This window comes from Falco peregrinus, chromosome 2 (assembly GCF_023634155.1).
Source record: "Falco peregrinus isolate bFalPer1 chromosome 2, bFalPer1.pri, whole genome shotgun sequence".
Lineage (NCBI taxonomy): Eukaryota > Metazoa > Chordata > Aves > Falconiformes > Falconidae > Falco > Falco peregrinus.
Genome location: NC_073722.1, coordinates 59,003,879 through 59,075,376, shown reverse-complemented (window position 1 = coordinate 59,075,376; position 71,498 = coordinate 59,003,879). Strand labels below are relative to the sequence as shown.

The following is a 71,498-nucleotide window of genomic DNA, read 5'->3' as shown; positions in this document are numbered from 1 at the left end:
GAGCAAGGAGCAAGCCCCTCTCCATGCTCTCAGGGCTGGGTGCTCCTGGGCTGCTTCCTTCCTCGCCTGCTGCACAGGCAGGTGTTTCCTGAAAAAGACTTTTGCATTTTTCCTTCTCTTGTCACACCTTTCTGCAATAATATCTACGAGTTGAACAGAAGAAAAAATTAGTTGTACTATATTTGCTCTGAAATAACCCCCCTGTCTCCAATCTTTTTTTAAATTACTCTAAATCCCAGGCTTTGTGCCACTCCATGCTCTTTTTTGCAGTACCTGTTCTTCCTGGACTAGCAGTTGGCCATACCATAACCAAATCTGATTTTTTGTTCTTTTTAAGTGATGGCTGGATGCTAAATTATAAGAATCTGATTTTTTGTTCTTTTTAAGTGATGGCTGGATGCTAAATTATAAGAAATTCCTTTACGTTTGCTTGCCAGTACTTTTCTCTTAAGCACCAGCTTCCAGATTCCCTGCAGAATTCAGCTAATACCAAATACTGCTTCCCTGCCTATTAACCCAGAAAACATGGCCAAGTCTCAGCTCTAAACGATACTGCTGTTGGCAGTGCACTGCTCAAGGTGGTGAACTCGGGAGGGGGTTTCTCTTTCTGTTATTTGTACATTACCTAGCTGAAGGAGGATTTAATCCCCGCTTGGACTCTTTATACACCATCACATTAGAAGCAGTAGTTCAACTGCTTACTCAGCCTGAACTTGCCGTTATCTGTGCAAATTGTCAGACATTGTTCAGTGTCTTATTAACTACGTGCATGAAGTCTGTATGTAATTAGCATGTTGTGCTTTCTGACAGAATTGCAGTAACACTAAGATCAACTGCTTCTTCACCCAGCAGTGCATACCACAGAGCAGAAAGCATGGGGCTGGGTGCTCACTTCTGATAGCTGTAGGCAACGTGTGATTGCCCGTGGCTGCCAGTGTTCCATACACCACATACACCTGCATGCTGATCAGGTGTTTGCTTCTGAAATCTTGAACTTCAGGAACAATCAAAACGGGACTTGTGTGAATGGCGCTGCTGGTCCATCACCGGTCTTCAGCCTGTGTCTGCTATGTAAGGATTTTTCTTTCCTCAACAACAGGATAATTCAATTGCTTTTCTGGCACTTTTCCTTCTTAAAGCATTGTTTTATATTTGTAAATTGGTAGACTAGGGGTCTGCTGTGCTTACAGAAGAGCTTATTTTCTCTGAAGCTAGTAATGACAGTTTATTTTGTCACTAACAATGGAGATAAGGTTCTGTGATCCTGTTCAGCTGTACCACATTCCACATCTTGCAAAGGAAAGAGCTAATTCTTTTCTAGAAACCTAAAAAAACTGTAAGCAGCCAGAAGGTCAAACTTGTGGCATGGCATATGAAAACCAGAGTGCTAGGATTGTGCAAGTAAAAATAGCTCAGAAAAAGTGACAGAGCACTGGTTAAATTACAAGATCATGTGAAGGATGACATTTAACCTCTCAGTAAGGTCACCTTGAAGTGGATATGACCTCATCTTTTACATCATCTCCACTATGAGATTGCTTGAGATTCTAAATGAGACTACATACGTCCCATCTGAAGATGAGTGTGTGAGTACGTTTTTACCTCCGAATTTCATATGTTCATATCTTTGATGCTGTTTGACCATGTTACTCTATGCTTAACTGATTTTGAAGGGTTCATAGAAGTCTGAAATGAGTATGTCTAAAGATTACATTTACTCTGCTGTGTATTACTCTTTGTTGCACAAGCAAGTATAGCTCTTATTATTCATCACAGCATTGAGAAATAATGAACAATAAGTACAAGGAAAATCCATCTGGAAAATTGTAACTACAAAAACTAGAATAAAAATCAGAAGTTAAAACTACTATTTTCAGCTAAGCTAAAACTGAACTGTTTTGTTTTTCTGGAATATCACATCCTAAAGCTCTTTTCTGTTAAAGAGGAGAGGAAGATTTGTTAATGTACTTTTGGTCTTCCAAATATTACTGCTGGAGACCGTAAATTTCATTCTCACAAGTATTTGACTGGATCAAAAGAGCCATCAAGAAGAACAGAACCATGAGTATGAGCTGAATAACCTTTTCTTTTTTTAATTATAAAAACTATAGTTCTGTGCTACTGACAACGCTAAATTTCCCATTTGAGGCCTTTGGCATTGATGCATTCTTGAGGAGGTAAAAAGCTTTTATTTTTCATATAGCACCAAATGGTTTATTTCTATTTAAATCTTTGTTATACTTAGTTCAAGCAATTTTCCAATTTTTCACTAGGTGGCTAATCAGACACTTGAACAGGTTGGCCAGAAAGGCCATGTAATTAATCTCTGTCCTCAAAGACATTAAACACTGGACTAAAAAGGCCCTGAGCAACCTGATGTAATGTTCATGTTAGATCTCACCTAGAAGCTAACCCTGCCATGAGCAAGGGACTAGATCATCTCCAGAGGTCCCTTCTAAACTTAAATTATTCAATGTTTTTGTGCTTCTATGAGATAGTTTTAATAATCACAACAAAATATTGAAAGCAGATTAACAAACTGTGCTGTCAAACAAGGTATATCTGTGTTCAGAGGAAGGAAGAGACTTCTTCCTAAGTTTTTTGATCACTGGAGCTAATTATTCTTTTCTTGCCTTCCTTCTGCCTTTGGAATGACTTTCAAGGTGGGATATGTTTTGTAGTTGTCCACAGCATGATGAACACTCAAGGGATCTGGAAATACACTCAGCTGTACACAAAAGGAAAATATTCTAAATATAGACTCTTCTATAGTTAAGCTCTTCCTGCGGGACCTAAATTAATATTGTTTCAAAAAGAGAAGGATCCTGTACACTTCCCATCATCAGATCCAAGCATTGATGCAGTTCACATAAAATGCAGAAGAGCAGAAATCCCAATGGAAATTGGAGCATTTTCTTGAGAAAACATTGCCAGTTTCTAATTCAAATTGAGTGTGACACAGAGATGAAACTGCATTGTTAAGCAGCCAATGCCACTTAGCAGCGACCTTGATGGTTGCCAATGTAAGCAGCCGGGTAGAAAAAAAAAGGCGTCTCTGCATGTGGATTTGACATCATACTGTACTTGGGGTGTAAGTTTTCCACCGTAGACAGCAAGCTGCAAAATGCTGGCAGGCAAAACTCTCCCCGTGGAGCATCATGAGGCAGCAGCCAGTACGTGGAGCAGGAAGAAAATGGGTTGCAGATACCAGGGGATACATGACCTCTCCTTACTTTTTAACTTTTCTTTTTCCTCTTTTTTTCCCCCCCTTTGTCTTGGTACTCGTCGTGTAGAAGTATCTAAAGCTCAATGTTTCTAGTCCCTGTGCTGAGCTGAGGAGCCTGGCTCAGCCTCTGCTGCTGTGGTGAGCTCCGTGGTCCTCACGGGATGCCCCACGTCACCGTGCTCTGACACCTAGTGGCCACAAAACAAAAAATATGGTGGTGTTTTGAGCGCTACAGCATGTATCGAACCATCTATCTACGTCAGTAAATTGTTCCCTAGAAAAAAAAGGCATAAAGCCTTCGTTTCATGAGCTGCAAAGTGTAACTGGCCAGGCTTCAAGGACCTGAATATTCCCCCTGAGCAAGACATGTCATTAGATATTTTTAAAGATAAATTCCCTGTTCAATGGGAAATACTGTCCCAGTGGAAAATGGTTTGGGAACATAAGGGAGCCACACAAAAATTAAAAAAACATCCCTGAGTAAAGTTCATTCCATGTTGTGCTGTGGCACTTGAATTTTGGGACTGGCTGCTGTCCGGGGTTGGAGACAGAACAAAGTCATATAAGAAAAACCTGTTTCCTTTTGCACTTTCCAAGATAAAAGTCTCTATCTCTGCTGGGTAAACACGATGTTTGAATCGTAGCTCTCTGCAGATTTGCCTCATAAAAAAGAAGTCACTCTACACAGGCGCAAGTGAAAAGCTTGAATTCCCAACCCTGGAAACCGACGCTCACCATCCACTACAGATTATTATCACAGTGAGCACTGACCTTTTTCATGTGCCAAAACCACGCTGACTTATATGCTACGGACTCTCCGTTTTGCCAGATCCACGATGAATGAATCCAACTGAGGAAAGCCTCCTGCTAATTCGGTTTTCTCCCACCCAATGCCATGCTATGGTAAATGCTTACATCTGAGGCACAGTTAACCACACAAAGGCTTTCTGCTGGGAACACGTGAATTGAAACAACGCTTTCTAGCTCTGCTGCCATCTCATCTTAGGAGGAGCTAAGTAAGAAAAGTCTCATTCTCAGCTGCCTTTTTGCATTCCCAGATACGCTGGAAGTGAAGGTGTTTTTTTCAAGTACAACTGGATGTAAGTCAGTCTCTTCTACTCACTAGGCTGGAAAGGCACCCACTGCTGTATAACAAGGTTGAAAAATTTATATATCTAGCATACACATGTATTTTCTATGAAAAAGGCAGGTAATTCAGGGATACATCCCAAAGAACTGTAAATCCCCAATCCTTTACTGGCCATGTGCAGAATGAGGAGGTAGTAAGGAACTTCATTATTGAGCAGGAACCGATTAGGGAGTTGCTAAGGATCGTTTCATAGGATCCCATTCTGATGGCTTTAGATCAGCTTTTGTCCAGACACTTTCTCCTACTCTTCTCCCTTAGCAAGTGCTGCGTTGATGAGTGATACAGGTTTTTCTCATTTTCTGAAAGTCCTCATTGTTGCTGTCAGGCAAATCAATAATTTCTTCAATCCATTGGAAAGAAAAGAAAGAACAGTTGCAACTTAAGTTCATGTTGTATTGAGTTTGTAAATAAAATTAGTAAGTTTTAAAACTGATGTGTCTATTTTTTCCTTCTTTCCTCTTCTGTTTCATGTGTGAAAGGATAAAAAGGTAATGTTTGCCCTTTTCTTTGGAGATGCTTCTGTACTGCCACCAACCTTTCCTCTGCCAAGTATATTGTCCAGCTCTTTTTTCAGATTTTGTTGAAGGGATCTTTGTGATTTCTCTCTTCAGCCTCTGTATTGCTCAGCATTTATTGTCTTGAAAAATCTCATCTCATATCAAAGTCAGAAACATTAACATGATTAAAGAGATCATAGTCCTGCTGCCGTTCAGGTGTGTAGATCTGAAGGTTCTTTTTCATAGAGCTGGGTGTGCACCAGCACTCTTGCTTTGCAGGCAGGGAGCGTGAGGCAGGGAGCTGTGTGTCCGAGCACACGGGGAGGTGAGATCCCTGAGCTGCAGTCCCATGCCCTGACTGCTCCCGGAGCCCCAGCCTGCCCTCAGCTAGCTTGCCCCACTTCTGGGGAAATAAAAAGAAAAAAAGAAGTTGGGCAAACTATTCTCCTTGAACTTGCCCTCTCTGGTTTTGGATGAGTGAGGGCCAACCACAGGCAGGTCTGCAGGAGCTGCTGATGCTCATGTTATGCCTCTACAGTAAACAGGAGTAACTTGCTCTGTTTTGGAGTTGCCACAGGGAGAGAGCAAGATGCTGCAGTGAGATGGGTCAGTGCCCTGCCTTGACAATGTTTTGGAGTCACATTTGCTTTCTCTATGTCACACCTTGCTTGGGAGTGCACGCATACTCTCAGTATGGTGCTGGCAATAGTTAGGACATCTAGAAAATTTTCTGTCAGGAAAATCTACTGATGAAAATGATATTCTTAAAAAAATACTGGACATGTCCTTTACAAAAGGTGGCAATGGTAATTTAAGACTGGGGCCAAATGACAATGAACGCGAAGGGAATGTCCAGTCTGGCTACCTGCCAGAGCTGCAATACCTGCAACAGCACTTCCTTGTGAAAACAGCTGAAATAGTTTATCTAGGACAACTTCTCTGCCTCAAACCAGCAGATTTTATGGTCTGTAATTCTCTTCTGGATGTGTGAAAGGTTTGCATGTCCAAGTAGTTCAAGGTGAGTGGATGTTAAAGCTCATTGAGAAGAAGAGAGAGAAGTTTTGTGCAATTTTATCTTTTCCACTATCTTGCTGCTCATTTTTCATTTATCTCCATTCTTCAAGGCAGCACCTCTCAGCATCTCCCAGGTTGCTGATAGCTCAGGGAGCTGATCCAAGGTCTGCACCCAAGCTGTCTCCTTTATAATGCTGGTGGCCCACTGGATTCAGTTTGATAATGGGAGAAATGCTAACTCACCTTTACCTGGGAGAACAATGCAATTACCCATTTTTGTGATGGTCTCAGTGAAGATGATATAGAAACATCTGAAGTAAATGAGAGCTGCAGAATGCACAGAGTTAATGCATACAGTATCATCACTGTGGGTTTCCAAGGTTATCCTATTTACCTGGAATAAACATTTACATCTGAGCAAATATAGTGTATAACGATGCTAATAATACATAAATAAGAGGCAGCAGGGTTCTGGGGTCTTTAACTTCTATTACAAAGGCTTATTTGAAGTGTATCTTCAAATCAAGATCAATGCACCTAACAAAACCACATCCAGAATCTGAAAGCTGATTATCTGTCTGGTTTCGGTGAAGACAAACTCCTAAGGCTAAGCCTTTACAGGAGCTGCATCCACAAAACCAGAGCTGATTTGAGTGCACTTTACCTCAGCTCGTACAGAGACATTTGCTCTAAGCTGCTCCTATTTAGTCTTCAAGTCACTTCTTTCCATTGCTGAGACATCTTCAGAAAGCTTTTCTAGGTAATAACACCACTTTTTTGCTCATCTTTCATTGCAACAGTTCTTCTGTTACAGTGCTTACAGACTCCATACAGTCCATACTTTGACACCCAATTTTATTTTCAAGTCTTTCAAAGATTCATTGTGGTTAAAGCCAAAAGATCCTGATTACTTTTAAGCTCTGTCCTGCTTTACACAATGTAGCCATGCATCTGGCTATAGTCATAGGGCTAGAAACCCCTAAAAATTATAATACTAGCAACTTGTGTCTTTTCTAAGCACTCCCTCACTCACTTCAACCCTACATTTATGCAGAGGTATTGTCTTACTCAGCTATCACCCAAAACCACAGGTGATGTTTTAATTTCAAAGAAATTAAAGCTGTATGTTATCCTCCCAAGTCTCCATTAGCATGTGTAATAGAGCATTAGCAATTTGGAGGTGTAAGAAATTTACTGTCATATCACTGTTCTGCCATACAAATTAGATGCTTCTTGTTGCCACAAATATATTTGTCCAGTTGTATCTTTACAGTTAGCCAATTTTTAACAGCATTTCTAATGAAAAGATAACAAGATTATTAAAGGAAATTTTTACTAATTCAAGGTGACATAATTACTTTCCAAGAATGTAAAATATTAAAAGCTAATTGGTTTTTTTTAGTGCAAGAGAAGCTCTTTCCAACTGCATTGACTCTCGGTCTTTTCAAACCTGAAGCCCAGGGCTCTACACTGCTCCTGCCCTGTCCCACAAATTTGTCTGGCATTTCTACCAACCTGCTCCAGGGGTGCCTTTTTTCAAAGCCAGCTGGTTCAGTTCCTCCTGGTTTAGCATCAGTCTGTGTGCAAAGTCAGTGGTGACTCCCGGAGCCCATGTAGGTTATTTTGTGTTTGCTTGCATGTTTGTGTGTGCATGTACATACACTATGCATGGATCATCAGTTAAATATGTATACAGTGCAGAGCTTAAATCTTGTCCCTGAATTTCTCTTTCTACTCCTGTGTTGTAGTCCCTGCTGGTTTTTATTTTTACTTTTTTTTTTTTTTTTTTTTTTTTTTTACAGTTTACTGCAGGAAGTGTACACTAATCAGCCTGTAAAATGCTGCTCTGGGGGAGATGGTGATCCCAGCCTCAGGCTGGGGCAGATAATAGACTTGCCTCACTTGACAGAGAGATAAAAGAGGGCATCTTGTTCCTCATTATTGCACTGGTTTTGGGAGGTGGGTTCTTTGCCTCTCTTGTTTAAACAACATAAACAACACCAAGTGTCATTACAGGAGTGGGAGCCTGTTGATGCAGAGCTATAATTAGAAAATTTCCACACATGAGGCAAAAGGGGTGTCTTCAGGCCACTTCCTGACACAGTCACCCATAGATCAAAAACCTGAGTGAGATAAGAAAATGCGCAGGAAGCAAAACATGCTCCATACTGCTAATTCAGACAGCCTTCGTTTTTGCTGTGGGCAGGGGCTGCCTGGTGTGGTACTTCTGCCTGGGCATCTCATAGCATCTTCAGTGAATTTGAAAGGGTAGCAAGGCAAAAGCCTGTTGTCCTGTTGGCCCCAAACATTCCTTCCTTTGCTCTTCCTTCTTAACCAGACTGTAACTCTATGGATGCAGTGTAACACTGTGGGAGACAACAGACTTGTACTCATATTGCAAAGTCCAGAACGTGCCTCTCTTCTCCTCTCCTCTCCTCTCCTCTCCTCTCCTCTCCTCTCCTCTCCTCTCCTCTCCTCTCCTCTCCTCTCCTCTCCTCTCCTCTCCTCTCCTCTCCTCTCCTCTCCTCTCCTCTCCTCTCCTCTCCTCTCCTCTCCTCTCCTCTCCTCTCCTCTCCTCTCCTCTCCTCTCCTCTCCTCTCCTCTCCTCTCCTCTCCTCTCCTCTCCTCTCCTCTCCTCTCCTCTCCTCTCCTCATTATTCTGCCCAAATTAACAGCAGTAGAAAAATATGCTAACCATCCCAATGAAATATTATCCCAGTTTAACTTTTCAACCCAACTACATGCTTGCTGGCACAATCCCACCAGATAAGCACCTCGCTTTTTGCAAGTGCCTCTGCTGTACTCTCCAACTTGTCCCCATATGCTACAAATGCAAAACATGTAAACTCAAATAGCTGTCAGCAATACCAACCATGTGGCCACTTTTTGATACTAAAGGCAAACCAATGCCAAGCTGTTTTAAAGTCTGATTGCTTGGGGCAGAAGTGAGGCAGACCGGTTCACTGCAGCTGTTTATAGGTGCCCAGGGAGGATAGGGAAGATGGCATTGGCATCTGATCTGATCTGATCTGATCTGATCTGATCTGACTGAGCCTCACATCTTAATTCTTGTGAAAAGCACCACAGGCTCTTCAGCAAGAATGTGAGACCAAGACCTTGGTCCTGCAGCTCGGCTGAGTGTGTGTACAAACTCACAAACGAAAGTTAAGATCATCTGTCAACAGCTCTGTCCCATAATGTGCTGAGAAGTCTGGCCTGGCTCCAGGGCTAATTTTAAGCATATGAGGAGCTTCTTTCAAGTCAGTGAGAGTGGCAGGGTGAGCTGCTGGCTCCAGGGGAAGGATGCTTGGGTGCTGGTACTGCTGGACCCCGAGGAGGCAGGGACAGTGCCACCACAAAGCATGAGCCTATGGGTTAGCAACCCAGGCTCAGCCACCCCTTTCCCTCTATACACGCTCCCAAGACGCATTAGCTACCGCCAGGGTTGCTGGGCTGCTTATATTGAGTAGCATTTCCTGTACTGCATGGTCAAATCTCATGCGCCATATGACAAGCATATGGGATATATCTTTTCCTGTATTTTTGCAGTAACCAGCCACTTTTCCAGATGCTTGGGAGTCCAGGCTGGAGGCTGTCAGGAAAACCAGCTATTACACACCTACAGATAAACTACACTGTACATGCCAGACTTACTGTGCCTGTGCCGTGCTGTTTGTCTGGCTGTGCACAGGGCTGTGCAGTTGTGTTGTGCACAGGGCTGTGCAGTTGTGTCTTCCTGAGAGGAAAACACAGTCAGAACCATGATCAGGGCCTCTAAAAGCCTGAATATAATGAACCTGGGCAATAGTAACATCTTCACTTGTGTGGGAAGCTCCTAACCTTTACCAATGAAAATACCCAAAGCAATGCCAAAATGTTTTACAACATTATGGCCTCTTTTTGCTTGGCATGAATGACGTGTGTTTGTAATTTTACATAGATGTCGTGTAGATCACATTTTTAGCAGCCAAGGAGTTTAACAGCTTTCAGCTGTTCCTGTTGCACTTATCTATCGAAATGTTCCTGGAGTTGTGCAATTATTGGAAGAGTAGTTTAGTTTCAGTTTGCAGAATTTCCTAATGAAGATTGTACCTTCAAAGTCAATACAGTATGCCCGTCTTTTATCCAAATCACTCATTATCTCAGCGAAGGGCATGTCTATAAGAGAGCAGCACTTACATGCAAAACTCTTGTTATCTGAACACATTTAACTACTTAAATTCCATGTTTCCAATGTCAGACAGATAAAGAAGACTACTATATATTTAGGGCACAGCCTGCAGAAAAATTCTTACCAAAATGCAGTAACACATGGGACTCTGCTTTATTAAAAATGACACATTCTTACCCAGCTTTCAAATTCCCATCTAACCTAGTGATTTTTTTTGTTTTAGAGTAAGCCTCTCCAGCTTTCTATCTTTGTTTCTCTTCTTCCTAACTCATTTCCAGAAGATGTAGCCTCTTTCCTTTCCTGGCTGAACAGCAGTATTAACATTGTAAACCAGTCAAATGCACCAGAAGGGTATTGGTAAATGACTGTATGATGTGTGCCCTGTATTATGTTGAGCCAGGAAACTATTGTGCTTATCAAGTTCATCAATTAAAATGATCCATTTTTGCTTGCGTTCCTTTCCTTTTAACTAAGCTGATAAACATGTTGGCTACATCGAAAACATCCCTTGAGAAGCACCTTGCTCTCTTCTTCCAAACAGTGATGTGGGGCTACGCATCTTTCAAAACTGAAGGGTCCTCTGGGCAAACACATGGGTTTGCTGGTTGCTTTTGTTTTGGCGTTTTCTCCTTGAGAGGTGCTCTATAATGTCGCCTGAAGAGGTTTGCTTAAACCAATCCATACAGATTACAGTCAGAAAACTTTGAAAGTCATGAATCAGAACCAAATGCTTTGTACAGAGGTGTTTTCTTTAATTTACAACAAGTAGAAATTCAGGAACTTCTGTTATTGATGAGGAAGCTCAGGAACAATAGCTCTTTCCAGCAAGTATCAGTAAGGTGATGGCTAAACAGGCACTCAATAGCCAGGCACTAAGCAAGGCTACCTCCAGCAGGCATGCACTGAAGTTAAGGATGGCAGCTAAGAAAGATGGTGAAATTAGACTCTATTTATTAAAATTTCCTGCCATATTCCAAGAAAGCGGCTACAGAGCCAACAACAGACAGTAACTGCTGGGTAAAGTGCAGCAAGTTTATTTGGTAATAAAATACACCCCCACACAGTCCAAGCCTTCTGTGCAGCTGTGTCACAGCTGCATGTCAAATTATGGTTGAGAAAAACAACTGTCACCTTCTGCACTGGGCTTGGGGACAGCTGGAGGCACCAGTTGTCTCGTTCATCCAGACCCTTCCTTGGCCCATCAGTTGACCTCCTCACGTTGTCCCATCAGCACCCCAGGCTTCAGGGACTCAGTGCTGGGTGCCCTACCAGAGGTGACTCGCACCACGAGTGTGAAAGCATCAGTTGCTTTAACTTAGTAAAATGAATGCAAGATTACGAGTACTATGCCTAGAAAATATCATCTTGCCAAGTGCTTAATGGGCCCATGCTGACTCATGAAGGCCTCTTTCTCTCCAGGCGGGAGCGAATACGGGCTGTTACCGTGGGATGGAGACAGTAGTGTCCTGTTGTTTGTGAGGAAAGCAAGTCTCAAAGGCCATGGGAGCTGCTCAGCGGGGATGCAGCTAGTGCGAGAAGGGAAGCAGGACCTTTGGGCTGTGGTGCAGGTGATGTTTCTCAAGAGCAGCATGAGGTGAATTTGGGCAAGCCTGTGTTTGTGCACTGCGGGGGGGGGGGGGGGGGGGGGGGGGCGGGGAAGGATTTTAGTAGAATATGTGTTGGAGTAAAAGCCTAATTAGAACAACTACAGTTAAATGACTACAATTAGTTCAGTCAAGATCAATTGAATAAAATACTCTTTTGGTGTCACAAAGGGTGGTTAGGTAAAATAACAAACCCCGAATTTATTTCAGCCCTCTGAATCTTGCCTTTTCATCATGACTTTTCTCAGTTCTTGATGATTTTATTGCTGATTAAATCTTTCCACGGGTTCTGAGGATCTCCTGTCCCAGCCCACGATTCTGCTTATACTCAACCCTGCATGCACATGTACACATGTGCTCTGGCCCCTGCTCTGACATTCCCAGCATGACAGCAAGCAGCTTTTTTTTTCAGAAACAAACCTATATGAATTCATTTGGAAGACTTGTTGAACTTGGCCCCTTATTTCCCAGAGAAATGACTGGTAAACAGATTTATTTGCCATAAATTCTTAGCTGAGTGGTTTCTGCAGATAACTTTTGGCTGCAGATCGTTTGCAAATAGTTTGGCTATTTGAGATGATTTGCTGTAGGTTGCATGAGAAATTCCTGCTGTCTTGGCTGGATGAATATAACGCCTATAATCAGGTTTCTTGGATAAATCATTGTGTGTATAAAATCTATATATACTTTCTGCAGCTTCTTTCTAGTGGATGGTTGATCCTGCCAGGGTCTTAGCACACTGTGTCTGCTTCAAAAAAACACACCTATGTGTATTTTTAAGGACAAGATTAGTTCCCCAGAAGTCAAGCCAAAGTTAATTTGAGCACATGTAACAGAAAGACCAGTAAAGCTGGCTGAAGATTATATGATCACGAAAAAATGTGTGTCCCTTCTTTGTCCTGAAAGTGATGCCACAGCACTAGTCTTGTGCCTGACCTGGCCTTGTGCTTGTGGCATCTCTACCCCTGCCTGGCCAGCCCCTGCCCCAGTGCTGCCTGCCCCACTTCTCTGACAAAACCACAGTGGCTCTGGGAGGGCTGTGCTCCCTGACCCCTGAGGCCTCTTCACCTTCTCCATCACTCCTAAAACATTGTGTCCCACCTCGACCTCCAGTCAGCATGAGACAAGCATCCTCCTGGTTGGGTCCAAGCGGAGTAATTTTGAGATGTTTGAAACACAACTTCATTCTCATACCAAGACAAAGGAAAGTGCACACTACAGTGACAAATGTCCTTTATTTGTAATAGCCTTTACCAGAGTATTTTCTTCTCTTGGTGCAGGATCACACCACACAGCAGCTTTTTTTTCATAACATGAAATATGACTTTATTTTTCTGGAGCTGGTAGAAAACAATTAACAAAGCAACAACCTGAAGAGGGCTGTGGCTTGTCCTAAGGACAGTGACATTATGAAGTCCCTAAGGTCTGAGGCAGTTGAAGAGACAAGATTATCAATTTGAAATGCCAAATATCTACAAAACCTCTGTGAGAGCTTCTGCAACTCTCTAGAATGAATGAGTCACACCTTTCAGAAATGCTTCTTGCTTTGCAAAAGTCTCATAGTAGAAAGGAGCCTCTGTAGAATGGGCAGAGCTCTCCAGGGACTTGCTTTGCATCGCACACACCAGACCTTGCTTCTCCTCTCTGCGTTATAGCATAGCTAGGACCAAGGATAATGCTTGTCAACACTGTCACCTTATGAGATGTTTTTCATTAATGTTGGAGAATTGTTGGGAGAATTTCATAAAGACCATCCCATAAACAGCTGAGTATTCTGCCTTCCATTTACCTCTTCTAATTGAGCTGCCCACTGGCTAACCTATTCTCTCATCCCTCAAAGGCCAAATCGGTTGGTATAAATGGAGGTGATTTCAGTAACTTTGAAGAAATGACACCAGTTTGTATCAGCTCCAGCTTTCTCCCACAACACTCCTCTTCCTTCAGTATAAGTGAAAACTTGACCCTTTCTAAAACTGATTACCTCAGGAAGGCGTTTGATGATGCACATTATAAAACCATGTAGGAGCATGCTGTGCTCTGGAACTCGGTAAAGAAATACCCAGGCTAGGTGTGACCAGCCTGGGAATGAGGATGAGTCTGGGAATCCCTTGCCTCTGGCAGAGTATTTTGCATCCTACTTCATCCACCACACAGCCTCAAGATGTTGAGTCCTCCCTAACTGCCACCTGTGGCTCCTAATTCCAGAGCTATAGGCTAAACATTTCCATACTCTTCCAACATCTTAACTTTCTACTTCTGGGCAAAACTCATTGCTGCAGTGAATCATCCTCCATTCTGTGTGAGAATGATGGTCACACATGGTGATGTCATGCATTCACGGATATGCTTCCCCGTTACAGCCATTACAGCAGGACAGATGGCCACAAATTCTGCTATGATGGCTGGTGCAGCAAGAGACCATGTGCCATTTTGTCTGAGTTTGGGGGACGAGGTGTCCTGTGTTGGTGTAGGTAGTCCTGATGTACAGGAACTTTCACAACCCTTCAACAATAGGCTTTGCGCTCCTATCTTGTCTTCATGATTCACAGGGATGCAGGATTTTCCTGGTCTCTCCCTTTTGAGCTGCAGCCCTGGGAACAAATCGTTCATCACGCTGCTGCAGGGAAGTAAGGAACAGGGGATGTCCTGCTCCTGCCTGGTGTGGTAGCAGGAGCATGGCTTCGAGCAGGAGAGATCCCCATTTCCTCTTTGTCCTCTTTTCAAAAGAAACCTAATCCAACAGCAAATAAAAACCCTCTTGCTAAGAACTTTAGATTTAGGACTGACTTACTAAGCAGAACTTAATCTTCACTTTCCAAATGTAGGCACTTGGATGATGACTGAAAATGCTGGTGTGGCAATAGAGAAAGGCTGCCGCGGTCTTTTCTCTGTTAGCAATCAGAGAGCTTTGGACTTTGAAGTTCAAGAGTGTTAGCCTATACCCTTCTGCAAAAACTGTTTCTACAAATAAATACATAAAATTAAGGGAGAGCTTGGGATCCCATCATTCCACCTCAGCGTGCAACAACAGTTGTGGGTAAGCCCCATGTGAGACCTCACAGCTGCTATCCTGTTAACTTTAGCTATTTTATTATTTTGGCTAAGTTGTCAAAACGTTCATTTCCTGATGTCTGGGAAACTGGCTGAGCAGCACCTACAGCGCGGGGCTCTGCTGCTTGCTCCTGAGATAGAAGGAGGCTGGATGTGAGAATGCAGGCCTTCGGCAAGTGGTAATGCAAAGAAAGGACGGCTCCAGGTTCCTCAGCAGCAATTTTATCTTATCTGTGCACATTGCTCTTTCCAAATCAAGACCCGCCTTTTCATTATTATAAACAACTGGAGAGTGGGAAAATATTCCCTGAGGCAAGAAACAGCACTTGAAGTAAAGCGCTTTAATGGAAGCTGCAGCATGCAGCAAAATTAATCACTCCTTAAGACATATTCCTGCTCAGTGCAAAAGTCACTTGTGCCTCAAATGATACAGAGCCTAGTGTCAACTCCCCAAGTCCAATGAGACCATATTAGAAGGACAACAGTTTAGGTCACAGGTTTTAATCATGTAAGGGTCCATCTCACGAGGTGCTGCAGCTGAGTGTCCAGGCTGTGGTCCCGCAGTGCATGTCAGCCTCAAAACACTCTCCCTGTTCGTGGAAGGCTCAGGAGACATGTATATGCTTAAAATCGAGCACACATGCTGAAACCTTTTCAGGAGCAGTAAGGGCAGGACCTTGCAAGACTAAGCTGAAAGAAACCATTAGTAACTGGACCTGCGTGGGGCCAGAGCACAGCTCTTGTTAGAGGTGATGTCCAAATTCAATTCAATTCCTCAGGGAAGAAAGTTGCTTATTGAAAAAACAAGCTTTTTGTCAATGAACGCTATTAAATTTTGTGACCTCTCCCACCTCTTCTTGCTGCACCGTGATGCTGCTGCTTTTATTAGTGGTTACGAAAATCCTCATTGTTATTACTCTTACTGTGGATCTGCTTGTTGCTAACTGCTATATGCAGAGCGGGTGGGTGTTTTGCCGTGCTGGTGTATCATTTCACCCAGTATTTTCTCCAGAAAAGTGACTGAGCCTGCCTGTAATCGGAAGACAGTGTTTGTGAGAGCGCGGTCAAAGTGCACCACGCAGCACAGGATGACAGCCTCAAAGCCAGCCCTGCAGCTGTTGTGCTTCTTTGAAAAAGGCCTCAGTCAGCTCTTACAAATTTGCTGATGTTATTTCATTTCCATCAAACAGGCCAGGAGCCCCAGAGCTGTGTCTTTACCCATCTGCTCTTGCCTTCCCTGCACACCTTGGTGAGAGCTTGCTGAAAAGGTCTCCTCTTTGTTTCAGAGCCTGCTGGCACTTGGAACCAGGTCACTGTAATGAGGTGCTTGCAAGCAGCCAAATCTTACAGAATGATAGAATCATTTAGGTTGCAAAAGACCTCTGAGATCATCAAGTCCAACCGTTGGCATGGTCTTGAAATGTGATTGTATCAAATCAAGACTTTGCTTCTTAGTAGTGTATGAACTTATTTAGGTAAACAGCTTGAAAAAGGGAGAAAGAAAAGCAAAACTTATATGAAGTCAAGGTTGGTGAAAGCTGATGCAGAGCACTCCTCCAGACTCAGTGCCCTCAGGAAGGGAGAGTACAAAGAGGGAATCATGAATGTGATTCAGTCTGGAAAGGCAAGTCACACTGCTGCTTTTGCCAGCTCTGGAGATGATTCTTTGGAAAACAGGAAGCTTTGTAGGGAAAATGAACCACTAGACTCAGTTGAGACAGGAGTATTACAGTGCAATTACATGATTTACCAAATCTGACCTAACAGCTCACTGCCAACAAGGGGGTGATCTCTGCTTCCCAGTTTTTGTCATGCATTCCCTAACCTCTAGCAATTGCATGGTTATGGGTTGCATTGGTCTGTTGAGCTGACTGATGGAAAACTGTTTCTTGAAAGTGGGTTTGTGTTCTGTCAGATGAGTTCAATGCACCAACTCACTGTGACTGTGTGATTAGGGCTGTAAAGACAAGCAATGACAACTTATGCCTGTGGATGTAGCACGGGATTCACCCCTTTCAGTGCAGTCTGGATCATGCTGGAGCATGTGAAATATTCAGCTTAATTTTCAGGCGCCATATCTGAGCCATCAGTTGGACCACTGGTGGTCAGATCAACCCCAAGACCAGGACTAAGGACACCAATGTTGAGGGTGGGAGTGATCTGTGCTTCCTCTAGGGCTGTAGCACTAATGCTGGCCCCAAGAAAGGTACAGGGATGCATGGCTGAGGCTGGGGGAGAAGCTGGGACCATCTTTCCTAGGAGCAGTCTCCGCTCACCCCACTTGTGAAGCCACCACACCAGGGCCTGAAACTGTTGCTGTTTGTGGGTAATGTAGGTGAAAGCTTCTGTGTCCAGTTGAGATGAATACTACTAGCAAAACACAGGTCTTAAACCAATGTTGTTCCATTAATGTCAGTACAAGTATGTCATGGTGAATGTTTCAAGCACAAGATTTTGAAGGCTGACCATCTAGAAGATTTGGCTCTTACTTCAGCTATGTGGTCAAAAATCTTTTTAACTGCCAAAAGATGTAAATTCATACTGATGTGTGGTTCCCTTCATGACAGGGAGCAAAGTGGCCCATATTACATATACAAGGAAGATGAGGGACCAAGCCATGGCATCACCAGCACACCGCTGAGTGAATGCAAAGGTCTTGTGCCCATGTTGGCAGTGACTGATTGTTCGGTACTTTTTGTTAGCAAATTGCGAGCATGGCTTGGTATCAGCAACATGTAAGAAAGTGGAAGGGGAAGCTCCAAAACCACTTCTGTGTTCAGTGATTCTTCATCTTCCTTTGGAGGTGTTTATCTGGATGTGACTTTCACGTGGACAGAAGGTCTCTGGCTAAGTCCATGTTGTGAAAGACCTCAGGAGCAGGATACATATCTGGTAAGATGTGATGGATTTAGGTGTCCAGGTCCCAATCTGTTTAGTCTTCTTTCCCAAAGGGTCTTGCCCTTACTGAACCATTGCAATTTATAATCTTGTCACAAAATAGGCACTCATTCTGAGATATTTTATTTTGCTGGATTGTAAAATGCAAGGATCCAAAAGCTGTCGCAGGAGCTGGTGTGATGTCTTACAGAAAAAGCAGCAGCTTCTGAGAAACAAGTGACAGAGACCACCAGAAACTTCTCAACCATGAATCAGACCTTCTTTCAAAGAAATAGCACCACTTCCCGTTTTTCTTATTTTTCACATTTCTTTTAATACAAGACTATGCGTAAAATGTACTGGAGTACTGTGTTGAGCTCTGGAGCCCCAAACATAAGAAGGACATGGATCTGTTAGAGAGAGTCCAGAGGAGGGCCACAAAGGGGATCACAGGGCTGGAGCATCTCTCCTATGAGGAAAGGCTGAGAGAGTTGGGGTTGTTCAGCCCAGGGAAGAGAAGGCTCCAGGGAGACCTTATTGCAACCTTCCAGTATCTCGCAGGGGGGCTACAAGAAAGCTGGAGAGGGACTTTTTACAGGGGCATGTAGTGATAGGACAAGGGGTAATGGCTTTAAACTGAAGGAGGGGAGATTTCAATTAGACATTAGGAAGAAATTCTTTCCTGTGCGGGTGGTGAGGCACTGGAACAGGTTGCCCAGAGCAGCTGTGGGTGCCCCATCCCTGGCAGTGCCCAAGGCCAGGCTGGATGGGGCTTTGAGCAACCTGGTCTGATGGAAGGTGTCCCTGCCCATGGCAGGGGGGTTGAAAATGGATGGCCTTTAAGGTCCCTTACAACCCAAACCATTCTATGATTCTGTGATGAAAATTTGGGGTATATGTGGACAGATTTCCCTCAAGTAAAGATACTGAAAGAAACTTGTTCAAAAGGAATTAAATGTTTACAGTTTCCTCTAATGGTTTTTTTTGTCAGATAGTGAGTACTTGCACAGTAGGCAAAACAGAGGAAGCAATAATTTCAAACTGCAGGAAAAAATGACAAAGTTTTGTGCATAATTTTTGCCCAGACTGAGCATTAGGGATGTATCAGAACCATTGAAATGAAAGGCAAGATTGCAGCTTTTTTCACCATCAAAAGAATTGAGCCCCAAATAGGTGTAACTGGTCCATGAAATTTAATTTATGTACCATGTTTAAACAGGTACAGTTGTGCAGCGTGCTGGGTTATCTGTGAAGAACCTGGTATTTTCTGTAAGTCCAGTTCTACTTCAAAGCCTTGCAATGCTTTAACTTACGTTACATCTTATTAATTGCTCTCTGATGACTAGAAATGCAATAGGTTGGCAACTCTTACTGAATATCCAGCTGAGGGAAAATTATATGAGCCTTCCTGGATTTTTCTTTCTTTACTTTTACTCAGAGTTGAAAAGTTCAGAAATTTTGCCATAAATTATGTTTTCACTTTCCCCTTACTTAATCTTTAGTCTTGAAAGTGCTGTGTGCTTTGTATGATAGTGCAGAAATGTGTGGTAACCTTCACTGATGTGGGATATAGAGCAGTCCCTTCTTTAAAATGCACTATAGGAAGTGGGATGGGGTGGAACTGCGTACAAAATAAAAGCTCTGCTTCCTGGCAGCTTATTTTCCATCATTTCTGGGGCTTGCCACTTTCACTGGAAATCCATGTTTGACTCTGAGTTTTAAGAAAGGATTCAAGAAGTAAAAATCAAATGGAAATACCCCCCATAATGAAGGGGGCTATCAAAGCCTTTTGCTATGAGTGAAATATTTATGTGTGAAATATTTGTTAGTCCTTGCCTGTTCATTATTTGAAGGGATATCTTGTATCCTTAGGGAATCACAAGGGGAGCAGAGGGAATGTTTACAATGAAAATGGTGGTTAATCTCCATGAATGACAGGAAAAGATTAAGCAAACTACAGATAAACCATCTTATCATTCAAAAGTATACACGCTGAATGCATTGTAAAATAAATACACAGCTGCTCTTTAAATCCTTTGTGCATCAAAGGACCAGAAGCACAAAAAGGACTTATGCACCTCAAACAGGATTTACATGGATTCTCCATCCAAAGATTTAAAAGAACTTCCACTGATCAGCCACCTCAGTCTGGCATCTGAGCTGGGTCGAAGGTGCCTGTTGGACCTGGACATCAGGCCAGGCTGGCTTGTTGTGCTGCCTCCATAGTCAGGGCAATGCTGGCTTCAGCAGCTCCATACTCCTCTCCTCCAGTGTGATTCAGAAACCAGGCAGAGTGGTCTCTGTTCCCATGCTGGCTTCACTGGGCTATTAAATGACTATAGAGCCTTTATTTTAGGGAAGGTCACCCATGGTAGCCCATTTTATGTATGATGCAGTAGTCAACTCACATACCCAAGAAGTGGGTGGCTTGGGTTTTATGCCCTTTCTGGTTAATGGTAATTCAAACCTGTAGTTGCTAACACTGGATTATTACTGTCAGGCTCTAACTGAACCCATGAAAAACCTAAATATTTAAAGAACATGACCTCTTGATTGACTAGTGGCATTTTGAGAAGAGTTTCATGAAGAGTTTCATAGAGGGAAAAATTTCTGTGCCTATAAGACTTTTGCCAATAAGATGAGAGGTCATGAGAGATTTTTCTCACTACCATGTTCAGAATGTTGTCTAACTGTTCAGATACTGTGTTATTTTCCCCCATAACATCCTCTCTCACAACTCGACCATTTTTCTACCACTAAAATTAACAATACCAATCCCAGAGGTTCCCAGCCTTCATAAAAGTTCATTTTGCAGAGCCTTTCCTGGTGCCTGACACTGAGTTGAAAGCTCTTCCTCACGTAGTCCATTCCAATTCCTCCAAAGTTTAAAGGCTGCATTTTATATAATTATATATATATATAAAGCACAGGAAAGTGCTATATGGCTACCACTAAAGATGATTGCAGTGACTGTGCTAAAGACAGGGGCAGTTTCACCTACCCCTGGAGGAGGTAAACGTACAAAACCTTCAGTGGAATGGGTGAAGTGTGGAACTGCCTGATTTGCTTTTGTGCCATGTCATCTCCCAAAGTAAATCTCTTCCAGGTTAAGGCTGTCCCCAAATATCACCTCCAAAATTGGAGACGAGGATTTTCCTGCATCAGAAACTCACCCGTCTATCACTAAGTGTTGTTGATGTTCACTTGGAAGAAAATGATGTCTCTGTTCCTACTGTATAAAAAGCCCCACCACACTTCCAGTAGAGGATTACATCTTTCTCTACTCCAATTGATAAAAGTAATGACTTCTTGTAGATACTTAATGAAAGTCAATCATTAAGAATGGAATCTAACCTGTTCATACTGAAGAAATCTAGATTAACTCCACCGGTGGAAATAACCTTAAAATATATTCAAACCAGTTGTAGCTGAATTCTAAATATGTGTTCCTGCCCTGAGAAAACAACGTTTTAAGTGGTGATTCTTCTTTTTATGAAACCAACATATTTCTACAGGCTGTGCAAACACTTCATGATAGATGAAAGTCAGTATCCTTTGCATAGGTCCTTTCTCAGATTTAACACTGACCATTGTCTTTAAGAAAATAGATCTGACGTCAGCTCAAGGGTGAAATTCCTTTTACTAGTTGGTGGAAGTGTCTGTGTGAGGACTCTGGACACTGCAACCAGAAGATCATATTTCAGATGAAGAATTACTTGGCATTTCTTCTTTCATCACACTGTGCCAAATTCATTATCGACTTCAAAGAAATTAAAGGTTACTGAATTTGGGTTACTGTCAAAAGGATTATAGAGCAGAATAAGTCTATCAGAAATGTTGGGGATTTTTTCTGTGTCTTTTGGCACTCTCGGGGAGTTAGTTTTAAGTGTCATTTTACACATGCCAACATTAACCAATGAAGGATACTCATGCAGAGTTTTTCCAGCCTGCATTAGCACAAAGGTCAGAACTGGACTGACAGAAGTGTAGTTCCTTTAGAAGCACTATGGTTTCTTTTTGGAAGGCACGGGCCTTTCATTTGGCTATGACGTGTGATAAATAAATCCAATGCGCTTTGGCATCTGAAGTACATCTGAACATAGTAACGCATTAACCCATCAGGGTTTTGAGCAGCAGAACTAGCAAGGCTTAGCTTCCCGTGGACTTGTGTCCTCTCAGCAGCCCCTGCAGCATGACCCCAGCTCCCATGCCTGTTCCCATGCCCACTGGGATGGAGCTGTACCTGTGCTGCAGGCGGCCAGGAGCTAGGAATAAGTCGACTGGCAGGCTGGTATGTGTATGCCCTTTAGCTCTCTGGCTGCTGTCAAAGAGATTACCTGTTCCCTAGAGGGATAGTGAACTGAGCCTTTCTACTCCGTCTAGCTGCCAGTTCCCACAAACACAATTATCTGTGCTATTTCTAACTGCCTTTCAACTTTAACAGAAATTGGCCAATCAATCCAAAAGCTCGTAAGGAGAGTGGGACTTACAGATGGACAAACAATGTCATGGCACAGTTTTTTTCCTTAGGACAACAGGTTAAGTCTCTGTAAGCGCGGAAATCTCTTCCAACAGCTTGTGCTATTTTGTTTCTTTCCCAGTTTGAACTGGGCATGGAAGAAACAGCAAGTCAGCACATAGTAGTCCACTTCCAGTTCTGCCTGGGGGAGAGATCCAGCTGTGAGCAGCAGGATTTCTCACAGTGGTGAGGATGGGTTGTACGGCCTAAAAGAGATATGGAATGATCTCTAATTTGAGAGTATTCTCGATGCTTAATTTTGATTCCTCCTGAGTTCAGTTGCTTCATTTATGAAACTCAGTTTGTCCACATGTAGCCACAAGTGCTCTGAAGATGACCTCAGCATCGAAAGAGGTGCAGTCCTAGTCCTAGTGCCTTGGTGATAAGATTGGAGGGACTGAAATTAGTAACTATTGCAAAGGAGCGTTTTGTGGTGAAGCCCTCATTGACATATTCTGGGCTCCTGTGGCTTTCCAAAGTTGCTGTGCAGCCAGAGGGTTTTGCACTACTCCTTAGCCTGTCTTATTCTCTTGGGGAACGCAGGACTGGGGACTCATCTGGAGGGACTTGTCTCCACTGCTCAGTCATGGTCCTTCAATGGTGCAGCCTGAACAACAGCAAATGGGCAGTAACTTCATTTGCTGTAGCACCAGGATAGCAGCCATCCTGTGAGCTGGATCACTAAAGGTAAGAAAAAGATCAGGTTGAACTCTAATGGGACTGAATAGACGTTTTTTTCTTCCAAGTCTGAACATTTGGGGACAGATACATTTCTTCTCCTGGCCCTGCCTTTTAAAGCTGGTGTATCTCTGTTAAACTACCTCCTTGATGATGTCTCCTGCTCACCCTCCAGCTGTTTTCTCAGAAGAAGCATCTCATAAGGAGAGATGCTTATCCTGGAAAAATGACCAGATAAAAAAATTGGGGGGAAAAAATGGGATTTGGAATATTGGAGAAAGTGCAAATGACTTATTTTTTTTTTCTGGCACTCATGGCAACTTCTCCCTTGGAAGAAGAGGACAGAAGCATTTGGAGAACCGAAGCTCTGCTTTTTTACAGGTACTGTCACCACTGTGTGTAATTTTGCAAAGGCCAAGGTCCCCATCCCCATGAGGCATTCATCATCCTACCCAAAGAGGCAGAAAGCATGATGCCATGTGCTTTTTGGTCCCTTTTTTACCATTCAGTTATCTCTGCTGCACGTCGCAGTGGAAACACTGCTTTGTTTTCCCATCGCAAGGATGGTTTGAACCCAAATACATTCCTATCTCACAGCTATCGTACGGGACGGTGCAAATAATGAACCCTGGACACAGGGAAGGTACAGGATGTGGTTGTGCTAGCAGAGCTGGTGTGCAGGTGGCAAGCCCTCTCAGCAGAGGAGCCAAGGGTCAGGAAACATGTGGAGCTAAAGGGGCGGAAGAGAAAGTAGTAAGCCTGGACTCAGTTTTCCTGATGACATGCATATCCAAGAGGAAGGCTAGAGGCTACAGAAAGTGACTTTCGCTGATTGCACCATGCGACTGTGGTAAAACTGCCTACTTATCTGTGCTCTCCTGGCCAGCTGGGACCATACTTAGTAGGTCAAATGGATTAAGGAAGTAAAGCAGAATGCAAAGTGCTTTAAAAGCTTTTAATCGGGACCTGTAATTTTTTCCCCCTACTAGCTAGAAACTATATGTCTATATTTTCCCACTCACTTCCTTTAATAATTGGATAATGTTATTAGATATTAGTAGATGCATTCTCCTAGCATATGTTGACATCCATACCTTGGGTTTGCCTGAAATATTTTTGCACCAGTTCAATCAAAATATTTTCACAGGTTCACACGAAGAAAATAATCTCGTGACTGATATGATGACAAGAAGGTAGCCAATCCACAGTTAAACTGTGTGAATAAGGTAAATGGCATGGATGAGTCAAAGGGAAGAAAATGAGGAGACAGAGAGCATTGACAGAGTGACTGTTCATACATCTGGATGTTAGAGCTTTGTTCTTCACAGACACCAGCTGCTACATTTTCTGGGTGAAAAAAAATATTATTGCAATTTTTAAAAATTTAGAAACGGCGATTCTATGGTTTAATTCTCACCCTTCATAAAACAAATATTGCCGTATTTCTGAGTCTAAAATAAATTAAGTCTTGTTGGCAGGTGTCAGTGACCCTGAGCTCAATGTCTTCCTTCCTTGAACTGCTCAGTTACCTTTTTCTTGGCACACGACAGTCAGCAGATGTCAAAGAATAAGGAGGTGTGTGGTGCCAACACTTCAGTGCTGGCATAGTATTTCCTGTAATAAAGGGTCTAATTTCAGGCTTATGGAGAATTCCTGCTGACTCTCATCCTGTGGCTTTTCATGGACAAAAATCCAAAAACAGATAATCTGAGGTCTGTGACCATCCTATGAAGTTTTCACCCTAAATGGTTGCTTGCACCACTCATTTCTAATGGTGATAGTTGTGGCTTCAGGAGAAAAGTCGTTCCCACCAATTTAAGCCTGGAGATTTGGCCTCCCTGTCTACTTTTGCACCTGTGTAGCTTGTACCATGTCATTCTCGGCTTCACAATTCCCATCTCACCTCTTCTCCATTGCCCAGCATTACTGTGCTAGTCTCAGATGGAAATGCTACCACTGAATCACAACTTCTGCGGAGAAAGCAACATCCCAGAGGACAGCCTGGCTGTGCTCCACCACGTGGCCTCCTGTGTATAGTTTTCCTGGTCTGTGGTGTTTTGTATCCAGGGCTCGCCTGGAAAATATGATCCCGACAATGGAAAGGAACAGAGCTGGGCTCTCCCCGGGCTGCTCCCTCAGCTGCAGGATGGGTCTCTGGGAAACCCTCCAGACTCTCCCAAGGGTCTGGGCTTTCCTTAGCGCTACTTTGACCTTATTAGCTTTAATCAGCTCACTCTGAGTCTGGGCAGGAGGAAAGGAGTGTCCTCATTGCTGGCTATGAACGTTACTGGGAAGGGTCACCTTGTCTGCTCCTACAACTGAAAGGATGGGACTGGTAATGGATTTCTTACAAGCACTGAATCAGCAATTCAGTGAAATTAAATAATTCCAAAATACTTATCAGCTATGTTTACTGTGCAGTCAATAAATGCTATACTGTTAAATTCCAGAAATATTCCTGACCTCCCACAAAGTACATGCATATGTATATATTATAGCCCCCATATGTATGAGTGTACAGTTATTGTTTGTCTTTTAAAACGATCTCAACACAGTGCTCAAGTTGCTATTATATATGATCCTAAAATCTTCCTGGATAATGTGCAAGCTCTGAGCCCTTCACCAACTATTCACCATCTGGCTCTAACTTCGGCTAGGCTCAAGCTGCTAGTAAATATTCCTTTTTTCTTCTAACAGAATTTGCACTTAAATAATGAAGAATGGTGTCCCAGTGGGCTCTCTGTATTGCCTGTAGTTTTCAAAGGTCAGACTACATGTCCTTATATTTCCTTTTGGCCTTAATGATGATTCTATGAATTTTGTGCATGGCTTATTTGGGTGTCCCCCTCCAGAAAACAAAGTGGAATGTATTTTTTAACTTTTGGTTGGTGACAGCCTTTGGCAAGACAAACTCAGTGGGGAATACAGCCAGTGCCTGGTCACTTCCTTTCCTTTCCTGTTGATGCTTTTCTCCTGGGAGCCACACTGCCACGTATCAGCTACATGTTCAGAGGACTCGTGTAGCTACAGCTACAGCAGAAGACAGTGAGAAGGTGGTGTGATATTTGCTATGATGCTTCTGCTTGGATGAGATGTGTGAGAAAATAGTCAGGTGGTTAAAGTCTAATAAAACAGTTAACGTGTTTGTAGAAAACAGAGTATTGGGTTAGGGTTTCTGGTTTTGGAGTGAAGACTCCGGCTGCGAGAACTGAGGTAGTCTGCTTCCCCAGACTGCTGAAAGGTGATTTGAACCTCTGTAAATAGAAGAATTTGATCAGCAAATAAGCTGAGATATTCACCCTGTTCCTTTCCAAACCTGAACGATTAGTGTCCTGGAAGGGGAGTCTGAACAGAATCTGAACTTGCCACTAGAGGAACAGTTCTTTTCTTTGGGACGAATGATGGCCCCTATCTCATGAAAGTGAGTATGAGGTAAAACAAGTAAAAAGATTAACAGGCAAATAGACAATTAGTTGTGATGAACTTTTACATTTTTGTCCTGGTTTCAGCTGGGATGGAGTTAGCTTTCTTCTTAGTAGTTAGTACAGTGCTGTGTTTTGGCTATGCTGTGAGAACAATGTTGATAACACACTGACAGTTTTAGTTGTTGCTGGGTGATGTTCATACTAAGTCAAGGACTTTTCCATTTCTTGGGCCTTGCCAGCCAGAGTGCTGGAGCAGCACAAGAGACTGGGAGGGGACATAGCCAGGACAGGTGACTTGAACCAGCCAAAGAGGTATTCCACACCATGGGACTTCATTCTTGGTACATAAACTTGGAGGGTTAACTGGGGAGGGATCGTTGCTTGGGGACTGGCTGGGCATCAGTCAGCAGGTGGTGAGCAGTGGTACTGTGCATCATTTGTTTTTCCTTTTCCCTTTTCCTTTGGATTTTACCCTCTTCTCCCACCTTTCCATTATAATTGTTATTATTATTATTGTTATTGCTATCATTACTGTTCTTACCTCTTTATTCTGTTTAAATTATTAAATTGTTCTTATCTCAACCCTCAAGTTTTTCATTCCTTTCTGATTCTCCTCCCCACCCCTGCAGGTGGGGGGAAGTGAGCAAGTGGCTGCATGATGCTTGGATGCTGGCTGGGGTTAAACCACAACAACTTTGTAAGAAAAAGGCTTTTGGGACATGGGTGTTAAAAATCAACTTGTGTATTACAATTTTAAAGCGGTTAATTACATTTAAGATATCTGCTGTGCAAATAAATTTTGACCATAAAGTACTGGAAACAAGGCTTCCTCACTGCTGTGATAAAGGTAGTTCTTCAGAGGGACTGTGTGAGCCAGGTGTGCTCCCAGAAAGTCTTGAGAAGAATGGTAGAGTGATGGAGATATCTCCTGTGTCTGTAGCAGCCCTTGCTGTGCCCTTTGCTGGATCTCATGGTTCTTTATGTTCTTACACACCTACATCGTGGGGAGCCTACATTAAGTCCTATAAAACTATTCAGTTACCATCCAGTTATTCCAGCTATGAAAATATTTACAAAGAAAATTAATTACCTGGAAGGAACCAGTCTGGATATTTCCCTAAATGCTGTTTAAATGGACTGGCAAGTGTTAGTTGAGAAAGAGGTCATGCGCTATTGACACATGCACTGTAAACTGCCATGGGCACTGATTTCAGAAAGATGTTGAACATCGTTTCGAGCCACCACTATAAAGTGCTGCTTGTACTTTGGCAACTGTTGACACGTTTCAGAAGTGCCCATCAACCTGTGCCCTGAGGTCTCTCCCAGGAGTTCCCAGCTGGAACTATGGCTGTGTGAATAATGGTTTGGAGGTTGGGTGGGGGTTTTTTAGTTTTGTTGCTGAACACAAAAAAATGACAACAAATCCACTCACCCCAAGATACCTTCCAGAAAAAAGAAGCAGAAGAGGCATCAGCTCAGACTGATCATGTTAGTTTTCCCAACTGAAAAGAAATACTGAAATATTGTTGTAGGCTGCATGAAATGTTGCACTTGACCCAAGAAAGAAGTGCTTCATTTTGGGGATGTTTTATGAAAGAACAGGAAACCACAAATTGTATTGCTATCAATCATGAATACACAGGACACGAATGAACCTGAGAAGACTATCTAATACCTACTTCTATTGTAAACCAGAATTAAATTTCATGCCTGACAGATCTGTCAGACCTGATCTTAAACACCTCAATTGATGCCAGTCCCAGACTCCCCAGACAACCTCATTCAGTGCTTAACTGCCCTGAAAGTCAGAAAATGTTCCACATTATCTGAGATAAATCTCCTGTCCAGAAAATTAGACTGATTATTTCCTCCTACCCTTGGTGGCTATGAGGATAATTGATCAGGGACCTCCAGCCCTTCCCCACTGGAAAGCTGTTATCACACTCATCTGTCTGATCTCTGCTTCTTCTAGATTGAACAGTCTCAAATCTCTCAGCTTTCCCTTGTAGGCTGGGTTTTCACAATCCCTGACAGCACTTTGCTCTCCTTTGAGTTGCCTCCGGATTCAGCTTCTAATCCTGTCCTGTGAAGTGCTGGTGGTTTTTTCCAGTTGGGGTTACCTGTAAATTTTAAGCTGGTTTCCTAGGGAAATGGGACTTACCTAATCATGTTTTATGTCTGTCCGTTTATTTTTTCTATCTACTTGGCTCATAATTTTTTAACCCTTCTGCCACTTTCAAGCAAACATGACAGTGGTCAAATATCTCTAAGATATTAAGTCCATATATATTTCATTTAAGAAGTGGTAGGATGTAGGAGACGCATCTCATTAGAGCCCTCACCAGTGAAAGGCTGCGACATGATAAAATCCTCTGCAGACACGAAGGCACCTCCATGGATGAAAGGTGCTACAAACATCCCAAAACCCTTCAGCTAGAGATTGTTCCTTATGTGATATGGGGACACAAACACCCTGGGAGCTGGGGTGCATCGCTTCTACTCCTAACGCAATGTCTGGCTGTAAGAATACGTTGGATAGGCTAGTTCCCTGTCAGATACATTCATTATTTTTCTTTATTTCATAACAAACCAGTAACATGTATTTTTGGCAGACTGTTTCCCAAGCAGTTAGACTTCCACCACTGTGGAAATTCACTGGTGGAAGGTGTGGCTTCAAGTCAGCAGAAAGCCTTAGGTACCACACTATAGCGGACGGGCACTTCAGGTTTGCTGCTGGAGCTGTTCCACATCAATAAAAATCCTTCAACATTCGTAGGCATGAGGGCCAGAATGCAGGTCTCTCCTCCAGGACCCTCTTTGTGAATAGTGTGACATTTGCTCCCTTGTTCTCCTTCTCCTTCAGTGAATATTAAAGGAATTGGCATAAAAACGCAGCCACATGGATGAAGCAACTATGGATGCTGCTTTCCATTCCTGCAGCATGGAGGTGAGGGTACCCTTTTGAGATGCAAATCTTTTCACCAGAGAGGATGCAGTGAGAGCACATGGCACTGGTGAACTATTAAAAAAAAAAGATATTGTCCTTTATCCAGAAGTTTTGTCGACTAGTCTTTGAGACTTTTTTCACAGACTATCAACTTCAAGCCCCCTCCAAAAAAAAGGGAAAAAGACATCAAAAAAAAAAAGGAAAAAAAAGGAAGAAAAAAAAAAGGAGAAAAAAATAATATTGCATGCCACTTCTGTGTAAGAATCCGTAGCTTGTCCTTGTCAGCAGTTGCCCATCCATCAGCTTGACAGACCACACGTCCAGGGGCCCAGACACTGAATTACCCTCTGCTTCCTGCTCAGAAAGTGATGCTTCAGAGGTGCTTCCTGCCTTCCTGCTGCAAGCGGGAGAGAAATTTCCAGGGACTTCAACCACATAAACAAGTAAAGGCAATTGTCTCTTCCCCACAATGCCCTTGCCCCACAGAGGGTTTAGTGGTGAACACCAGCCTGGTGGGGAAAAAATCAATAGCTCCCTGAATGGAGGGTACACAGGACCCTATCTTGGCATAAACAGTTATACAGGGTTTTTGGACATGATGGGGGCAAGCAAATAAACAGTGAAAGAAACTGTATTTTTCAGAGGTGTGTCCCTAAAATTCCACATGCCTCCAACCATAAATAAGTGCCTTGGAGTGGAGAGACGTATCCTAGGCAAGTTAACTAGTCTGGGCCTTGACAGCAATGAACCTGCTCCTCCAGTTTTACCATCAGCATCCAGCCAAGTTAGAATAAAGGTGCTCTGGAGATGTCCACACATGCCGAACTCACACCTCCTGTTTATAACTGGACATAGCCAAATACAAGTGACATGTCCACAGATTCCAGCAAAGGTCTTAACATTTTTGGCATACTCTGAAAAGAGGGTTATTCACATCTCTACCTTTAGGCAATTCTGTCTGAAAATGAATGATTTTATGGTTTCTCATGATTGCTTCCATGCCTGTTCTCACCTGGGGCAGTTGTTAATTTCATTTCTAGCTGGAGGGATAGATTTTCTGCTTTGCAATGTCACTTGCAAACCAACACATTTTCTGGGGTCTACACATGGAGTACATGTCATGCTAAATGTATTTCCGATTTTACATGTGGTTTATATGAAAAGTGATGGCTTTCATTGTTAAATGAATGCCTTCTCATTTTCTTCTTGTAGCAGCATCTTGAATGTGCTTCCACATCTGCCTTAGGAAGGTTTATGGGCATACTAGTGAAGCATGCCTGATGAAAGCCACACTAAGGCCATACTGCCTGGCTCCAGTGGTTGTTGCAAGGGTGCAGGCTGTTGCAACAGTGCAACCTGCAATGTAGACAGAGCTGAAGGTAGCTTCCACCTTTGCATTAGATGCTGAGGTGCTTACAGCCCCAGCTGTGGCACAGAGGTGTGACCTGAGCTGGTTCAGCTGCTGGCTGCAGCATCCCAGATGTATTCTATTCTGTATGGGAGGTTGACCACTTGCAAACTTACTGAGCTACACGAGCAAAGCAGCACATAATCATGGCTCCCAGTGCCAGCCCTTATCTCCCTCCAGGTTGTTATTTGAATAATTAAGCAAACAAAAGGCAGCCTGGCTGCTCCTTTGGCCTGGCTTCTCCAGCCCGGGAGGCGCTGACAGAGCTGGTGAGCACGGGGGAGTCGTGACAGGTCGGGGAGGAGAGCGGAGGGGGGTTGTCCAGTTCCTCTGCTGCTTCTTTGTGTCTTGTTTTTAATGAGCTGTTGGCGACCAGAGAAGCAGATGGATAAACAAAAGCTTGCTGGCCCTGTTTGGCCAAGGCAAGCCTTGGTGCTCCTCCCGTTGCACAGACCGTTCCCAGGGACCATCCACGGACACAGTTTCCCCTGCCCCAGGGATGCAGCAGAAAGAGGCTGCAGGGAAGGAGAGTAACCCCATGGGCTGGGAACACACTGATTTCAGGATGGTCGCTGCTTTCTGAGGGGCTCTGGGAGATGCTGTGAGAGCAGGGAATTGATCTGATGAAACACAGTGATGCATGTGATCTGGTTGTATCCTCTCTGTCAGCTACCAGCTCTCCTGCAGATCTCCAGGTCCGGTCCCACAGTGGGCTGAGATCTGCTCAGTGTAGCAAGAGGGCTGAACGTTGGTGGAGCTCCTTCCAGCCCCTTGTTTCTTAACTGGTATTGTCTGGCCAAGGCAGGGGCAGTTTTCTGAACAAAGCTGGATTTGAAATGTCTTGACAGGATTGCCTGTTATTTAAAGCAGGTGAGGGTGCTGAGACAGAGGGTGGCGTAGCTTTAGAAGGTTTTGCACGTTGTTGTCAGGACCCCAGGACGTTTCCCAGGTTGAAACTGTCTCTAGGGAGGGAGGAAATCCCACCCCGTGCTCACTCAATGACATGAATATATTTGGCTTCTCCAAGTAGCTCCCCATGGTTCAGCACTGATGGTCTCTGGTACAGGCTGAGCTATGTGAGATACTCTACAAGCCTAAAGGATGACACAAAGGCTGTGCAGAGACTACTGCCTAAACGGCTGGATAAGAAAGCTGCCGTCACTTTAAGCACTGCAGTTTTGGTTTTGTAAACACACATCTGTTGTCCATAGCTATCATGGTAGCAGTGTATTTAGAGGAATCTTTCTTTTGGACTTTAGGCAACTCTCTTTCTACTGCGCTTAGGTTGATTTTTCTCTCAGAGGTTCCTCATGGCATCCTTCAGTGCCAATCCACTACTGAAAGCTCCACCAAAGCTCAAAACAGACAAATCAGTGTAGCAAAGCATGTATATTACCATACATCCTGTGTCAGTAAAGTCACCTTGCATCTCTTCTAGCTCTCACTTTTCCCAGACACCTACCATTCCCAATGACTCTTGGTTATAGTTTTTACCTGATCTTACTAGAGGATCAGTCCCACCAACACCAGGTGTATAAGCAATTTGATTCAGATAAAAAGCCCTGCGTCTAGGATGACTCTCCATAGTAGTTATTCTTGTGCTTAAATGTTTACAGGGTCAGGTCCCCATTCAGGTACCTGAAGTGTAAAGCAGTTATCTTCCGATTTGCTCATTGGTATCACAAATGTCCCTGGTACTATAGGGATGGCAATTCATACAGTGAAGCAGCAGTTCCTGCAGCATTATTCTAGTTAACAAGATTAGACTGACAGCCAGGCAAAGTACTGAAGGATTGTGTCCCATTTAGGAAACACAATGTAAAGACTGAGATCTCACTGGAATCACACAGGGAGATAAAAACACTTAGTGCTTTTGAAATGTGCACTTCCTTGTGGATGCCCAACATTCACAATGTGCAAGCTTCTTGCTGCCGGCTGCTCGGTTTGATGTGTGCACTGACCAGCCAGGAAGTATATGTGTTTGTGGGGTCAGCCCCCTCCTTTCCTTCTCTTCCTTTCCTCAGGACACTGCAGGGGAGAAGGAAGCAGGGGCCATGGCAAACACCACAGGGCCTGGGGAGGGCTAGCATTCGTCTATCTTTGCTTAGATATGCTCAGGGCAAACAGTGGGTATTTGTTCCCATAAAGCTCAGGCACCAAAATAATTTTCAGCAATGACAACAACCACACCCCTCCAAACCACTCACTTAATAGCACCAACTGTGCATGAAAACAGAGCCTGGTTGGCATTGCAGTAAGCTTGAGTTGCACATCTTCCGACTACATTTCAGAAAAGTCACTTGCTAAAATCAATATATTTTCTACAGATTGCATCTTTGGAAACTCGTGCAGGAATGCAGAAAGTACTATAGTGAGCTACTAGTGATTTTACTGTGTTCTATGGATCCTGTAATAATTTCATGTGAATATTTTTCAATTTACCTCTATAACGGCATTTGCTTTGTTCACTAGCTAAACTGCTCTGGAGGCAAACAATTCTTGCAGGGCATCCGTCCCTCATCAAAACTTTTCTGTTGTAGTCAAGCCCAGCAAAACCAGCACCACCACAAATAAAGTTATAAAAAGTGGCTCTTCAGCCGCAGGTACTCTTGGTTCTCACTAGGTATTTATTACTGCCTCCTAACCCTATGTGCAGCCTAGTCTCAGCAAGGGTCAGTTGTTTAGTAATTGCTGCCAGAGTTCCCAAAATCACTTAGAAATACCAGTGACCTGACCTGCAGCATGATGGAGGTGGGGATATTAATGAGGGCTACCAATTTTCTGGTTTAAAAGCTCATAAGAATAGCAAGAACACATTTTATTTGCACAGTGCCGAATTGCTGCCCCTTGAATCACATGAGTCTTCTTTGACTTTCCCTGGATTTTATTGGATCTCTGGGAAAAATCAGTATAGAAATTTGGCTTCTACTGTTCCCTGTATCTTTCTGTGAGCAACAGGGGTGTAATTTCAAAGGAAATTACACTCATCCCCCAGTACAGTAAAACAGCTGGAACTGCATAGCGTGCAAAATAAAATCACTGCTTCATTAACTTAGTCATTTGTGGACAAGCTCGAATGCAGTTTTGCAGGGAAAGAGAAAAATGTAGCATGTACAAGTACATATATGTATATGCATGCATAGTTACGTACATAGCCGCATGTTTCCATCTATTTGATTATCTATGTATTTTTCTACGTATGTGTCTAGGCAAATGTATTTATTTCCCCCAGAGGCTTTATGGTTATGTGTATGGATAAAGCATTAAAAAGCGTGTGTTTGCTTTTCTCAAAGTGCTACCTCACAAACTTCTCTTTCAACAGTAACTGGTTAACACTTTTGATTAAAAGGTATCGTTCCGGTTGGAGGTGTGTGTCATTTTTGGAAAAAAACCAAACCTTTGGTGTGAGCAGGGAATGGTTGCTGCCCCTGGGTAGCATCCCGCAGAGAGCAGGATGGGGCTGTTGGGGGGTGGGAAGGGTGACCCTCACAGGCAGCTGCTGGATCCTGTTGGATGTGATGTGGCCACTTAGACTGGTGGGTACCTGCTGCATTGGGGGACCCCCATGCTGTGAACTCAGCACCGATGCCGCCGGACGCTTCACACCCAGCAGAAGGATGGCTGCGTCTCATGGCACGTGCCCCACAGGGCTGGTTTTTGGGGCCTTTTCTGTTGAGGGGCTTTTAAGAAACCCCAAACGCACGCTGAAGCGCCAGGCGACGCTGAATGTCAGCGCCGCCGTCCCCTCCAGCCGAGGGCCTCCTGCCGCCGAGCGGGGCGGAGAGCCCCCGGGCCCGCCCCCCCGGGCCACGGCATCCCCGGCGGGCTGCGCTGCGGGGCCCCGGGCGGGGCGGGGGGCGGTGCTTCGGCGAGGGGGGCGGGGTATCGGTGACAAGCCCCGCCCCCGGACACAAGAGGGGCGGTGCTGCTCTCCGGGGTCCCGCATCCCTGCGGTGCGGTGCGGTGCGGTGCGGCGCGGCGCGGCGCTGCTCGGCTCGGCTCGGCTCGGCTCGGCTCGGCTCGGCTCGGCTCGGCTCGGCTCGGCTCGGCTCGGCTCGGCTGCTGGCCCGACGGCGCCGTCGGGCAGAGGGTTCGCTTCGCGCCCCGCAGCGCCCGGCGGCCGCGGGATGGAGCTCGGTGCGGCGCAGCTGCTGGCGCTCCTGCTTTGCCTGGCTCCCGGTAAGCCTTCGGGGAGCCCCGGGCGCCCGGCGTCCGACCTGTCGGGGAGCCGTCGGGCTCCGGCAGCCCCACGGGGCCCCGAGGAGTGGGGGCGAGGGGGTGCTCGGGTGCCGGAAGCGACGCGGGTGGGATTCCCTTGGGGCTGTCGGGGCTCGTAGGGCGGGTGGGGCAGGAGCCCCGGTGGGACGGGGCACCCCGCGCTGCGGGATTGCTGTCCCCTCCTGTCCTGTCCACTCCGGCCTCCTGCCCTCTCCCGTCTGGCCGGCCGGTGCTGGCCTGTGGGGCAGGGCTGCCTGCCGTGACATGCTGTTCTGCTCGCTTGGCTCCAGCAGCAGCCACCCCTCCCGAGAGCGAACTGTCCCTGGAGCCAAATCCGGGAAACCCGTCATCAGCGAAGTACCTGCTTGGGATTGCCAGGGAAATATTAGCAAAAGGGGGAAGGTCCCAGTTGGGCCATGCTTTCTTGTTGCCCATTGTAGCTGGCCGAGCTGTCCCAGTTGGGGCTGCTGGCTTGTCCCGGTGAGGCGGGATTCCTGATGGTGATGGGAGCGTCCAGGGGGAACTGAAAACCTCTCCCTGTGGTACTCCCAAAACTTGCACAACTGGTCTGGAGCCTCAGAGCAAGCAGGGGCACCCAGATGGCAGCCCTCATAAGCATGGGTGGCTTGGGCGGGCGTGATGCAAGCCTTCGTGCGAATAAAGTCTGATAGCAATAGATTTTTGCCTAACTGCTTCGAAGGAAAGAGATAACCTTAAAAAATAATGGGATAAAATACATTTTTGGGATCTCAAATATGTGACAAACTGTAAAAGAGTTTCTTCACGTAATTCATTGATAGGCGGTCTTGAAGAACAGAAGTATATTGAATTTATTATAAGAGAAGCTGGTAATCCCTTTCCCCAGGGAGTGAGATCATCTGATGAAGGTTCACTTTGTTTCAATGTCCTACATCCTCTTGTTAGACCTTGAAGTTGGCAACACAAGAAAACAGGAACTCCACCCTGGCTGGCTGAATTGTAGTGCTTTGCAGCTAGCTCCTGACCATCTGCCTTTGCTTCCTGTTATGACAGAGTTTTTGAACTTTCTGGGATGTGTGAAAAGTCATTATTTACCCGTCGCTGCTAAGTAGGTGATGTGAAATCATCTGCTTAAAACATGCAACATATTCCTGTATATAATGCTTTTCTGGTTCAGTAGCATTTACTTTGTCTATTGAGTTGATATGAGGGGTTTTATATGTGTTTTCACAGGTTTATTTATTTGTCTGGATCAGCCAACTCTTAGCATCCAAAAAGATGTCCTCACAATAACTGCAAATGACACTCTAAATATTACTTGCAGGTAAGGGCAAGTCTGTCCAGCATGATTTTGATGGGGATAATTTGTGTAGTGAGTTTTTGTACAGAAACGCAGGTGATTCGTTCTCTCTCCCATGATCACTCTTGTTCTCCCCACTCCCTTTGTACCCTCTGCCTTGCTTTTCCCTGACAGACTTTAGAAATGACCATAGAGGGTTGCAGCAAGGGAGAGCTGGGGAGCGCACGGTGGGCCAGGAGGAGGAAGCGTTAGCCGGGTCCTTGTGGAGCCCGCTGGTGAGCTGTGCTGTTGGTGCTCCCTTTTGTGTTCTGTGTCACTTAGATTCAGCAGAACATAAATCTCAAGTAGCTTCCTTATAGGTATTAGCAACAGGTTGATTTACGTGAATTTATCCTATGTGGCTTGATGTCCCATTTGACTGAATGAAGCCTGTTCCTCTCCATAGCCATAGAGACTAGCCAGGTTGAGGTTCACCGCCTTGGCATCAGTGTTGGTGCTCATCACATGCTCACGGTCCTCTTAACGTTTGCTTTCACAGCGGTCAGAGACCTCTGGAGTGGTCCTGGCCAAGCAACCAGAGCAGTGCTGAGAAGCGTATCTCTGTGACAGACTGCAGCAATGGCCCCTACTGCAAGACACTTACTCTCCTCAGAGTCATCGGCAATGACACGGGGGACTACAGGTGCCTTTACAGGGACAACCAGGCAGCTACAACCATTTATGTCTACGTTCAAGGTAAGTGCTTACACAGCTCTTGGGTGGCTCTTCCCCTAGCCTCAAGAGAATAAAGGGATATCAAGTATCTCAAAATGTTTTTGACATTAAATTTTATTAATCTTAGAATTCTGGATTCTGCGAAACTGTTATTTTTCTTGTTTTCACATTGAGTAACTACATGCCAGTGTGGTAGCTGCCATCAACAGAAAAGCCTTTGTACCTGTAATTTTGAACTGACCTGCCGTATGCCGTACTCGGTCTGCCATTCTCCTCCAGCCAGAACTTAGCATACGTGTCTCTGCTGTGCTCTGAGCCTGTACTCATGAATGCAGAGCTATTACTGACCTCAGCAGGAGTTTCATACGAGGGAGGATTACAGAGACTGTGTATTTATTAAAAGGGCAGATCCAATCCCTTTTACAATTTGTACTATCTGATACCATTTAAAAAAACCCAAAAACAACAACCCAAAAACATAAACTGTCATACATTTGCTGACTGTGATGGTAAAATCTATTTAGAATGTAAGAGCTAAGTTTTCAAACTCAGGTTGTCAGTTGCGTTGGCAACACAGGCACTGTAAATCCTCCTAGTGTATGCTCAGTTTAAGGAAGTGCATTCATTGAGGAATCTGCCTTTTTGCACTGATGGCTTCATACTCCTTTCTTGTGCACCCTGTTTCCTTATTATTATTAATGTATAGCTATGATTTTGAAAAATGAAATGTTATGATGTACCTGGGTTAGCTTGTTCTATAAGATAATGAACTTTTTTTTTGTTTGTTCTGACTTTGTAAAGGATGCTGCCATTGGAGGAGCCAATGTAGCATGTCACTACTTTTAACTGGTATTTCCTGTAATACTTATGCAAGGAAAGTCACACTAGGGTAAATCACATTTTTGTCAGCACAAAGACTGCGGTGGCAGGAAGCTGTTCTCCGAAGTGTGCACTGCTGCTGAAAACTGTTTTGAGAATAATGATATTGTAAAGCTGGGGGGTGTCTGTCAAAATATGTACCCCCTATTTAGTCTCATCGTTAAAGTGCTTTACCACATAGAAAAGAATAAAACTGATTTGAGAAGAAACAAACAGGGAAAGAACAAAATTGGAAAAGTTTCCTCCAGAATCACATGACAAATAACATCCACTTACTGATTGAATATTCTTCTAGATTACAGATCTCCATTTGTGACTTCAGTTAGTGATCAGCTTGGCATTGTATACATCACTAAGAATAAAACTGTGGTAGTGCCGTGCCTTGGAACTGTATCAAATCTCAATGTATCTCTACATGCGGTAAGGAAAAACCCCATTATTATTTTAAGAGTTAGTTGAAATCACTGTGACATAAATACATTGCTTGAAGTATAAGTACATTTCTTAAAAACTTCTTTCCATTCTTGGGAATTTTACAGCCTGTGATTACAAGGTGAGTGCTGTAATTGCACTTGTCCATGATCCTGCTCTCTCAAAGTGTGGAGTGATTGCTTGTGAAAGGGAGATTGCCTGAGTTAGGACATTAAAACTGGGACCCTGTAGTTATGGAAAATGTTGGACTTGAAAATTCAGAGTAGTTTACTTTTTGAAATCTGACTATGTATTTTATCAACATTTCAAACAGAAATATCCAGAAAAGATATTTGTTCCTGATGGTAAATCAATTTCGTGGAATAATAAAAAAGGCTTCACGATACCCAGTCATTTAATCAACTATGCGGGCATGGTCTTCTGTGAAGCTAAAATAGATGATGAAAGCTACCAGTCTGTGATATACATAGTTGCAGTTGTAGGTAAGCCAAAGTTTTTCTTTTTCTCTAAAGGCAATGTTATTTCGCTCACTACAACATACTGAACCAATTACATTTGGTTGGACTCTAGGTTATTCAATACTGACAATATAGCTAATGCAAAATGGATGTTGTGATATATATTACTTTTCTATTAAATGCAACATATTGTGTTCTTTCTGGTTGATCACTGGGTTAAGTGCTTTAGTGTTTTGCATAGATGCCAGGGATTTTTATTTTTTTTCCTGACAATGCAAGCCTTTTTCCTAAGATCACTCTCTTCTGTACTTTATTCCCATAGCCAGGATTCAAGTCATAGTTGAAGGGATTTAGAGGCAGACACCCATCAGCAGCAGAAGGAAGGGAATTGCTCTGCGGGCGTACCAAGGGAATGGGGTATCTGAAGGTCTCACTAGGAGCTTGGTTGTCTTGTCTCCTTCGGACCTATGTCCTGACTCTCACAGGGGTTTATGCTTTCCTGGTATATTTTGTTAGTTGTTCATCAGAACCCAGAAATAGCATGATGATTCTGTGGAAGCTCAAGCCTGAGCTGAAACTGCAGCTGTTTCTCTTCTGGCTAAGGACATGGTGACCACTTCAAGTGGCACCAAGGCAGTCTCACCTTGCTTAGCAGGAAGGCATAGCAGCCCTCCACCTTTTAATCTGTGCAGCAGGCTCTTGCTTCTCTACCAAAGTCATGAGTCCTCTGATTCAGAATTTCTGCATTCAGAATATTCTGTTTGGGAATATTTAAAATATTTTATTGCACAAAGTAAACTTTGCATAATTTTGCCAATGCCAGGTTGTTATTCTTAAGAAAGTTCCCACTTACTGCTGGGGAGGGGGATATACCTCCTTCTGTTTCAGGTCTACAGGGGTAAGAAGTAGGTGTCTAAGGCAGAGGAACTGTGTGGGGTCCCCGTCTCCTGCCTGCTCCCACCGCCTGGGGGCTCAGATCGAGTGCATACATCCTGCTGCGCCGCTCTGGTGCGGCTGTCAGGTGGGAATTGCTCAGGGCAGGCACATCTCTTCCCTCCAGCCTCCTTTGTATGCCAGTCTTCATGCTGCACTGGGACATCTAGGGGCTTCTTTGTAGCTGGGGATTTGGTGGGAATTCAGTGAATTCACTTGGGAAATTTGGTGCTGAGTCCGGTAAAGAAACCTCTTCTTACCGCAATGTTTTGTGTGTCTTTTCCTTCCTCTAGGATACCAAATTTATGACCTGACAATGAACCCACACGACCAAGTAGAGCTGGCAGTGGGAGAAAAACTTGTTCTCAATTGCACTGTAAGGACAGAGCTGAATGTAGGAATTGATTTTAAATGGGACTACCCTTCCATCAAGGTAAATCCCTAATAACTTCAAGGCACCAACATCACAGTGAAATTTGATTTGGGTATAATGTCACTTCCCCCTTTATAATATTGATAAAGCAGGTGATAATACACAAAGAAATTGTTAGTATATATGGGTGTGCAAAAGGTTACAGCAGGAATAACAATAGAATTCCCAGACACCTCTGTCTCTTATCTATTACAGGAAAAACGTGCCACCATAAGGGATTTAAAAACCACTGCAGGAGAAGTAAAGAAGTTTGTAAGCACTCTTACCATCGACAGTGTGTCCTTAAGTGACAAAGGTCGATATACTTGCGCAGCATCCAGTGGTCGTATGAACATGAAAAACAGCAGTTACTTCATTATCCATGGTATGGCATCTTCCACTTCAGTTTTGTTTTTGCCTCAGGTTTGGGATTGATTACTGGGCTGCAGGAGGCACCTTAGTGATGAATCAAATGACAGAAATTAACCAAATTGCAGCTGCAGTATTTCTCCTGCACCCACTATAGGATTATTTTTGTACCACAAGGTTAGTTAATGATAAGATTTTAAAGGATCTGGTATGTTAATGAAAGCTGTAGAATCCCATAGGGAAATAGGCAGTAAAATAAACTGAGGTAAGCCTGCAGTCCTCTTCTGTGTTGACCTCCTTGAGGTGTTGTAAAACCGATTTTGTGTAGATGACTTTCTGTAAGGCTTGCCTGTTCTCACTCCAGGTGAACTCAGGCTAGATTCTGGTGGCTTTGTGGGGTTCTGGGTCAGCATGAATGAAGCTAGGAAAATAAAACTTTCAGCTTTTATATTATGAATAGATGAATCAAGTGGAGTTTTTGTTGTACAGAAGTGATGCAAAGGAAACATGGCTAAGTGCATAGATAAGTATGAGGCCACATCCTACAGCCTTTTCTCAAGCCCCTCTTGGGCACAGTCCCAGCAGCTCCACTGGCTTACTTCTAGAAAAAAATTGCCAGCATGAGAATGGCCCATTTTTAATCACTGGGTCAGACAAAGGGGTTTGTATTTCGAAGGAGGCTGGTTTTCCCAAGGTCTGATTTTAGGGGCCAGAATATTAATGTTTTTTTTTTAAAAAAAAACAAAAAAACACCAAACATTCAGACTTTATTATGTGGCACAGTGATTCAAGACAACTCAATTTTCTCCTGAGTTCTTTCTGTTTCCTTTCAGAAGCCAAAACAAAATCATGTGCTATAGTGAGCGTACCAGATATTAAGTCTATACCATCCTAAATCTTAAATCAAAAGGCTAATAGCTGTCTTAGTCTGAATGCAAGTTTATAACTTATAGCAAGTAATGCAAATCATTTCAAAGTATTCTGTGACTGCAACGGTTCAAATACATACTTCAGAAGAGGCTGAAAGGATCGGATCTAACTTTATTACATGCATACTATTATTTCCTGGACTGAGTAGATCTGGTCAGTTTTATGATATGTGTGTGTGTATATATATGTGTGTGAATATATATAGATCTGACAGTTGGCACACCATCCAGAGAGCTAAGCATTGTTTCTGCTTTCCAGAGCTCCTTAGTGGGGCAACTGGTCCATTCCTCTGTGCAAGAAAAAGGACTGGGTTTTCATGGTGTTTCCATCTCTCCAGAGCCTGATTTGGAGCCAACTGTGCTTTACTAGTGGTGTCCTGTCACTGGGCCCTATTTGTCATCTGCTGTTAAGTGGTAACTCAAATGGAGAGCACTTCCACCTTTGTCCACATGGAAAGAACATTTAGTTTAATTCTTTTTTTTTTTTTCTTTTTTTTTTTTTTTCCAGAAAGTCCTTTTATACATCTGGAGAGAATGGAGAACTTGGTTGAGACAAGACTAGGTGATACAGTCAAAATTCCTGTCAAGTTTAAAGGATATCCTCCACCAGAGGTGAAATGGTAAGAATTGGGACATAATGGGTTTGGAAAACTGAGCTATTCTTAGTTCAGGTAAACCTCTAAAGTATTCAAAGTGCTCTATATTTTCTTCAGGTATAAAAATGTAAAGGCCATCAATGCAAATCATACAGTTAAACTTGGCTACACATTAGTGATTACTGAAGCAACTGAAAAGGATGCTGGAAATTACACTGTTGTCCTTACAAACCCTACTAACAAGATGCAGAGGAGGCATACATTTACGCTGCTTGTGAATGGTAAGTGGCATTTCAAAGGGGTGCCTTTCTTTCACACGTGGATGTGATGTGTTACCATTCTTAGGATGAAATTAATCCCAGAGCTGTGAAGATTTAAGTGGGAGTGGTGGCCAGGAGAAGAGGGCAGAAGTGGCCTGTCTCTCCTGGCTCCAGGATGTGCCGGTTGAGAGGCTGCAAGCTCCTGGGGTTGTTGTTGTGATGATACCTTGTGTGTGTAGGGGTTTTTTTGTTTGTTTGTTTTCTGTATATTATTTCTTTGCCTCTGTGTCCTGCTCTTTTCCTGCTCTCCTTGCTTGGCTGTGCTGCCTGAGTCCTCCCCCATCCTGCTCCATCCTGGCCCTGTCCCACCTCTCACATCCTTCCTACCCCATGCAGGCTGTCCCTCCTCTTCTGCCCTGCCCTATGCAACCCTCCTCCTCTTCCCCTTTCTCTTCTTCCTCCTCTTCCTCCACCCCTTTGCTCCTCAGGAAACAGCCTAGCCCCATGCTTTGAAGACAGCAGGTCTTGGACAGGGCAGCAAGGCTACGTGCAGTGGGATGCATGGTTGGACATAGTGGTGGGAGTCTAAAGGCTGCATTTTAAACCAGGGGGTAATGAAGGGAGATTTTATAGGAGATCCTAAGCATTGTATCTTGAGGGCCTGATCCTCAAGGTGTTGGGCAGGTTCACCCCTTTCCAACATATCCTTGGAGACAGTGCTTGCACCTGGACACGAGGCACAGTGTGAATTAGTTGCTGTGGGTGTAATGCATGCATGCGGTGTGTTGGGCAGCTGTTAGCAGGAGGTGTAACCTGCTGCTTTCTCCTCCAGTCCCTCCCCAGATTGGCGAGAACGCGCTGCTGGCCCCTGTCGACTCCTACAAGTACGGTTCGACGCAGGCGCTCACCTGCACCATCTATGCTGTCCCGCCACCCGCCACTGTCCTCTGGCACTGGCAGCTGGAGGAGGAGTGCACTTTCAACCCCCAGTGAGTGCTAAGCCCTCACCATCTTCTGCAGTTTATGTAGCTCTTGAGGGATGTTTGGATCGAGGGTTTTTTTGGGTGCATCCCCTGCCCAGGCTCATCACCGAGTGCAAACCCAATGGCCAATGAAGAAAAACTGTTGTACTAACAGGCAGATTGTTGCAGGAAGGCTGTGCCAAAGTCATTATTGGCAGAGGCAAGGGCCACCACAGCGAGGAGCTGGCAGCACTTGCATGTTGCTGTCTTGCTTTCTTGAAGGGCATCTTGACTTGCATGGAATCCCAAATGCATCTGTCTGTGTGACCTCCCCTCAGATCTCCCCATGGGCTGCAGGCCCAAAACCCCATCCCAAACAAAGAAAATTTGTTGTTTATGCGAGTTATGGATCCTGGTGGTGGTTTTTTTCTTACGCTCAAGTGCTGAGTGTGATGGTGCTCTTTATCTGTGTGAAAGTGTATCTCAGAGGAAGTGCACTGATTGATGTTGGGGAATGATAGAGAGAGTGCCTGACTGAGATTCACACAGCTTCCCTTATCTGGGCCTGCCATAAGCCCAGATTTCCTTTAAAAAAAAAAAAGCCATGGTAAAAAAAAAAAAAAAAGTCCTTCTTCTTTCCTGTTGTTGTTTTTAAAATGATTTCCACTAGTTTCTTCCTTTGGTGCCTGGTTGCTTCCTACGCAATGGCTACTGTCCTCAAGAAGTTCTTATAGGGAGTTCAGTGATTTCTATGTCTCTCTGTCTTCCTTTGAACTAAATTAACTTGAATCATCTATTTATGAATGGAGGTTTGTTCCCAGAATAGCTGCTTCCCTCCAAGCATCCTGATTGAGCTGACACAGGCAGATTAATTAGGAAATTCACCTTTAGGCCTGGGGTTTCTTATTTTACAGTGCACAAAGGTCTCAGAAGGGTATAGGGTGCAATCTAATAGAAATATTTGCAGAAACTCTTCCCTCCCAGATACAGGCTGTAGCTGGTGTTGCATCTGATTTATAGACAAATATCTTCATATTATAAAGAGAACAAAAAAACCCACTGTATTGAAGGACGAATATTCATCTTATCTAATGCATGTGTCTTTACATATATCTCAGGAAAGTTCGCTCAGGAGCCAATCCGTATGCATGCAGGAAATGGAAAGCCATCTCGGAGAGAAAGGGTGGGAATCAGGTTGAAATTAAGCACCGAGTTGTTACCATTGCTGGGAAAACAAAGGTGAGCAGGTTTTCTTTTCTGTTGGTTGGGGTTGATTAGCCCTGTTCAGCAGTCCACGTATCTGTAAATTTATCAATAGAGATGAGACTCCTTTCACCTATCATTAAACTTGGTGATATACGCTCATCTAGTTGTGCTCCTACTGAAGCCAATAGGCAGTGGTACACACTTTCAAGACACTGACCCAAAGTAAATCTCTGTTGAGCAGCATAACTTAGACTTCAGTGGTCTGAATTTAGGTGAGTTAATCTTGCTGATTAACTGTAATAGGAAGAAGCTGGAGAGACCAAAGAGCAGAAGAAGTTGTGGGTGCTGTATTTATTAACACATATATCAAAGTCTGCCTTCTGGCAGGCTCCTTTCTCTTGTTTTCTTTTGCCTGATTGTTAGAGTTAAGGACAAAAATGTGAATGTCAGGAGGGGACTGTGCCCCTGCGGTGCCATGGATTTGTGCTTTGGAGGGAGTTTTGGTTGTGCAGATACCTGCAGAGCCTATGGTTAGGCTCACATACATACTTCAGCACTTGACGTGGTATGAAATTGCTTGATTGTTCTTTTGCAGACTGTGAGCACCCTTGTGATTCAAGCAGCGAATGTATCTGCTTTGTATAGATGTATGGCTATGAACAGAGCTGGGTCAAGCGAGAGAGTTATCTCCTTTCATGTGACCAGTAAGTACACCCTGCTGAGGGCAGCCATGTTAATGTTATTTCATCTGTTTCACTAATGATAGGCACACCAATGCCACTGTCTAATTGCTGTCCTTTATAAAATCCTTTAATCCTTTAGAATTTTAAGTTTACCTAAGCTTTTTGGAAGTCAGCCTCTAAAGACACCACCTAACTTCAGCCAAGTGATTAGTTCTGCTGGCTCGGTGCAGTGGTGGTCCCAAGAAAGTGATGCAGAATGGGCACTGTTGTCCCTGAGAGTGATTACTGTTGGGCTTTCACAGTGATTTGAAAGAGCTACAGAAAGATTATGGTGGTGTCACAAAATGAGTAAAGATGTACCACAGAAGCTGGGAAACTAGTGGGAAAGAACTTCTGTCTTCTTAAAAATCAGTCCCCATATTCACATGCTGAAATACTATTTTAACTGAAATCTAAAAATGAACTAACTATAAGATAATGCTAAGAATCATCTTAGGTTGCTGTAAGTTTCTACAGGAAGAGGACCTGTGTCCACGTAGGCATTCCTTTGGTCCATTTTAAATGTATTGCTTTTAATGAGATTGTACTTTTTAGATTGATTGATTGATTTTTTTTCAGTGTTTTGTTTCCTTATTTGCAGCTGGATGAGGATAAGGCTATATTTGTAAAATGGCTTTTTCAAGTTAATGTTGGCAATAAAATATGCAACCTAATAGGATTTTTTTTTATTATTTTTTTAAATCACAGGGGGTCTTGAAATTAATCTCCAGCCTCGGAATCAACTCACAGAGAAGGATAACATGTCCTTGCAGTGCACAGCAGACAAATTCACCTTTGAGAAGCTATCATGGTACAAACTCAGCACTCATGCTTCACAGACTCCCTTTGGAGGGCTGCCCATGCCTGTTTGCAAGAACCTCAATGCTCTCCAGAAGCTGAATGCGACAGTTTCAAATATCAATGGTGAAAATATCACCTTAGAGCTCATCCTCCGTAACATCTCCCTCCAGGATGGAGGGGACTATGTTTGCATTGCCCAGGACAAGAAGGCTAAAACACAGCACTGCCTGGTGAAGCATCTCACTGTTCAAGGTACAGATCTCTTACTGTGATCCAAAATGGGTGGTTGCTTATGACAGTAACTGCAGTAGTGTCAGGTTTTGGTATCTTCAGGCCTTGCATGTGTTGGGTTAATGGTGCAGTCAGGTCGTTAAATAGATTTAGACCATTTGTTGTAACATGCAGGTCTGGGGCTTGTCCTGGTAGCAAGGACTTACCATTTCATCAGTAACAGTGAGGAAACACTGACCAAGCCACTGTGCTATGCAAGGAGATGAGTTTGGCTTTTGCACAAATAATGGCATGTTTAGCACAATAACTTCTCAATTTTACTTTTCAAAACATATTTTTCCTTGTAGCTGTATATGCATGTGTGTACTCATAGCATTAATGTTACTGCTTTGTGTCACTGACTCTAGAGTTTGAAGTAGTGTCTGTAATTTAAAAGTCATCAAGTGGTGCTGGTATTCAGGTGCAAGCAATGCAAGCTGATAATCAGTCAGCTTTTCACACAAATAATGATGACTGCTTTGAGACTTAGATGTCTAGACTGATAGGCAGATTCAGGAAAATATCTACCCTGTCCTGAATGGATGTTTGATGGACCAGCCATATCAGACTTCTCGTAATAACCCTGGAAATAGAAATGTGAGGGAAGCAATTTCTCCTCTATTCCCTCTTCCCCCAGCAGCCTAAGCAGTTACAAAATGAACCATCTAAAACAGGTTACATCGATACTGTTAACATTTTCTTGGCTATTATAATTTTTTCACGTCGTGGGAGTTTAACTATGATCTTAGCATGAATGCTGTGGCTGTTGGTGTTGTAAAAGGATTTGAGGCTTCGCTACTGGGCCATCAGCTGCTATTACTGCAAAAATGCATGTTTTCTTTAACGGTCAGTAATTTTGCTATATTTTCAAACCACCAGAGCCCATGGCACCCACACTTGTAGGAAATCTGGAAAATCAAACAACAAACATTGGTGAAACCATAGAAGTGTCATGCACAGCGAATGGCATTCCTCCCCCAAACATCATGTGGTTCAAAAATAACGAAACCCTCGTTGAAGATTCAGGTGAGGACTGCTACTTTGCCATGAATTTTCTGTCACTTAAGGGCTTTCTTTCATGGGACTCACTGCTGATTTTCACCATGAAAGGTTTAATTTTTAACACATAGTGGCATAAAAATAGTGGAACTAAGAATCATGATTTTTCCAGGTATTGTTTTGAAAGATGGAAACAAAACACTAACCATACGTCGAGTGAGGAAAGAGGATGGAGGGCTATACACCTGCCTTGCCTGCAATGTCATTGGATGCAGAAAAGCAGTGGCTTTTTTTTCAGTAGAAGGTTAGTGTCAGCTTCTTTCCAGATTGTGCCTGAAATCTTTATAATCACTAAAAGGAAAATCTACTGACTATGGTGATCAGAGATCTGAAAATACACCATAAGATTTGTGAAAAGTCCTGACCATTCCTATCAAGCTCAAATTGTGTGCTGTGATAGCCATCATAATCCCAGCTGTTGAGGCTGACACTCTTCTCCACAATGCTGTTTAGTGCTTTTCAACGAAAGCTGAATCTACCTTATTTGTGGTTACAAATAAACAGAGCCTGTCTAAACCTGCAGATATCCTGGGACATCTCTACTATGTTTATTAACAGTTGTAACTTTTGAAACTATGTCATTGCTGTCACAGCATCTAAGAAAAGCAGAGTGAAGACTTTGTGCAGTCTGTTATGATTGCCGTCCCATTTCAGTGATAGGAACAGGTAGTAGTTTTGGGTTAGGGGACTCTGGTTCACCAAGCTCTGGAAGTATCATTTGTGAGACCCATCTCTCACTTGTTCAAGTCCTATTGTGGCACACAATAATTCAGTTTGCAGTGATGAACAATAAATTCTAGCAAGAATTAGTCTGAAGTCTGAGTAGCTGGAACCATGATGGACTTTCCACCAAGAATTTCAATGAGAAGCCTCAAACTAAAAGCTCCCTGCCCTTGATATTAGTACATTTGCAAAATTTAGTCACTGACTCCTTCAGGAACCTCCGTCTCACAAGTCAGGGTGATGGTCTGATCTGTTCCGTTAAGGTAATTAAAGCAGTATCCTGTTATTCTTACAGGTCCCATTAGGATATGAAGAGGTTGAGCAGTATTTTTACATGGGGTGGAAATTATCTGCAGCTGACATCAGTGTAGATTTCAGCTGATGTGGTAAATGTGGTTGGGGCATGTCTCTAAAGTTGGACATCTGTGTAGGACATATTATTTCACTCCAAGAAATTCATAGTGCAGCTCTTTGGGGTCATGTAATGGAGTGTGTTACTGTGTAGGAAAATCTGTATGGTGCAGAGGATGAAATACAGGAGCATGATCTGGCCAACAGGAGCTGAAGAAGAGAGCTGCTCCTGGACATTAATAGATGTATTGGCTATATCTGCTGGAGGCGATTTTACTGGAAAAGAGATGTTGTAAATAAGACCTTATTTTCACATGTTCTTGTAGAACCATGTTTTTTCGTGCCCCAGCTGAAGCGTGTAAAGAGACAAGACAGAGATTGTTCTCTGCGTTGTTCTCATAGCACTTTATTTACTATATGATGGAATTTTTGTGGTTTCTGGAGAAAGAGTCATTCATTTTGGATATTCCAAAACAGTGATTTGTTTTTCAAATGTGAGATTTTACTTTTTTATATTTCCCAAAGGTCCAGACATTGTCCTTGGAACAAAGCTGATGCTAAGAAATTGTGTGGTGTGTAAAACAGCACGAAACTAAGTGCAATATTCCAACATAAAGCCCCAAGCTTTTTGTTTTGTTTTGCTTTCATTTCCTTGCTCCATGTTACACTTTTAAAACGAACCTTCAGAACAAGGACCTCCATTCTCTACTTTAATGAATGAACAAAACAAATACGCTTCCAACTATCACTCATATATTCATTTATTTCTTCCCAGGCGCTGAAGAGAAAACAAATCTGGAGCTCATTATCCTCGTTGGCACTGCAGTGATTGCCATGTTCTTCTGGTTGCTTCTTGTAATCATCCTCCGAACCGTTAAGCGGGTAATGACAAAATTCTCTTACTGCCCTATCAGCACTGGTCTAGCATGACAAATGAGAGTTGGCTTGAGGACTTTTGTGTTGCTTCTTTCCATTGTTCTTAAATCAACAGACACATTTTTTCTCTCCATGCCATAACATTCTTGCCTGGAACCAGGGGCACAGAAATTTGTTTTTAATTGAACAGGCCCTTGCAAGAGAAAAAGTGTTTCAGCTGGTTTTGTTTATTAAAAAAAAGAAGAAAAAAAAGTGCAAGTAATTAACGATGATCATACTCACAATGACATGGTGTAGGGAAATGGTAGCCTGGCATTTCTGGGAACTAGTGAAACACTACAGAGTGAAAAAGTGGCACTTCGCCTGCACATCACCAGTGAAAAATCCATGCAACTACAACTAATACCATTTTCCAGGCCAATGGAGGGGACATGAAGACTGGCTACTTGTCAATCATCATGGATCCTGATGAAGTCCCTATAGACGAGCACTGCGAACGGCTCCCATATGATGCCAGCAAGTGGGAGTTTCCCAGAGACCGGCTAAAGCTAGGTGTGTCTTCACTGCATGAGCCGTTTAGTGATACTGCAGCCAGCTCTGTGCTGGGGGGTGTTTCAGGTCCTGGCTTGCCGTGAGGCTGCCCTGATGCAGGACCTCCGGGTGGGCTCTGTGGTCCTGTAGGATATAACACAACCTCTCCCTGTTATCAGCCCTCTGTTAATTTCTGATACATAAACTCAGTTTAGAGCTGCTGTTTATTCTGTATCTTTTGCCCACTGTGCCAGGCAAATAAATTGGAATATGTTCATCTTCTCACTTCAAGGTAAACCTCTGGGGCGTGGAGCTTTTGGCCAGGTCATAGAAGCAGATGCGTTTGGGATTGACAAAACTGCTACCTGCAAAACAGTGGCAGTCAAAATGCTTAAAGGTAAAAACGATGACTAGAACTTCACCTTGAATACACAATATAGGGATAATTACCAGTACCATAGCCATTAGATAGGAAAAAATCAAAATGTTTGTACCAATGGTGTATACAAGTTTAGCTAAACAGTTGGTGTCATGAAGCAATGATTAGGGAAAGTACATGCCTTTCCCTCATGGATAACTGGAGCAGTGCAATTGTGGTTTCTCAGCCATTGCTTGTAGATCTATGCAGGTTCAGAATATAAACTTGCTCCTGCAAGCAGTTTGCATGTGTCCATTTCTGTCTTATGCAGCCTGGTAGGGAGCTTTCTGCAAGCGTCAGACAACAGCTTAGGCATGCTCCAATGGGAGTAGTTTTGTAAAACTTCCTTCTCACTTTAAATCATATTACAGTGCCTCACATTCACCACAGAAGTAAAAACTGAGGTTCACAGACACATTGTTTCTGAAGTGAATGTAGCTGGGGCAGCAAAATGGGATTACCAGCAGCTGGGGGCTGTACCCTACCCTGTGCTGTACTGGAGGAAGGGTGGGAAAGCTGGGGGATTTCTGACAGTACGCTGTGAGCAATTGCAAGCGCAGGCAAGACCTGTTGCAAACTCATTGCAATGGGATGAGCATGCAGGAATGACAATAAAAACTGGAAAGCCCAGTCCCTCCAGCTTCCTAGTGCTCAGGCAGCCTGCAGAGAGCTGCTTCTGCTGCCAGTCTCTTCCCACTGCTTCAGCCCTTTCCTCCTCCCCTTCTACACCTATGGGATGAGGACACCAGCCACATCTCCAGGTTTTTGGTGCAGTTTGGCCCTGGTCTTATCTCCCACAGTCCGTGGACTCATTGGACCCTTAGCATGAACTCCAGCAACAGTGACTGTGGGCTATTCTTGGTTAGGAGGGCCAAATGGCAGAGCACAAACTGCTCAAAAAGTCTGTAGGAAAAAAGATGTTTGCTAATTTGTTTGTGTCCCTGTTCTGATGTACTGCCCTTGCCAAACTTTGGAAAATGTTTAAAAGCAGAGCAAACCCAATCCTGTCATGCATGTGCCTAGCTTTCATCAATGTCCTGCAGTACACCTGACCCAGGCTACCAAGGAGCAAGATTTCTCACTAGATGGTCTGGAAAATTAACAGAAGGGAATGCAGAGGGGAAAACCCCTCTGTCTGTGATGCTCCTGATCTGTGTTGTTTTACCTCTGCAGAAGGTGCAACTCATAGTGAGCACAGAGCACTTATGTCAGAGCTGAAGATCCTCATTCATATTGGCCATCATCTCAATGTTGTCAATTTACTTGGAGCCTGCACAAAGCCGGGAGGTGAGTAACTTCTCAGCAGGTGGGAAGCAGCTAATGAAAACCCTATTTCTGCCTTTTCTGCTGCATAGAAAATGGAGTTTCAAAATCAAATGTTGGAAGAAATTCTTACTTTAAAAAAAATAAATTTCTGGTAAGTGTGAGCAGGTCCAGAGGTTGAATAAGGGCTCAGAAGCCCTGAGTTCTACATCCAGCTCCATCCCTTAGTTGTTCTATCACTTTGCTTTTCTGTACCTCAGATCCACTTTTATAGTGGACACCCCGCATGTGACAGACTTTGGGTCTGAGTCTAGCACCAGATTTAACAAACTGGTCTTATTCTTGTCTAACAAATGGCTACATTGCAACTGCAAGTTGTGACTTCCCTCACTCTCTTTGGATGGGCTGGGGGTGCCTCTGTGTGTGTGTGTAGGAGGGAAGACTGCGCTTTGGAGTCCAGCTCTAGGTGGATGAACCTATTTTACTTTATAATCAGGGACAGATGTTTTGTTTAACAAATCCAGCACTGCACATTAATTTGGAAGAAATTCAATGTAAAGTAGTTCAGTAATGATTTTTCAGGGAAGCTGACTTGTTGGCTTGTTCTGGGATCAGAATTTAATTTGTCAAGTTCCTTAACAGAAGTGCAGTAGTTGAGGGAAACATAATCCATAAAATATTTCTTTCTTTGTTTATTCCACAATAAAATAGGGATGGCCAGTATCTGGAAGCTAGGATGGAAGTGTATCATTGTAGTGTATGCCTATATGAAGCAACCTGAGCATGAAATCCCACATTTGGACTGTACGTCAAGGAATCTATGTCTGAAACCAAGATTCTTGTTTTAAATTTTTAGGACTTAAGCTGCATTTTAGGACTTAAAGTGCATTGATAATCTTGTGTGTACTTCATTGCAGATGAGGGGTTAATTGCACTGAAGTTCATTCAGATATGTATGTCACATCCTTACAATGTCAATTAGTGTGGGCAGTTATTAGCACTTTAAATATAAGCATACCAGTATACATTTTCACATATGAAATTAGGCCTGTGATTTTCAAATGTGCTTTCTTTTCCTTGCTTATACAGCAGAAAAGGAATTATTTCCCTGGTTTGATTAGGTATTTTTTTATTACCAGTATTTAAAAAAACCCTTGGATAGTAGAATGCTTTTTGAAATGTATGTATTTCTAGCCAAAAATTATGCTGTGAGATAAGGCGGGATATAAATGGTCTTTCTAAAGAATTGCTTTATGTGTTGTGCAGGCCCACTCATGGTGATTGTGGAATATTGCAAGTTCGGAAATCTGTCAGCTTACCTACGGAGCAAGAGGAGTGAATTTGTCCCGTACAAGGTAAGGAGTCAAGGCTGAGGCTGACAGTGTAACGTTTGATTCGGTGGGGTTTTTCTGTACACGATGTTTCTGTTTCTAGTGCAGACTGAAGTGTCAATCCTTGGGGACGTGGAATAGCTAGTACTTCTCACGGGAATAAGAGATGGCAAAGACATCAGAGGTCATCTAGTCTTTCCCCTGGCCCCTGCAATGTAGCTATTTTGTTATTGTTAGCTTAAAATGTGCAAAGGAACTGGGCTTCCACTATTTCCCTTGGCAGGTTATTCTATACTTGGCTGTATCTGTCAGGAAGTTTTTTCTGATTATCAGCCTGAATTTTTTCCTTTCTTAGTTAAGCTCCAGACCACCTTAAATAACTGCGCTCCCTGTTTAGTGTATACATCTATCAGATATCCATAGGCATCTTCTATCGTGTGATTATCCTTCCCACTGTCCCCTTGGCTCATTGCTGAACCAGGCTATACATTTTATTTGCTGTTAGTCATTTTGTATAATTGGTGTATCTCATGAGTTTAAGTTCAGCTTTTCACCTCCCAAACTTCTGCAAGGAGGAGCTCCATCACAGCACCCCCTTTCTGCACCCAGGTTTGAAAGGAGGGGGAGGATGGAGGCCGGCATTTTCAAATTCATTTCTGGACACCTTTGAGAGGGGGCCTGTTTTCTGGAGGGGGTTGTGAGGATCCATCCCCTCCAAGGATTGGATTGCTGAATGAGGATCATGGCTGTGTGTACCCAGTGCTGAGCATCATGCTCAGGACCCTACCCGTTTTCACCCACAGCCAAGAGGGAGGCCCCTGGGCTATGTTCCACCATGCTGGTAGACCTGAGTCTTCCCGCAGCTGCTTTGTTTAGATCAGAGCTCCTTCCAACTGCTTGTCAGTTCTCCAGGGGGTTATTTTTCCTTATTCTTGGAGTCATTGTTTACTATTTTATATTGGCAAAGACAACTTGCTGCATCTTCTTGTGAGGTACAAAGGATGAACAAATATTTGAGAGGCCTTGAAGGAAGAGGCAGGGTTTCATGAGGGTGCTGACCCTTGCTTATACAAGCAGTGAGGATGAGAATCAGTGACGGAAAAAACCAGCCCTGCCGGGGGAGAAAAGTCACCAAACTGAAGCAGGAGAAAATGGAAACACAGTGGAGGAAGCTTGTGGGGCTGGCATCCTCCCTAGAGGCATTCGGTGGCATAGAGGAAGAAGGAAATAAATCAGATTTTGAGGGCTGCTAGTGTTTTAGCCAAGCTAGAGGTTTAGCAGAAGGGCCTTTGCAGCAGCAAGATGGAAAGCCATAGTAGTACAGAGGGGCTTGAGTGTATGAGAGGGGGCTCAGCAGCATCCACGTGTGCTTCATGAGTGGGTGGGTACCAGGGGGCTGAGAAGGCCGGCTTCTCAGTGTGCATTTATTCCCCAGCATGTGGAGATGTTGCTGGGGGGTGGCTGGGAGGATGCTGGACTAGGCTAAAGCTGTGCTGTGGAGTGGCAACGGGTACTGGAGCTGGTGAGCACATGTGGCCGTGGGTTGGGGTTTGCCAGTGCTGTCACCATGCCAGCCTGGTGCCCCAGCCAGAGCTGGCCTGGAGCAGAGTGGCCGATCATGCCAGTACTGGGCTGCCCTCCCTGCCTTCAGAGGGGCCCATGGCACAGACCATGCGGAGCGCCATTGCCTCTCCCAGGGAAGCTCCTGGCATGCTTTCTGCTTCTGATTTCTCCCACCCTCCCCTCACATTCCTAGACCAAAAGTGCCAGGTGTCGACAGGGGAAGGAGAACTACGTCGGAGATGTCTCCGCAGACTTGAAGCGACGGTTGGACAGCATCACAAGCAGCCAGAGCTCAGCAAGCTCTGGCTTTGTGGAGGAGCGCTCCTTGAGTGACGTGGAAGAGGAGGATGGTAGGATATGTCTTTTCTTGGTATTAGAACAGCTGTCATTGGTGGCAGTGGCAGCTGATGAGGGACATTGGGGACTGTGTGATTGCCAAAGCTCCCTCAAAGCTTGTGCAGGGTGTTTCCTAGATAACCAAAGTTCCTAAGCTATGGTTATGTAGTTCACATCCCCAAACACTCAGCTGAGTCCCAGGTAATGTCCTATCTGAAAAGGTGGTATTTTTAGTGCACCGCCTTTTGGAGATCCCTCTGTTTAAATGTCCCAGTGTCTTCAGGGAAAATCGAAGAGCACAAACTCCAAAGGCAGTGCAGAGAGGGATGCGCCAGGGTGCTACCTGTATTTCCTCAGTGTTTACGCAGAAGTTAAATATCATGAAACCCCATCTGCTTCACTGCTTATTAGCAGAGAGGTTTATCTACCTTCCCTCTGTACAGGTGGTGTGTCAGGAACAGGAAACCTGAATTACCCAAAGCCTCTCTTGGATATACACACCATCTGCAGTAGTTTCACAGATGCATTTGCTGTGTTCTCCTTTGGCAGAGGTAGCACAAAGTGCTCAGTGCTGCCAACGTGTTTCAGAGACCACTAATTTCATCAAGCAGTGGGATCAGACAGGTCAGGAGGGAGGCTGTAGCTTAGTCGTCTGTACCTTGACTTCTACTAAAAATCATTTAATGCAAAGAAAAACATCAGTATGTTAGCAGGGAGGATGATGCGGTTTCAGTGCGCTCCTAATAGGTAATGTCAGGCATGCACTTTATGCATTTCCACACCATTTTGGTCCTTTTCAGACCTCTCTAGTGTAAACACTGACCTTCTGAGCTGGCATGACGTAATAAGTATGTAGACCTAAAGCAGGTCTTGAGATGAGGGTTTTAGCCACCAGTGTTGTAGCTTGCAGTAGATTTCTTCTGAAAATCAAGAGCTAAGCAAAGTCATTGAGTTGTTTATTTCGGCAGGAACTAAATGCCTAGGTATCTTTGTTGGATACTTGAGTACATTATTCCTCCAGGTCACTAGAGGATGAGGGAAGGCTTCTTCTACCCTAAATTAGCAGGGCTTTTTGCCAAATTCAAGTCTTTCTCCCCATGACATATTCTTCCCCAACAAGGACTAGGTGGGGCCTCACTCTCATTGGTTTCCAAATTCATCTGCTGAAACCACAGCAAGCCTTTCCTGGCCTAGGAACTTGTGAGCTGAGGTTTGGTTGTTTTTCTTTCGGGACTGTTTTTCAAATCTTTCCACTGGTGAGAACTCTGGAAATAAGCAATGAGGCCTGAGGTATAACCCATCATCTTGAAGTTTATTTTGCACAGGGCTGATTTGGTGTAAAATGGGTTGTTAGTGATAATTATACAGCCAAAAAGGGACTCAGTTTGCTCCTCCAGTTCAATGTAGCATAAAATCAAGATGGACTTCTACCTAAGAAGCACTTATGGGTGAAATCAGTTTCAAAGGGCATGTTTGACCATCATCTGATTTTTTTCAGCTGGTTCTGAAGACCTTTGCAAGAACCCTTTGACCATGGAGGACCTCATCTGTTATAGTTTCCAGGTGGCGAGGGGGATGGAGTTTTTGGCTTCACGCAAAGTAAGGAACTTCTCTGGAAGAGTGGCATGTTATTTATTTGACTGTAGGAAATAGTGCTGTAGGTCTATAGAAGGAAACAGCATGTTCATCTCTGGACTAGCAGCCATCTGCAACACTTTCTTTTTGCCCTAAGACATAACAAATCATTAATACTGTAGAGTGAAACAGTCCATGCATTTATTGACACAAATGTTGGTGATCTGTATAGCGTTTGTGGGTCACCCTGGTTCATAGAAGAATGAGTAAGTAGTTGGAGGAGAGGAGCTGACTTACAAAGATGATTAAAGGAATTAAGGACAAATCCCTAGAAAGCAGAGCTAAACGAGAGTAAAGAAGTTTACTCTGAGGAGGGTGCCTGTGTCTTGTGCAGTGGAATTGGAAGGGCAGTGTAAGGAGATGCAGTGTTCACCTGTGAAACTTCATGGATGACTCCTTGGAGAGTCCCTTGCCAAGGACACTCTGGCAGTCAATAGCAGCTCACCTGAACTTGGCCTTCGAGGAGTGCTTTTCTGCAGTTTGATCCTAAATATGTATAGCACATTTTTCAAAGGATGTAAATTCCAGCAAGAGCGAGGAATAGGTTGCAGTTGTAGAGAAACAAAAAGTACTTAGAAATGGGAAAAGGAAATAGAAGCGAGGAATACAACTGTGCTCTAGAGTGCAGGCGAGGTGTTCAAGAGCAGATTCCAGAGTCTTTTCTAAAAACATGCATTTGTCTGCATTTCATACATCCTGGTTGGTGTGTGTATGTATAAATATGTCTTCCCAGGTTCTGCACTTCCATTCCGTACTAGAAGCAAATCTTCAGCCAGTTTCAGAGCCTGGCTTTTTACTTGAGTTTTGAGTCTTTGGGTTTTGGCTAAACTGTTGTTGTGAATAGGTAAAGGCATGAACTTTTCTGTCTGTAGTTAAGATTAGTTTGTGTTGGATCAAATCAGCATTTTAGCATGGTATGTTTTTCAGAGAGTGGAGTACACAGATTTGAATGAAGCTAAGTAAATCTAAAGGTAATCAGATCTGAACTTGTTTTGTGTCAGCTTCTTAGGATAATTAATTAGCTAACTTCAAAGGCCCTCTCTGCACAGTGGATAAACAGATGTATGTTTAGACTTGGGAACGCAAGTCTCCCTGAGCCAAATCAGTTGTGACCATCAAAAAAGCACTTAAAATCAGTAACTGTTGATGCTGAGGTTCCTTTTTCTTAAAAGGTTTTAAGAATTATCTGGCCTTTGGGCGTAGGAGAGCACATATGTGAAAGAGATCAGCCCTGTGGACAGAGCTGTGACGACAGGCGGCATATGAAGTTGTTTACTTCTCTTTGCAGTGCATCCACAGGGACCTGGCTGCTCGTAATATCCTCTTGTCAGACAATAACGTGGTCAAAATCTGTGATTTTGGCTTGGCTCGAGACATCTACAAAGACCCAGATTATGTCAGAAAAGGAGATGTAAGTTTCAGATTCTCTATTTGAGAGAGAATTAAGATGAAGTCATGACACGTTTTTGTTTGTTTGTTTTTTCACCTTAAATCACTTTGTGGAAACTCAGTGTTTTGCTAAACTATGATACCTTTTTGTTTATGGAAATGCTTTCAGGCCAGACTACCCCTGAAATGGATGGCACCAGAAACCATTTTTGATAGAGTATATACTATTCAGAGTGACGTATGGTCCTTTGGAGTTCTGCTATGGGAAATATTTTCATTAGGTGAGTCACCATAATTCTACCAAGCCATCTTAAATTTTAAACAACAAAGTCTGAAGAAAACAGTCACAGTGTTCTTGGATCCTCTAGCATATCTTTTTTTCACTTCTTGAAAATTTCCTGTTTATTTTCTCTATCAAAATAAAATAAATTTCCTTAAAAATGCAAATGTACGAACATGGACTTGAAACGCTTCTTCATACAATTTCAGTATGTGATGATGTGCCTCATTTACTCAATCAGTTGCTGTTTCCATCATAAATATAAATTGTTTGCACATCCAAATGTACTAAATTACCTTATTAACTCAGGCCATAGCGAATTATTTGTTTGAAAACCAATCCCAGAATTCAAGAGTCTAATGCATTACAGTTGCTGTTGCTGTCATTTTAGGCGCGTCGCCGTACCCTGGTGTGAAAATTGATGAGGAATTTTGCAGAAGACTGAAAGAAGGAACAAGAATGAGAGCACCAGACTATACAACACCAGAAATGTGAGAAATTGTTCTTCCAGCTGCACTCATTTACCCCACAATAATAGCGGATGCTGGAGCAAGCACCTGCTCGCACCTTGCTGGTATTTTACTGGGGTTTGTCCTTCCTAGGTACCAAACAATGCTGGATTGCTGGCATGGAGATCCTAAGCAGAGACCAACTTTTTCAGAGCTGGTGGAGCACCTGGGGAATTTACTGCAAGCCAATGTCCGTCAGGTACATGAGATGTATTCTCTGCTGAAACCCTCCTGTTTCGCCAGCCACCACAAAGTCTTGTAGTCAGGTACTGCCTGCTGGAGCTGTGAGGAGCCTGGGCTTCTGACACCACTCCCGTTACTGACTGGCAGTCGGGGCAACTTGCAGAGAAGGATGACTTGGTGGGCAGAAGAATGCAGAGGTCTGTTGTAAAAAAAAAAGCCGCTTTGCCCTGCCAGCAAGGGCTTCCCCTGACACCACTGATGAGCTTACTTAGCTGTCTTGCTGGGGAGTTGTTGGCACAGGCTCAGTTCCCTGCGGTGCTGATGATTTCTCTGCATACTGCAGAGGCATTTGGCAGGTAGCTCCTGTTGATCTTACTGTGCCAAAGACAGATACCTTAACATATGTGAGGACGTGGGTTGCAATGCCTTTAATGACTTCTGGAAAATGAGGATAAAGGCAGTTCGCTGCCTGTCAGCAGCTCCATGCAGAGAAGTATAAGATTTGTCTTGTGTGCAAGCACTATAGTAAGAGAGCCCACTGCATGCAGGTGGGGTACATGGGCCTCCCCCCCAGGTTCTCCATCTTGTGGCTCCCTCTTCATGTAGCATGGAAGTGGCCAAGGCCAGGGCAATAGATGTGAGCACACTGGGGGAAGAAGGCTGGATTTGGCCATGTGCTCTCCTATTAAACGAGTTGTCCCTTTCTGAGCTATTTGGTAATGATGGGAATTACCTGCCCTTCCAAACTATGTGTACATAAGGAAACTCAGAAAGGATAGCGTTTCTTCACTTTCCTAAAGAGCAGCTTGAATCTTATGTGTCACAGAATCACAGTCTGGCTGAGTTTGGAAGTGACCTCTGGAAGTCATCTGGTCCAACCTCACTGCTCAAGAAGGGCCACCTAGAGCTGGTTGCCCACTACCATGCCCATGCGGCTTTTGAGTATCTCCAAGTATGGAGACTCCACAACCTCTCTGGGCAACCCGTGCCAGCACTTGATCACCATCACAGCAAAAAAGTGTTTCCGTGTATGTTCAGAACATACTTTGTTTATATTTGCTCATAATCTAGTATGGTTGGATTTTTAGACCCTCTTGTCATGAATGGTAGTGTACTGTGACTATAAAAGACAAAACATGATTTGCTGTCTGATAACTAATAGCTAATTATGCATGTGTCATATTGTAATCTGAAAGGGGTAGATGAAAAAAATTAAATAAGAGGTGGAATCTACTAAAGATTTTCCTTTGGGACTGTAAATACATATGCAGTACCTAAGGATGCGTAATCCATTTTTTCTCTTTATGCCTTAGAGCAAAAAGCAAACAAGTAGAAGAAATTTCTAAAAATGGTGTCCTTGTTATTCACATCAAATTAGATGCCAAAGTACAATAGAAATTTTCCTTTTCTGCTATCTTAATTTCATTTTTTTTCATTTACTTCTTATACTTAATTTAGCCTTTCTTACTCATACACTGTAGTCTAATTCAGTCTCAGTTTCAGTTTAAGTTAAAACTTTCAGTTTAAAGTTTCAGTTTATTTTTTTTCCTCAGGTTCATATTCTTTGTTTCATTGGGTTTTAAACATTACTAAAACCTACATTTTTTATTTCAAAGACATCAATAAAAAGTTCCATTTATACGTTATGCTACAATATGTCATATAAAAAAAAAATCTCATTTTTTTTATCTAAAACTACTTGGCAGTGGTTCTTCTTAAGTTTCCTTCTTTTGACGTAGCTGATCCTGCAAAGGTGGTATAAGGTTTTATAGTTTAATGAAACTATAACTCAAGGTAGCACTGTGAGACTGATGCATTCTCCACATATGTATGTGTAGCTGTTTATTTATCTCAGCAGCCTAAATAATTTTTGTATTTTTTCACTGCATTTACAGGATGGTAAAGACTACGTTGTCCTTCCTTTGTCAGTATCACTGAATATGGAAGAGGATTCGGGTCTCTCTCTCCCAACTTCACCTGCTTCCTGTAGGGAGGAAGAGGAAGTCTGTGATCCTAAATTCCATTATGACAACACAGCAGGAATTAGGTATTTTATATGGTGGACATCCTACTGGGGCCTCTGGGCAGGTTTTGTTCATGCTGGGGGCAGGGAAAATGAAAGGAAGAGACTTCAGCTGCCTGGTCCATATTTAAATTTCTCCATAGGGATAAGAAGGAATCTGTAGTTTTTATAGGAAAAAAATAGTTTCTTACCTCCCCAAACACTAGTGGGTTTTTTGGGTCTTTTTTTTTTGCTACCCTTTCAAGATTTGGTACTCTCACTCAAAAAACCCCCACAAGTTTGTTATTTAGTTCTCAAGAACCAGAATGAATAAAAAGTTTAACTGATCCAGTTCAGTTGTGTTCACACTCTTGTATTGCAGCTCCCTAAAATATTAATGGAGATAGATCTGTCATTGGATCGATTAGATCTGGCATTTCCCCTCCTGAAGTGAAATGTTGGTAAATAGGTCATGAATTGATAGCCAAGGGGAATGCAATCTAAATAGTGTTGTCACTGGTTTTTGTCCACTGCTTGCTTCTGGTGGGCTGCTGGTGCATCCACAATGGACCAATAGTGGTAGATGCTGCTGGGTGTCATGGCAGAAGTGACTTCCCTGATGAGGAAGGAATTTTTTTTTTTAAGTAGTGCTTATGTTGGACCTTGTGAGGACCTCAAGCAACATGAAAAAGAAAGGTATTTTCTCACCCAGTGCTGCCCAAGATCAAATTCAGCCACTTAGATGCTGGGAGCCCTGGGTTGCTTGTTGCAATTGTGGAAGAAGGAGTAGGATAGAAAGAGATGGATCCAGCCATCAGTGCAGAGATGGACTCTGCTGGCAGGTTTCATGTGGTTTCCACAAAGTGGAGCTCTCTCCCTCGCTGCTTGCATTATATCCACCAAACACAAAGAAAGTTCCCAATGATTTTGGGTACTGGAGGATGACATTTTTATGTGGTCCTGGCAAAGGCTAGGTAGGCACAGTGCATTTCACACTTCAGTTGAACTATGGTCCTAGAGCTGAACTCTCAACCCCATGTTTTAGTAGCGGGGCAGTCCAAAATATGAATATTTAGAAGACAAAAAAGCATGATGTAACACTGAAAACATCACAGTTATTTTCCACTTCTAATACTTCCTATTTGGCTTTCTTGGACCCCATTCCTGTTATGAACAAAAGTAAAATCTGTCAGCTTTTTAAAGAGACTTTGAACCTCTTCTGTCTTACAGTTTGACAGGGTTGTGAAAGCACTTGGGGAAACCATGCTAGGAGAGGCAAAGTGGGGAGCTTACGGCATACTTAGGGGCTTTGTTCTTCTGTCCTGGTAGCTGAAAATTATTTTGTAGGCATGGATCTTGCTATACATGTAGTAAAGATTGATTGATCTGTTCAGTAATGTCTTTTTCAGTCTTCATAAAAGTACTAAATACAATCTCTAAATCAAAACTGGAGGAGGAAAAGCAAGCCCAGGGAAATCGCAGAGAATATTAAAGAGTATTTAGATTATGAAGTAAATTAAAATCAGCAGAACCTCCTAATATCTGCCATATTTGACTTAGGAAACAGACAGACAGTTTCTGAACCTATAAAGGTTGTCATTAAGAACAGTCAGGTGAGGTAAAGAAGATTTAAGGAGGTGTGACGATAATGCCTTTTTCAGAAAGAACTAACCCTTAAATCAGGTTAACTTGAATCCTAGGAATGGTCCCAGAATAAACAATCAGATAAATAATGGTAAATGCCTGCAGGAAAATGAAGTAACTAAAAACGTCTGGCATGGATTTGTCAAGAGCAAATCAAGTCACACCAACCTAAGTTTCATTTTTAGGGAGGATAATTGGTCTGATGGATAGCAGGGAAGGTGGATTTTGATCTTCTGGGGGGTATTTTGGGGCCTTTTTTAATGGGACAGTCTGTTAGAAAATGTGAATGCGTGTCAGGAAATACTGTCAGGGTGGCATCAGCTGAGCCCTCACCACCACCAGGCAGGACGTGGGCTCCACGTGTGGCCTCTCTCTGCCTGCACACTCTTTCTGGTCGTGTTTGCAAGTAGCTTGGCTTAACCGGGAGGATCTAATTCATTGTAGCCTATGTAGGCTGACTCTTATCTGGGCTGAGCGAAGGCAGGACTCCCATACCCAGGAGGTCGTTCAGATCCACACCACCCTGGTAACTGTAGTCCTGGCCATGCAGTTCTGTGCCTGTGTGGGCAATTACATGCAAGCACATGGGGAGCTTTCAGACTAAGAAGGCAAGTTGTGGAATGAACTGCTCATTGTTCAAGGTCAGGTTGTCCAGGCGGGTAAGTGGGCTAGATTTTCCATTAGATGTTTTTGGCCCTGGAAGGGTTGCGGGGGGAAGTGAATACTCGCAGAGTAACAGGAGCAGAAGACATGGTCAGTGCAGACAGAGATCTTGAAAGAACTGGTTTTGTTAAGTCTAGGAAGAGAAAACTGAGAGGGAACATAGCAGCAGTTTTTGGTATAAGCAAAGTTGCTCGAAAGAGCGCGATAATTAAATATTCTGTGTCCCCAGCAACAGAAGAAATTTTATTTGCAGAAAATACTTGGGTTTAATATTTGAAAACCATTCTAAAGTGTGGTTGATCACCTGAGCAGGATACACAGGGAAATTGTAAAATTCCCGCCAGTTTAAGTAAATGTGGATTGGAGACAGGCAGGACTCAACATAGCTAGACTCAAATGCGAAATGGGATGAATAATGTTCTTAATTGCCTCCAGCTTTGAGCTTCAAGTGGATGCAGGTTTCTCTTCTAACTCCATGGCTTTTTCTTCAATAGCTGTTAGGAACAGAAATTTGTCCTGTTTAACTGGGGCAACATCCTTTTCATTCTGTATCCACTTAGACAGAAAGCTGAGGGTAGCTGTTTTGTTTACTGTATTGGTACCTCCATGAAAGTCAATTTTATTTCTTTGTCCAATTTTTTTTATGGATGTCATCCTGACCAGGCGGCTTCCTTTGGAGAAGAGCCTTCAACAGAGATGTAGCACTCCCTGTCCTGATCCCCATGGTTTAAGGGCAGCAGGCTGCTGAGTCTGCTGTTGTTGTCTTAAGTCCAACCAGGGGTCTCAGAAGTACAGTCCAAAGGAAGAGACACATGTCTGTGCTCCAGAATTCTCTGTGTATTATACTTCTAAGCAAAGCTTGCAGGAAGTGAAGCCCTCCAGTGTAACTGAGGAAAGGAGCTGTTTTCTCAAAGCCATTTCTTAGGATTTGCTCAGAGATCACGGTTGTCAGGAGCAGAAGGTCAGAAACATGTCACTTTCTAGGCTGTTTGTCCTTTTCAATAAATAGATATTCTGAGGTTTGCATAATATGTTTTGACAAAGGGATTAACTTCTCTGCAGAGAGATAAAAGGATTCTGATATCATTGCACTGTTTGCAGCCAAGCTGTGGATAGTGGACACAAACCTTTTTTTGTTTTCTTTTCTTTTCAGTCAGTACCGGCAAGGTAGCAAAAGAAAAAGCCGCCCTGTGAGTGTGAAAACATTTGAAGATGTCCCTTTGGTAACCACAGTAAAAGTTGTTCAGGAGGTGAATTTGTTGTTTGTATGTCTTCTCCTTCTGTTTATGTCTTCTTTTCTTGGGTTTTGTTTTTATCCCTTGCCATTTAATGCATTTCTAACACCTTTGCAGGAAAACCAGACAGATAGTGGGATGGTTCTTGCATCTGAAGAGCTGAAGACATTGGAAGAGAGCGATAAACAAGTGAAAATACCTTTTAGGTAAGGCTCAGGCTGTGTGTATTGAATATGACCTTTTGCTTGCAGTATGTCAAAAGATTGATTGGTTTGTAAAAGTTTTTAGAAGAAAAAAATCTTTTCTTACTCTGTTTTTAAAAACACAAAGAAAAATTGTGCACTGTATGCCTGGTCATCGTCATTTAGTACCAGGGGAGGAGAAGTAATGCAGCTGTTGGAAGCATCAGCCAGCACTGTAGGAGGGACTTGTATTTATCAGCTGCAAAAGCATCAACCACCCCTTGAAGGAGCTGAACGGGTGCACACAATTGAGCGTATTTGTGAAGGCCTGTCTGCAATGACAAAGAGCTTTTTTTCCTTTTTCTTAAGCTGACTCTTGAGTCTTCAGGATGTACCTGGGTGTATTTTCAGAACATTGTACAGGGGTTTCATTGTGCAGTTCACAGGAAGCACAGTGGCATTGGTGGAGCTGAAACCTCACGTATGCTCTCTGAGAGCTTCTCAGGATATATTTTTTCCAGGATAACTCCAGTGCAAAGAAAGGTATACTGCAGTTACAATTGCACCACAGCTGAAATCTGTGAAGCCTCTCAAATTTTTCTTTCCATTTAATCTGTGGTCACAGTCTTAACTCTTTGTATTGTCATAAGATTAAATATCCTTTTCATGCATTACTAAAGTTAGGGCATATGAACAGGTCTCTACTTACTATCAAAAGCATGTTTAAAAAGGCTTGAAGGCAGTTTTGCTAAGTGCACCATTTTGCTTTGGTTGTTGCTGTGATGGAAAGCAGCTGCCGACCAGGAATCACCCACCTGCCCTCCAGAAGACCGTCTGTCTCCACAGCTCTCAGTCCTGTTTCTGCTTCTTTTTCACAGCACGCTGGTGCCCAGCAAGAGTAACGAGTCCGTCATGTCCGAAGCCTCCAACCAGACAAGCGGGTATCAGTCAGGGTACCATTCGGACGATATGGACACCACCGTCTACTCCAGCGAGGAGACTGAACTCTTGTGCGCCCGGGAGGCTTCGCCCCCATTCTGCCGCGCACACGGGCTGGCCTACGACGGGGCTGTGCCGCTTGCCTCCCCACCGCTCTAGGGCAAAGCCAGTGGCCCCGGGTCCCCCCGGGTTGTGCCTTCCTTGCCTGGGCTGGTGGTATTCAGGTTTGATGTATAGAAAGACGGCATCTGTGAGACTAAGACAAGATGTTTATTTTTCCTGAAGAGGATGTAGAAGCGTCTGGTAGCAAAACTATGCCGTGCCAGGCTGCAGGGCGCCTTCCTCAAGAGACACTGGGCGGCTGAGGGTGCAAAGCCCTGGCCGCTGCATGTGGTCTGTGCCGACCCGATGGCGGTGTGGTGGCCTTTGGGACCCCAGTGACATGCTAGGCATCTGCTTGATGCAGGCAGCAGCACGACGTTCAACTTAACTCTTTCCAGTTGTACGAAATAATGGCACAGCCTTGCTCTTTTTTCATTGTTTTTCCCCTTGTGGCTGGACTCCAGGAAGGAAACAGCACGGCACTGGCTTCTTGTTTCTCAGAGTTAGCCCCTGCTTGCACCTCTACAAACAAAAAAAGGAACCTCCAGCTCAAGGCTCTGGCACTTGCCAACAGCCTGAGACTAAATATAGGCTGGGCTAAATATAGGTGGGAGTGATGGTCTCTGTCCTTGGCAGAGAAGAGAAGCTGCTGTACCAGACCTCAGGAGCTGCATTTGCTTGCAAGACTTGTGCGGTGAGGCTGGTTAGTAGGAAGAAGGCAGAGCACCAAGCCAAGTGACAGGACATGGGTGCCAGGGGCATGCCTCACCTCTGAGGGTGGCTCTGGCCCCGTCCTCCCCAGCACCCTCGACCCATGCCAGGTGCCTACCTCCTTCTGAGCTAGCCTGAAACGGCTGCAGAAAATACACCCCTGCTCTGAATCACCACTGGGGCAGCCTCTACAACAGGTAGAAAAGGCAATGTAATCTACCTTAGGACTACGGGGAGCCCTGTGGTCCTGGTGGGACATCCTAAGGGCACCCTACCTTCTCATCTCATCCCCCTCCCTCAGATGTAGGTCTGACTCTTTCACTTTGCAAACTCAAAGTCTGTTTGCAATGGCAGAGATCTCCGTTGATGTGTTCTTGGGAATCCGTGACTGGTTTCATGGCAGCTCTGATCTTCTCTGAGTGGTGAGATTGTGCCTAGTTGTTGGACAACTTCTTACCTGTGTCCTTGTAGTCCCAGAGCTCTATTGATAGACACAGCACAGGCTACAAGATTTGAAAATGTAAAGCTATTTCTACTGAGTTCTTTTTTGTATTTTTATAATTATTATTTTTTTGTTTGTACTTACTATAATGTCAAATGCTGGGAACCATGAATATAAGGCATATACAGTATTTATAGCCTCTTTATGTAGAAATAAATGTAATATATTAAAATACAAATATATATATTATATAATGGATATTGTACTATTCACATTTTGTATCAGTGTTCTGTAGCATTACAAGGGTCACAATTTTTAATAGCTAAAACTTCACTTTATTAAAAGGGACTGGAAATTTAGAGGTGAGGGCTACAAGTGGATCTGTTTGCTTTTCTTGCATGTATTTTCTTATATCCTTTCTGTTGACAGGGAAGCTTATCATGTGCTACTTATTTGAAGTAATTGCATAAATAACTAGTTATTTATACCACTGTACAGGTCTATGAACATTTCTGTGGGTACTTATAGTAAACTTCAGTGATTTTTAGCAGTTCGCAGTAAGTGCCTTTAGAGAAATGGTCAGAGGAACAGACTGATCGTACAAACTGAATCTCCTCTGAAAGAGTTTATTATGTTCAGTTCAGGAATGGCTGATCTAATTGAACTGTGGCTTTTGCCTTGGAGGAGCAGTTTCCCTCAAAGCTTTATTCAGCTTTTCCCACTTGCATCTCTTCCATCTTACTTCTAATAGCTGAAATGTTTTCCCTGCTCTTCTGTAGCAATGTCTTCCTTTTTTTAATTCTGTACTTCAAGTTCCCACGTTTTCACTCTGTTGTCCACTTTCTTGCTTTCTCTTCTGTACTCTGTAGGCCTTCGTTCTCAGTGCAAGGCTGGCCATCCTTGGGGTATCAGGTCTCAAAGAATCATAACAGCTTATGCTAAAAAAAAAGGCAAGGGAAGTTGAACCACAAACTGCAGACTTTAATTCAACTCTTCATAGCAGTTTGAAATGAGACCTTCGTGAGCTACTGCATAGTGAGAGCACTTTTGTAGGACGTGGGAGATCTCATCGCTAAACTCTTCTCAGGCTGAATATGGGATGTAATTCCTTCTACACAATGCATGCATGCCCCAACTACAAGGCTGTGGGAGGTCAAGCTTCAATGTTTCTCCATTTCTCTCCCTGAATCTAAAGCATTTTACAGCCAGGAAAGCAGGAGCTGGGAGGTCAGGTAGAAAAAGAAAGGAGAGGCTTTGTGGCTTCCTAGACCTACTGTAAGGGATTCTAGGAAAGACTTGTATTTTCATGTATGTATTTGACATTTATCTTGCTTCCCAAGGAAGAGTCTAGCCAGTAGGGTATGCTCAACAGACAATGCCTCATTCTTTAACATACCCCTTCCCCAATATTCTTCAATGAAAATGTTCTTCTATGTATTATTATACAATGGATGTAAAATACTGGCACTGGCAGAAGCTTGGTGGGTACCCTGCTGAGCCACATATTGGGAGAGCCCTGACAGAGGTGGAGATGGAGATCTGTCATTGATATCTGTCCTAGATCTGGAGCTCCCCAAGGTTTAGAATGTTCAGTTTAGACATCTCATTTTGTAGGGTTTTTTTTCTCTCAAGCTTGGTGTAACACACACTATGTGCTACATTCCTGTAGTCAGATGCTTCCTCATGTGTTTGTAGTATCTCTAAAACAGTCATCCACCATAATGCACACTGATGAAGTTGCAAAACAGCCTTTTCAGCTAATGAGTTCTCACCTATAATCTTTGTCAGCCAATGAAACTCTCTTGTGGGCCCAAATCATTTTAAATATGCCTGGGTAATGTGGGAACTAGCACACATCTGCTTTAGGAAAGGGGATTAGCCTCTTAAAAAACAAACCCAAATAACCAACAACCCAAAAATCCCCATATATTCAGCTTCAGGAGCAAGCAAAGTTTCTATAAATGGGTTCATATACTTGGCATCCAGTAATACAATTCTTTTCTTAGACCATGGCCATTACATCCTTTAAAACACCTGGACTTTTTGTTGCATACTGAACGCAGTACATGCAGCTAAACCCCAGTCAAGCCACATCTGTCTCGGTAGATGCTGTAAATTCCAAAAAGGATATTCTCAATGAAACAACAGGCACGTAGTGCACAGGTATACAAATACTTTGCAAACCAGTCCTGGCTTTATCTCCATTCTGCAGCCATGCAGCAAAGTGTCAGCATTTGGATCAGCATCCTTATCCATGAAATCCAGCCTGGATCTGAGCCCAGTGAGCTGCAAACAGAAGGGACACTCAGGAGATTAGGCATCCAAACATATCACGGTGAGCACCTGGGTAGGAGTGGGGAGAAGTAGTGATGGGGTTGAATTCTCTTGTTCAGAAGAACTGCCAGAACAAACTGTAATTGCTGATGGGTTTGGACGTGGGGAATCAGTCAGAACCATGCCTGAAACAGGCAGTTTCAGGGCTCAAAGATGGCTCATGTCAGCTCTTATCAGTGTAAACACAGCCCATCTGAAGAATGCACAGGTCATTCAAGCATAGTAGATAGGTCTTTCTCCCTGAAAAAGATACTGTAAAATGTATCTCATTCTTTGCATGGCAATGTCTTGGCAAATCCAGTCCTTGCCTAAGCTTTTATTAACACATCTCCAATAACAAGCAACTTTATTTCACACAAGCATAAAAAGTGTTATGATGGTCCCTCCATGTCTTCTTCTGATGTGATCGTCCCCAGGCACCATGCCTGGGGACTTTTGGGACAGAGTGCTTGTTAATTCTAAAAGCAGCTTGTGACTAAAAAAAGACTACAATCACAGAGCTGCTGAAATTAGGGACTAAAATTTCCTGCTAATTGCATCTCTTTTTGATAGTTCTAAGGCTTGAAAACATGGTTGGGTAGCATGGACAGCCTCCAGATATAAAGCTGGAATTTGCTATTTTTATGTGAAACATTCCCAAACCATGAATCATCTGAGGTTTCCCCTCATAGCTGATACTTGAGTACACACCCTGTGTTACCTCACAGTATGGGACCTCCCAAAGCAACAGCAAAGGCAAGGAAAACAAAGTTAACGTTTGTTCTTCCTAATTGACAAATTTATTAGGGACAGAAGTTAACCAACAAAGACCTTTTTTTGGACTTTAGCCCTGGATTTTCATTATGCCTGGCTGAGTATTGCTTTGTGTGTCGTAATATACGTCCTCAGCTTCTCAACTCCTGACATACAGGCTGATTAAGTCCTAGAAGGTCATTGGGAAACATAGTGGGAGCTTGTAACATATGGTGCCGATAAACATCTCAGCATCAGAGATAAGAAGCTGGTCAATGTAATCTCAGGAAGCTCAGGTTTTGTTGCCATAAAACTGTACAATGTAAAGCCTAATCCCTGCACAGATTTCATTAGCTGTTAAACATATCAGGTTCATGATGAAGGGTGTTCTGGTTACATAGATGTTATTCGCTACCTGCCACCAGTTGGTTCAAATGTGAAGTATCTCTCCCTTGCAGCTTGTTAGGATGACGTGTTATGGTGAATGATGGCTGCTCTGTGAGTTTTCGGGGCGGGGGGGAGCAAGTGAATTCAATTTCCAGACGCAGCTGTAGTGTCAGACACAGCCTGTGGTGCCAGGAAAAATGGCAGTGCCATGTGGTTTCCTATGTCTTGGTCAAAAAAGACGTTCTTAAAAGGTGGAATATGTGAACTGAGATTTAATTCTGTTTTCCAAGGGGGAGCCAAAGCTGTTCAGCATCCCACAGAGCTGTTTCTCTGAGTTTCATGCTTCTCCCTCAGTATAGTCACGTTCAGTAGCATCATTAGCAAAGGTTTCACAGGAGTGGGAATGTAGCTACTTCTATTTGTCTTGCTCTGTTTTTACACTGCAGTCAGAAGCATGATTGCAACATGTTCTAGATAGACATAAGGTAGTATTCATCCTGCCAGACTAAGCAGAAGCACCAATAAGGGTTCAGCAGCCTGGCCTTCTGCTTGGCGTAGCGTTGCCCATTGCTGCTGGCACCAAGCTCACTAGCAGAAAGTTGGCCGCAGGATAACCTCTGTATGTGGCAAAGTCACAACTTCAACTGCAGTGCATCCACATTTAGGAATAACTGCAGGGGTGCAAGTCATGTTTGGTTATCAGAGTTTCTTGCACTTCTGGGTGAACTGCACTAACCCGTGATCATTTCCATGTCACGCACCACGGTGGCAAAGATTATCTGTGATGTTTCATTTCTTTGGTTTCAGAATGTCATTCTTACAATCTCTTCCCAGACCCAGTTGAGGTTGGAGGTTGCAGTCTGTTTTCCACCACCTCTTCCTGGTGTACCAGACCCCAGCTCCGTGGACCCTCTCTAACCCTGCAGCTGATGGGGACCAGCAGGCAGCAGTGGGCTTAGGTTGGGACTGACACTCTGCCTGGACTCAGTAGTGCTGCATTGTCACGGAGCAGGGGAGAGCAGCAAAAGGTTGGAAAAGGTTTTAATAATTTTAAGTCCTTTTCAAATATGCATAGTTCCTTATACTGGAGAGTTGTAGAGTTGTACTTCAGCACCAGGAACCAAGGAAGAGAAAAGGGGTTTTGCTCATTAGAGTCCATCAGGTTGCACTGTCGGACTGGCAGACCAGCCCTGCTTGCTGCTAGTCATCTGGAGGCTGCTATGCAGTGCATATTTCATGCAGAAATAGGACCCCTTTATCCCTAAAGTTTTCTAGAGTTTCCCTTGCACACTTGCAGAGTTTATTACCCTGTTCACTATGTTCAGGCCATACGATTTAAGAGCTGATCAGTTTGGCAAGGCATTTGAACCAGCAACGTACCCTTATGGTTAATAACCTTTAAAGGATTTTCCGCTTGCTTTTTAAACCCACGTAAAACCCTTGGCATCTGCAACATCCTGCAGCAAGGACTTCTTGCATGCAGATTTTCACTTGATGTCCCACTCTGTTTTCCAGTACATTGACCAAATATTCCTTACTTGTTTTCTCTGTCTTATTTAGGATTTTATGGACAGCTATCCCCTCAGTCCTTCTATTTCAAGTCAGAATATTCCTCTCCCATAGCAAAATCTGTTTGCATCTCCCCTAACCTGCAAATAGGATCCCTCGGTG

The 71,498-nt window shown here is 43.5% G+C and overlaps 1 protein-coding gene across 2 annotated transcripts; it reads left to right on the top strand.

The window, feature by feature from the left end:
- Nucleotides 1-34,546: 34,546 nt before the first annotated feature.
- KDR (kinase insert domain receptor) lies at nucleotides 34,547-66,632 on the top strand. 2 transcript variants are annotated; one of them, XM_027779300.2, is made up of 30 exons: nucleotides 34,547-34,746; nucleotides 35,998-36,088; nucleotides 36,603-36,799; nucleotides 37,953-38,077; nucleotides 38,403-38,571; nucleotides 39,774-39,913; nucleotides 40,109-40,277; nucleotides 41,699-41,810; nucleotides 41,904-42,067; nucleotides 42,879-43,035; nucleotides 44,127-44,247; nucleotides 44,810-44,918; nucleotides 45,645-45,989; nucleotides 46,887-47,033; nucleotides 47,179-47,310; nucleotides 48,916-49,022; nucleotides 49,433-49,568; nucleotides 49,840-49,944; nucleotides 51,139-51,252; nucleotides 52,495-52,583; nucleotides 54,316-54,472; nucleotides 55,957-56,057; nucleotides 57,382-57,504; nucleotides 57,652-57,763; nucleotides 58,154-58,253; nucleotides 58,365-58,470; nucleotides 60,350-60,501; nucleotides 63,917-64,013; nucleotides 64,116-64,204; nucleotides 65,059-66,632. In XM_027779300.2, exons 1-30 carry the CDS (start codon nucleotides 34,695-34,697, stop codon nucleotides 65,276-65,278), a joined length of 4,038 nt encoding a protein of 1,345 aa, XP_027635101.1. In that variant the 5' UTR covers nucleotides 34,547-34,694; the 3' UTR covers nucleotides 65,279-66,632. The 2 variants fall into 2 exon arrangements, with proteins under 2 accessions (XP_027635101.1, XP_027635100.1); XM_027779299.2 differs by having other exon boundaries at nucleotides 63,917-64,028.
- Nucleotides 66,633-71,498: the final 4,866 nt, after the last annotated feature.

What these genes read in the sequence shown, in the direction of transcription:
- KDR (XM_027779299.2), top strand. Translation starts at nt 34,695, where the DNA reads ATGGAGCTCGGTGCGGCGCAGCTGCTGGCGCTCCTGCTTTGCCTGGCT. An exon ending in ATACATAGTTGCAGTTGTAG is followed by an intron (nt 38,572 to 39,773) that starts GTAAGCCAAAGT and finishes TCCTTCCTCTAG; the next exon opens with GATACCAAATTTATGACCTG. An exon ending in CAAGTGAAAATACCTTTTAG is followed by an intron (nt 64,205 to 65,058) that starts GTAAGGCTCAGG and finishes TCTTTTTCACAG; the next exon opens with CACGCTGGTGCCCAGCAAGA.